The following is a 72,089-nucleotide window of genomic DNA, read 5'->3' as shown; positions in this document are numbered from 1 at the left end:
CCCTACTTCCAACATTCTGTCTCATTGTCCTTTGCTCCCATCTTCCCCTAACATTGCCAGGAGACACTCCACCGGGCACAGATCACTGTCTCTTCTTTTTTGCCTACACTCTCATGATTGGCAGCCCCACCTCTTCCAGGCTTTGAAACAGAACCTATATGTTTATAATAATTCACAACTTCAGCAACAACTTTTTCCTGATCTGAAGACAGTATATCCAAGTCCCCATTTAACCCTTACACGTGCTTTTTCCCAAATTGTTTATGAATAAAATGAAAGTCACGAGCTTCCTTCACAAAATTCCTTCTCTACTTGCTCTGTCTCAGTGAATGCTCCATCGTGTACTCAGTTGTCCAAGCAAGAATCCTGGGAAGGATCTTTTACACACCTGTTTCTCTAACCTTTTACATCCAATCAATGACCAAGTCCAGATTGATTCTACCTTGTAGTATCTCCCAAGCTTCTCTTTTCTCCAGTTTTACTACAATTATTCAAATCAAAATTATTTTCATCATTTGCCTGATCTGCTTCAATAATTTCCCAAATAGTCTTTCATATTCTCTATTGCCCCAGTTGTAACCCAGTCTGTGCACAGCCTGCCACTGTAGTCTCTAGAAATTACAAATATGAATGTGTTACACCCTGTTAAAAGCCCTGAAGTGACTTTGCGTTGCTTCTCTGGACAGTTCTAATATGTCCCAAGTGACCTGTAAGGTTTTCCCCTTCATGATTTCTCAGTTCCTGACACCCTGATTTATCTTTATATACTAGCATCATTTCAGCTCTTTCAACTCTTTCTCGCCTGAGACACCATTATAGATCAGACCAGTTACCCAATTCAAACTAGGTTAGGTAGTTGTTTTTTTTTTTTTTTTTTTTTGCGGTACGCGGGCCTCTCACTGTTGTGGCCTCTCCCGTTGTGGAGCACAGGCTCCGGACGCCCAGGCTCAGCGGCCATGGCTCACGGGCCCAGCCGCTCCGCGGCATGTGGGATCTTCCCGGACCGGGACACAAACCCGCGTCCCCTGCATCGGCAGGCGGACTCCCAACCACTGCGCCACCAGGGAAGCCCGGTTAGGTAGTTTTGATTGATCTTAAGAGTGTTCTTCTCTCTCTATTTATGAACTGATTGTAATTTCAATTAATTATATTAATTGCCTTTTCTGCTAGACTGAAAACTCCATGAAGTTTCAGAGCATGTCTGTCTTAGTCTTTACTGTATCTCCAGTGCTCTGTATAGTACCTAGCACTGACTATGGAATTCAAGATTAACTGCTGAATTTTTAAATAAAGAAGGGCCTAAAATTATGAGAATTAAAATTTTATCCTCAAGTTGTTATTTCAGGCAGTGTGCCATGTGCCCATTTAAATGAAAATTCCATTTAACTTCTCAATGGGCATAGTGAATCCTATTTATTCCAACTATTAAGAGAGTTTGAAAATTCCATTTTTGGTGAAAAGAACTCAAATAAGAATGTAGAACTTCTTACCATGGGGCAGAATAAGGCTCTTGCTGTAAAATACAAGGTCCTTGTCTCAGAAAGTCCTTTCATTAAGCTTCACTGAAATAATAGTATACTCTTCCTCAGAGTATGATACCAATTATTAAAGTAGAAGAAATGAGGGAAATAGAAAAATTATCTTTAGACAATAATAGCAATAATTTTGCAGATAAGAACCCTTGATAGATGCTAAAATTAGTAGGCAAAAGAATATAATGAAAAAGATATTTGTATGAAAAGATACTCCACAACATATGTAATCCGGAAAATGTGTATTAAAACAACAATGAGATATCTCTGCATATCTATTAAAATGCCCCAAATCTGGAACACTAACAACACCAAATGATGGTGATGATGGTGAGCAACAGAAACTCTCATTCACTGCTGGTAGGAATGCAAAATGGTAGCGCCATTTTGGAAGACAGTCCTGAAGTTTCTTACAAAACTAAACATATTATTACCGTATGATCCAGTATTTACCCAAAGAAGTTGAAAACTCATGTTTTGGTATTTACCCTTGGTAAATATCTCCTTGGTATTTACCCAAAGAAGTTGAAAACTCATGTCCACACAAAACCCTACATGCTAATGTTTATAGCAGTTTTATTCACAATTGCCAAAACTTGGAAACAACCAAGATGTCCTTCAGTAAGTGACTAGATAAATAATCTGTGGTATATCAAGACAATGTAATATTATTCAGTACTAAGAAAAAATAAGCTATCAAGCCATGAAAAGACAAGGAGGAACATTAGATGCATATTAATAAGTGAAAGAGCCAGTCTGAAAAGGTTACACACTATATGATTCCAACTGCATTCTGCAGAAGGCAAAACTACGGAGACAGTAAAAAGATCAGTGGTTGTCAGGGGGTAGGTGGAGGAAGGGTGAATCGGTGGAGCATGCTGGAAGTTAAGGGCAGTGAAAATAGTCTGTGTAATACTACAGTGTTAGATACATGTCATTATAGGTTTCTCCAAACCCATTGAATGTACAACACCAAGAGTGAACCCTAATGGATTTTGGGTGATTAAGATGTGTCATTGTAGATTCATTGACTGTAACAAAAGTCCCACTCTGGTGGAGATGTTGACAATGAGAGAGACTATGCATCTGTGTGTGTGTTTGTGGGGGGGTGGTGTAGATGAGAAATCTCTGTTTTGCTGTGAGCTAAAGCAGCTCTAAAAACGCAAAGTTTTTTTTTTTAAAGAAAAGGATATTTGCATTATCTCACAGTCTTTCTTCATAATCGATTCATTAATTACAATGGGGAAAAGAGTAACTTTACAGACCTGAAAGACACCATGGTAACCAATTCATCAAAGTTTATATATCACCAGTAGTCAGACATATCAATATAATGTACCCCATCTGATACATTGAGAAGGACACAGCATCACTTCTGTGACATCCTTGCCCAAAATGAATACTCTCTATCTTTCATGTCTAACATGGGGAAATATTAGACAAACTCAAATTGTAGAGTATTCTACAAAATAAATGACCAGTACTCTTTGAAGGTGACAAGGTAATGAAAAGAAAGAAAGACTGTCATAGATTAGAGAAGGAGATTGACAGTGAATTTCAATACAAGATCCTAAATTGGATCCTACAGCAGAAAAAGAACACTGTGGGAAAACCAAGGACATTTAAATAAAGTCTGTCGGTTAGTTAATAGTATGGTAGCAGCGTTAATTTCCTGGTTTCAATAGCTGTACTATAGTTATGAAAGGTATTAGCATTAGAAGAAGCTGGGTGACAGGTATATGAGAATTTGCTCTACTATTTTTGTAACTATTCTGTAAATCTAAAATTGTTTCAAAAGAGAAAGAAAAAGATACCTGCTTAGTAAGTCTTTTTAATTAGAACAATGAATAAGATATTTTGCCTAACATCTTTAAATACCTATAATCTCTTTCAGGTTCTCTACATCAGAGTTTTTCCCTTTTCTAGCCTAGAATTTCCACTTAAATGCACTCATCTGCTTTTTCTAACTTCCACCCATGCTTCTTTCTCTGATGTACAGCTTCTCATGTTTCAATTGCCCTCTAATTTATACTCTACAGAGAGACCCTTTTGATTTATACACAGCCAATTTCCTGCTACATGGAGACACAAAGCCTGTCATTATCCTTGCTCATGATCCACCCAAGTGCTTATGGGTGAAATCACCAAAGCCTCAGATGGTTATTTCTCTATCTTTAGCCTTGTATGAGAGGTTTTTTAAAAATAATCATGTCAGATTCTTAATCTCAAAATTTGCATCCCAAGAACAAAACAAGCCCAGGCTGGTATCTTGACCGTTGATATAGCACTTTCACCAAGGAATGCAAAGCATTTTATGGCATTGAATTCTGGTAATTAGGCCTGGCGTGTTGGGCAAGTATTGTAAGGCTTATTTTTATGAAGGGATAAAATACTGAGCCCAGAACTCGAGTGTTTCATCCGACACTTAAAACAAACTGGCAGCCGGAGAGGTGGTGTAGTCTGTCCTCTGACCTTCATTTTCCTGCCGTCATTAAGACAGGAAATCCCTTTTTTGAGATTTCTTATCTGCAGGTTGATAGACCAGAGACTCATGATTCTGAGTAGTCAGCAGAGACGTCTTGGCCCACCTTGTCTCCCAGCTGCCGTTGAATGAGGGACAGAGGTAGGTTATGGATTTGCTGGTCACTTGCTCTGTACAGCTCAGTACCTCTACTCAGAAAGTAGGATTTCCATTCATGTTTGAAGCTGTTTGTTCTTGTTCTCAAGGAGACAGGCTATTTTTCTTTTCTTTGGTGAAGTGCACTATATTATAGGCACTATTTCAAAGGGAATAGTTGGATAAGGCCACACTGAGAAATCCCTAGTAACCTGCCATAAATTTAAAACTTTTTAGTACAGTCAATATTTTTCAAATGCTAAGGATAGGAAATATGGTGATTTTAAAAAATTCAGCTAGTGTATTCCCCAAGGAGAACCCTTACCTTCTTCCCACTCTTAGCTGCTGAGTTATTCTAAGGACTCTTTCTTATCTTAAAAAATGTTGACCTTGGGTTTCCCTGGTGGCACAGTGGTTGAGAGTCCGCCTGCTGATACAGGGGACACGGGTTCGTGCCCCGGTCCAGGAGGATCCCACATGCCGCGGAGCGGCTGGGCCCATGAGCCATGACCGCTGAGCCTGTGCTCCGCAACGGGAGAGGCCACAACAGTGAGAGGCCTGCTTACCGCAACAACAACAACAAAAAAGTTGACCTTAGGAGTGTGCCAGTAGGACCTAGCTCCAGATTGAAGAGATGAATATTCAGAGTGGAAACCCTAGGATATGTATCTGAATAGACCTACCTTTGTTCATTTTATGTCAATTGGGTATACCAAACTCTTCTAAGAAAACTACATTAGTGTACCAAGGACTCTGAGACTACAGATGTTGCAACCTAATAACTTTAAGGCAAATTCCTTCTAATTTTCAGATTAAAGGTTAAAATTTCCTTCCATCAAAACAAAGTGCTTAGGAATGAATAAAATCTATGAGATGCTCATTGCAGAGATGTAGTTTCTTAAACCCAGACCAACTAGAGTAAGGTTGCATAAGAATCACCCAGCAATCAGGCTAAAAATACAGGTCCTTTAGCCCCAATATTTGATACCCCAATTCAGTGATACATAGCCAGGCTAGGAAGGCGTTGCCTTGAAGGATACAAAGACCGAATCATACTAGAGGTTCATAAGTTTGGAAAATATCTTTTATTTATTCATCTTTTCATTTATCTATCCACCCATCTGCCCATTCAATATATGTTTATTAAATCTCCCTATATAAGCACCTACTCTATGTTAGGAATAGAACTATGTCCCAGGTGTATAATTACAGTAATATATAATCACGGTCTAAAAGGGCATCCAATTAGAGAAGATGTACAAGAAAATAGGCAATTTTGCTGTAGTCTATTGAACATAATGTTAAGGGCATGCACATGGTGAAATGGAACCCATAAAAAACAGTACTGAATCCAGCCTTGAGGAGTTGGGGAAAATTGCTCAGAGGAAGTACATTCTGACTTGGGTTTTAAAGGACAGTAGCAATTAAATGCATGAAGAAAAATTGGTAAAGAGGGATGAGATGATGAAAAAGTGTATGCCAAGACCCCAGAAGTAAAAAGAACATGATGGAGAGATTTCCAGTAGCTTAATACAGCAGGAATACAAGAAGGCCATGAGGAAATTGGTGAGGGGTAAGACTGGAGAGTTAAGAATATGTCATAAAAAGCTCTATAATGGAGTGACTCCATGTGACAATTTACCTGGGGCAAACCTGGCTCACACCTGTTGCCCCAGATGAATTTTAATAGACTGTCCTTTCACTCTCAAAAATGATATATTTTATGGTTGGGTAATACATTGTATGATTGGCCCACTTATAGCTAATGCCAAGAAGTCTGCCCTTTTGGTCAGAGAAAGACATGTTGTCCTTAAAGGGTTTCAGAAGAACAGTGAAGTGATCTGATTTCTGGTTTGACAATTTCACTCTGGCTGCAGAATAGAGAACAGATTGAAGAGGGACAGATTAAAGAGGAATACTGTTTGGTGAAAAGTTGTAGAAATCCTGGCAAGAGCTGATAGTGAGTTGAACAAGATGATGGCGGTGGGAGTGAGCAGGAAGGAATGGATTCCTCAAATACTAAGACTTAGACTGGACTTACCACTTCACATGTGATCTTGAACAAGTTCACACAGCACTCATCCTATGAGGCCCTCAATAACTGATTTCCCTTTCCCTGGCAAACAATCCCTTCATCTCCACAGCACACTGCCCAGGTCCACCTCCTATGGTCAGCTCTCCATTTTTCCAAATTAGGTGGTTCTAATCCTATTCCCAGTTTGCTGGTGCCTCTACCCCCACTTTGCATTCCTTTAATGCCAGGATACATACAAGTAGATGTCTCCAAGAACAGCCTGATTTACTGGAAAATATGTTTAAGATTTATAGTTGCTTGAAGAATGCATGTATCGATTAGAACAATGACAACAACAAAAACTCCACCAGGCTCTAACCTAAAATCATATGCCTTGAAGGCTACACACTTAAGAAGTGTGACCTATGAACATGGTAGCTGTGTACTCAGGGTTTCCCAAAACAGTTCAGTCACCTGTCCCCGTGTTTTTGGTTTAGAAAACATGGGATGTCTTGGAAGAAAGATGGCGGTTTCTAAAAATCAGCTTCACCCTCCATCATAAAACTGCCTTCCTTTTCCCTTCTCCTTTTTTCCACCCCTTCTTTTCTCCTACCTTCATTTCTTGTCAATGGCTTTTCCTTTTTCTCACTTTCCCCTTCCTCTGCTGTATACACGTTTTCCTCTAAGCTCACCCCTCGGGAAACTTGACCTCTGTCGTTTGGCTTCAATGTCCTTTATAACTCCACCAAGGTAGACTTTTGTCCAAGTCAGTTCCTTTCCTGAAGCATGGCACAATTTCCCCTCGTCACTGTGTTTGTTTATGCTGAGACTTTACCCATCAAAGTTTTGTGTCTGAGATGATTCTGCTGAGCTGAATATCCTCCTTCTCCATGAAGTGCTTTCATTTTCTACTCTAGTCTGGAGTTGGTGCCCTTCTTTCTCACCTCCTCCCACTTCCTTTAACACCGATGATCTGACTCTCTTTCTACAGTATACAATTATGCTCTGTAGTGTTATAAAATTTTTTATGCATGCATACCTGCCTGATCGTACCAACTAGGCTGACAGCTCCTGGTCAGGAAATTTTTGTCTTACATGCTCTTATATCACCCACCAAAGCTGGCATAAACTTTACACACAGTAAGTTATAGATTTTTAATTATATAAGAAATAGAAAGAATAGCTCCTTATTATCTCTTTCTTTTAGGCTTTTCTTTTCATTTGGCTTCCAGATATCATTAGTGTTCTGGTCTCTTAGTAGGAACCTTTTTGTAAGTCATCAGGATTCCTGGCTTGGGACCCTAGGAGAGGTTAGTTTCTCCTATGGAAAATGGGCATATGAAATACTATTACATTTGTCCTTCGAGTTATCACAAAGTCAAACGAAACAATGTATTGTGGTTTATGCTGAATTTATTTTGTGAGTGCACATAGATGGAAAAGTCAGTTAATATGTTTTATAAATGATTTACCTCATCATGGACAATATCCAGCATGATACCTTTCCTGTTTTCCATTGCTACTGAGTCACTGTTCCTCTGGGCAACTGTTATTTGTCCTCAAACCTAGGGGTAAACTTAAAACTGGTTCATACCTAAGTGAAAGTCCAGGGGGAAAATTACAGAACTCATTCTAATAGCCTAGGACTCTAGATATTTGATTTTTCCTAACTTGTAGAGGCAGCTGAACAGTACATGGTCATTGGTGAAAGAATTCACTATGATGTTTTAATCTTTTTAGATTAGGCTGTGAGACAAGAGATCATGGTACATGCTGCGTTTCTTAATGGAACTTAATGGAAGCTAAACAGGTAAAGAAAAGTCTTCTTCCTTCTACCCTATCTAAGTACAGTAACCTTTCCCCTCTACAAATAATTTTTTAGGTGAAAGGGAAATGTTGTTGGAGAAAGATGGAAAAGAGGCATATTTGTTCAGTTTCATCCTTCATTCCTTTACCCTGTTATTTGCTCCACAAATATTTACTGTTTGTACATTATGTGGCAGACACTATTCAAGGCTTTGGAGATACAGAAGTGAACAAGAAGAAAATTATGTCTGCATTTTAGGTGTTTAGACTCTAAAAGTAGAGACAGTAAAACAAATAAATAAATAAGATGCGTATAATCATTATAACAGCTACGTACAATGTTAACAGGATGATATAAGAGAGAACGACGGGGTATGGGCTATGTGAGATGGCATGAGCAGAGGTCATTCTGAGAATAGCATATGGACACATTTGCAAAGAGCCATGGAAAGAGTCTTTTGGGCAGCAGGAATGGCTAATGCAAAGCCCTGAGGTATGAAAGAGCTTGACAAGTTCAAGGTACAGAAAGGGGGATAATATATAGCTAAATAGGAGTAAAAATCAGAGTGTGGCATGGAGTAAAGTTGGAGAAGCAAGTGGCCAAAACCAGGAGTGACAATAGAAATGAGCAGGCAACTGAATGAGAGGGGTGAAGTCCCCTTTCTTCAGTTACTCTTGATGTCTTTAAAGTAACCCATGTCCTTTTCTCCTAAACCTGAAACTGCCTTATAACCTTTGGCTCACCCCATCGGAGCAGTGGTATATGAGTTGTCTTCTCGAATTCAGACCTTCTTCTGTTGATTTTACTCAGGAAAACTCCTGTTTGGGAGGCCGTGGGGAGACACTTTCCATATGCAATTAAGATAATTATTCAATAAAAATGTCCTAATGTCGTGTAGACAAACAAGTTAAATTTTATCCATCTTCCCATGGGGTTTCTTGGAAATCAAAATGTTTCTTTTTTGTTTATAACCTCATATGGAGTTGAAGGCAAATTTAATCTGGAAGGTTCTGATTCATTTACATTTAACATAGCATTCTTTTACAGTGGTTTGAAGTTTAAGAAACCTCTTGAGATATGTATTTTGAAAAACAACTATTTAACTTTTAAAAGCCCTTTTAGCTCTCTTTGTTCTTAAGGACAGGAAATTACGATTTTTAGAAACAAACTGAAAAGCCTGTTGCTAGAGTTCAGTTTGCAACATAAAAAGTGATGGTGCTTGTGTAAGTTTCAAATTAGGCAAATAGATTCACACATTCATGGTTTAATGAGAAAATCAGACTTTGGTAAAACGAGCAATGGTATCTTTTATGTAGAGTAGAAAACTATAACATGTTATCGAGATGCAAGAATTTCACTCTGCATATTTTCTCACTTTACCTCAGTTCAGTGAGTTATTGAATTTCAGAGATTCCAGAAATACCAGACCTTTAGAAAAAAATTATCAAATCATAAACTGACAGTGTTTGGAGAGACGTTGTAAAAGGTCATTTTATTGGTTAAGGCATTCTACATTGCAGGTGACAGATAATCCACCCAGACTGGGCTTAAACAAAAGAAGAAATTAATTAGCTTATACAACTGAAAAAGTCAGAGGTAAAGGGGGTTTCAGGCAGGGGAGAATTTAGAAACAAGCAATGTCATCAGAACTCTGTGTCCTTCCACCTCTAAGCTTTGGCTTCCTCTCTTGGCTTCTTGTGATAGCGAGCTGGCTTTAAGTAGCTTGAAGCCATGTGTTCCTAGGTTCCACTGAAGTCCAATGGGGGATTAAAGAGACACACACATGCCCCTTTCTCAGTTATATTGGGTTGGCCAAAAAATTCATTTGGGTTTTTCAGTAACACCTTATGGAAAAACCCTAACGAACTTTTTGGCAATAGTTTCCAGACTCCCCAGATCTCTGATTGGGTCAGGAGTTCATTTCTGAGCCAGTCACTGTGCTTGAAGGGTGTGATTCTCTGATTGGCTGGGTTCCAGTTATGTGGAACTAGGGATATGAGTGAATTTTGCTTGAACCACAGAGATAGAGATGGGGAGGTGATATTCCAGAGGAAAATTGGATAGTAAAACAAATACTCCAACAAACAAAGCCAAACAAAAATGTCCACACTAGAACCTTCTGCACCCATTCATCTGATGTTTGAATCCCTTGAACTGGGAAAGTAGAATAGCAGCCTGGATCAAAGTCCTAGCTTTGCCATAAATTATCTTGCTGATGGCGCCAAGTCCCTTCACTTCTCTGCACCTCAGTATCCTCGTTTCTAAAAGGAAGGGATTGAACTTTATGTTTTCTCTGAGTTTTCTTCCAGCTCTGAAATGGTAATGATCCCAAGCTTGCCAAATGAGAATGGGAAGATTCTTCTGGCCTAAAATTTCATGGAAAAGAAAACGGAAGCAGGCCCAGGTGCAGGGCAGAAAAAAGCCAGCAGACCCTGGGCCATAGAGTGAATGAAGCGAAGAGAATGCCCGGGGGAGCAAGGTCAACTGTGGGACAGGACATCTCTCTGCAAGCTGAGGAGCACCCTCCAGTCTCTGCTGAGTACGCTGGGGGTCAGCGCACTGGAGAAGCGGTGATAGTTGCCATAGAAAGGGATAAATAGACTGTTGTTTGGTGCAATAACTCAGTTTCCGCCAGAAAGTATCACACTCAGAATAAATATTATATATGGCTCCCATCAGCAGTTCCTAATCCGGAAAGGAAAAAAATGTATATTTTTGGAGGTGTTTTAATAAAGTGCTATGATTCTAGATGTTCACAGTTTCTCATATAAAATCCTTGAAGTCATATGTGTTTTGGAATCCAATTTTTTTTTTGAAAAACAAATACAGAACATGTACCATATATTACCAAAAGAGGGATATAGTGTAGCACTCTGTAAGCATCTATATCAATATTTCTGCAGTAAAACACATCAATGTTCACATTGAGAGATAAATAAAGACTAAAAATAGTCTCTTAATAGGTCAGGTCAGATTTTTGAAAAAAGAAACAAAACCTGTTTTCAGAGTTTTTTGGATTTTGGAGTTATGGCTAACTATATGGACCTATAAGTACTGGAGTTGATTGAGATCATTTTGGAAAAGATAAAGAGATGGAATCTGGAGTATTAGTGAGTAAATTGAATTGTTTTCCCTTATTAAAATCAAGGGACAGAATTTACATCCTTGTCTTTCTCATCTGTGCCTAGTTTCTCGTAGGGGTTCAGTAACTCTTTGTGAAATGGATACTTTCCATTCACTGGCTGTTTTCTTACCATTACCTCAACTTCTCTGCTGAATGGACCACATCAGGTTCATGCCCTTACAGCATTTGACAAGCTGATCACTTTTCCTGGTGCTATCTTTCACTGACTTGTGTCAAGCCACACTGTATCTAAATCTCTGGTTCATCCTCCTTGATTTCTTGCTTGGACTATTTGTCTTCCACCCACCCTTACATACTGGTGTTTCTCCTTTTTCTTCTGCGAAGTTCTCAACGGGGAGCTAATAGATCACCTACCCAAGGCATCGCCCACCGCTTGGATGCTCACATCTCCAAAGCTGTGTCTCTGGTTCCTGTGGTTCTTCTGAGATCAGAACCAGTAGTTGAGAAGGTATTTCCAAATTTAAATGTGGGGATGAGTTTCAGCAGGAACCTTGCCTCCCCTTATATCCTCCATGCATGCAACTTGCTTTAGTGAAGGTACCACCATCCATGCAGGTACTTGAGACAGAATCCTGAGAGCTATTAAGTTATCAAGTGTACCTAGTTCATATATTCCCTATATATTTCTTTTTCTCCATCATTTACTCTGCCACTGTCTTAATTCTGAACTTCATCGTCTCCCCCCTAGATGACTCAGGGGTCTCTTAACTCACTTCCCTGTTTCCAGTTACCACTTCCATCAGTATGAGAGAAATCCTTCTCAAGCAAAAAATCTTATCAATCCACGACTCTTGTTTCAAATCATGTGGCTTTCCTCACACTCAAGATCAAGCCCAAACTTCTTTATATGGAAAATACTCCAAATGAACTAGCCTCTAATATCTAGACTCCCTTCTGTTTCCTACATTTTGCCCCAATCCTAGGAACTGTTTATAGTTCTTCCAACATGCTCAAGCCATCTTGCCTTGTTCCTTTGTCCAGGATATCCTCACTTTCTAAGTCGCTCATCCCCTCAAATGTCTGATTAACTTACATTTGTGATTCAGACTCAGTTCAGACAGCTGTTCCTCCAGGAAACTGTTCTGATCATGCCCAGCTGGGACCAGGGTCCTCCTCTGCACACCTATAACATTCTGTTTATGACCTTATTACAACATACTTTATAATGTCTATAGTTTTTCATGGGATTGTTAGCTTTTTGTGAGCAGCGGCTAAGAAGTTCATATCCTATTATGTAGAAAAATGCCTGACCCATAATATCCCTCAATAAATTTTTGTTGAATGAAGGAATGAATGAACACATACACACACATATACACACACACACTCACACCCCACATATTAAGGCTCCTATAAGGCATTCAATATGTCCTTTTACTTTCCTAAAATGTAAAATATTGGCCCATTAAATCTAGGAAATGGTTTTTTGATTTTTCATGACTCACATGACTAGTATATTGTTCAGGGTAGGTGGGGTTATTCTGCAGTAAAAAGCAGTCTGGAATCTTTGAGGCCACCTGGGCCTTAAGCAGCACAAGCCCACCATGTGCCCAAATCGTGAAACATCTGGAGTATGTGAGGACCAGCAGAATTTTAGATATGAAGACATTTAGTTTGTTTTTCCACACTTAGAACTTCAGATTTATGAGTAAAAGCACACAGTTTAATATCACATGTTGATTTTTAAAAAAAGCAACTTCTATATCAATATAAATTTATTTTATTCAACTTCTTCTACATCAGCATCAGAAGCCCTGATTCTCTCAGTTTTTACATCTTTTTGTTTTGTTTTGTTTTTGTATTTTAATTTTTATTTTATATTGGAGTACAGTTGATTTACAATGTTGTGTTAGTTTCAGGTGTACAGCAAAGTGATTCAGTTATACATATACATATATCTCTTCTTTTTCAAATTCTTTTCCCATTTAGGTTATTACAGAATATTGAGCAGAGTTCCCTGTGCTATACAGTAGGTCCCTGTTGGTTATCTATTTTATACATAGCAGTGTGTACATGTCGATCCCAAACTCCCAATCTATCCCTTCCGGGACCACCACATACCCCATCATCTGAACCCTTCCTTCCTTCCTCTCCCTGCTCCTATCCCCCTAACCATCACCTCTGTGTGTCTGGATTACAGCACTAGCTTGCTGGCTATCCCATGTCTCCTGCTTCAATCCGTCTCTACACATTACAGCTAGAATAATCCTGTTAAAACACTCTTTTGCATGTCAGTGTTTCTCCAGAGTTTACAGAATAAAATATTAAAGCTATAGCTTAGTATCCAAGACCTGTTATCCTTTGCCCCTGACCTCCACTGTGACCTCATTATCTCCCTGTGAAAGCCTTTGGCTCATGCCAAGGGGTCCTCCTTGAGTCTTCTGTGTCTTATCTGTCCTGGCTTAATAATGATAGTCCTTATCTCTTAGGGTTGTCATTAAGATTGAATGAAACACTATGTGAAAAGCCGCTAGCACACTGCCCGACATACGCTTGGACTCTTGATGTTATTGTGGCACATGGTTAAAAATACATATGACAGGGCTTCCCTGGTGGCGCAGTGGTTGAGAGTCTGCCTGCCGATGCAGGGGACATGGGTTCGTGCCCCAGTCTGGGAAGATCCCACATGCCGCGGAGAGGCTGGGCCCGTGAGCCATGGCCGCTGAGCCTGCGCGTCCAGAGCCTGTGCTCCACAACGGGAGAGGCCACAACAGTGAGAGGCCCACGTACCGCAAAAAAAAAAAAAATACATGACACCTTTATGACGCTCTCATTAGCAATCTCTCTTTAATTATCAGTGCCTGTGTAGTGTGCCAGTGTCATCCCTCACTCATTAGGATACCCTGAGCATAAAGAACATTGTAACAAACACACACATGCCCATCAATCATATTGAAAAACTAAATAGTTCCAACTTAGTTCTTTGTGGTAATAATTCTAGGTCTCATCTTTCAAATGATGGCACGCATGATATAGTCCTCAGTCTTGTGGAGCTTCGCTCTGACTGCCAGCAGTTAAGCAGCCACTCAAAGTTACTATTATTTTGAAGATCAAAGAATTTCCCTTTTTTAGGTACCAGGGATGGGGTGTTATAAATCCACTATGTTGTGTAGTATTTTTTTTAATAGAAGTATAGTTGATTTACAATGTTTCAGGTGTACAGAAAAGTGATTCAGTTATACATACATAAATGTATATATATATATATATACACATATATATTCTTTTTGAGATTCTTATCCATTATAGGTTATTACTCCCTGTGCTAGACAGTAGGACCTTGTTGTTTATCTATTTTATATATAGGGTATTTATCTGTTAATACAAAACGCCTAATTTATCCCTACCCCCCTTCCCACTTTAGTAACCATAAGTTTATTTTCTATGTCTGTAGGTCTATTTCTGTTTTGTAAATTAGTTCATTTGTATCATTTTATTAGACTCCACATATAAGTGATATCATATGATATTTGTCTTTGTCTGACTTACTTCACTTAGTATGATCATCTCTAGGTCCACCCATGTTGTTGCAAATAGCATTATTTCATTCTTTTTTATGGCTGAGTAATATTCCATTGTATATGTTTATATATATATATAGATACACACACACACCTATATATATGTGTATATATATGTGTATATATATATTAAAAACCACATATTCTTTTTTTTTGGTGGATGGCTAACATTTATTTCATACCTGCAGCTGCACATTTTTAAAAATTTTTATTGGAATATAGTTGATTTACAATGTTATGTTAGTTTCCGGTGTACGGCAAAGTGAATCAGTTATACATATACATATACATATATCCACCCTTTTTTAGATTGCTTTCCTATATAGACCATTACAGCGTGTTGAGTAGAGTTCCCCGTGGTATACAGTAGGTCCTTATTAGTTGTCTATTTTACATATAGATATGTATATATGTGTCAATCCCAATCTCCCAATTTATCCCCCCCTTACCCCCTGGGAACCATAAGTGTGTTGTCTACATCTGTGACTCTATTTCTTTTTGTAGACAAGTTCATTTGTACCCTTTTTTTAGATTCCACATATAAGCGATATCATAATTTTTTTTTCTTGCCTCTTGGCATGCGGATCTTAGTTTCCTGACCAGGGATCAAACCCGTGCTCCCTGTAGTGGAAGCTCGGAATCTTAACCTCTGGACCGCCAGGGAAGTTATACCACATCTTCTTTATTCATTCATCTGTCGATGCACATTTAGGTTGCTTCCATGTCTTGGCTATTGTAAATATTGCTGATATGAACATATATCTTTGCAAGTTAGAGTTTTTGTCTTTTCCAGATATATGCCCAGGAGTGGGATTGCTGGATATGCTGTGTAGTATTAAGGTGATCAAGGATGTCACACTGGTGCACTTGCTGAGAACAGGGGTGGGACGCTTGTTCATTGTCTATAAATGTACCTTTTTTTTAATTGCCTGAAATCAGGCTATAAAAACAATGCTGTACTGAAGCAAGACTACTGGACTAGGAATCTGAAAATCTGTCTTCTGAGAACTATGTAGAGCTAATGGTGTGATCCATCAGCATCCGTTTATTTCTCGGTAGAATGTGAATAATACCTGTCTTCTTAGAAGACTATTGTAAATAAATTACACTTTTGAAAATGTCTTGTTTAAATTGATAGTTTGATTTCTGTCTGCAATTTGCACATATAAAACATAGTGTAATATGCAAAGCATGTTAGAAAGATTTTCTTTATATTTGTGGTATTTGCTGAAAACATTGTTTCTTCAAGACCAAATTAGGTTCCTTTCTAAGAAGTAAGTAACCATTACACTCAGAGTCAACTGCAAGTAAGTATGGAGAAGGTTTTTCATTATTATTTCTTGTTGCTTTTGCTGTTGGTATTCCTGAAGGGAAAGAAAGCATATGGAAGAAAGGAATTTTATAGAGAAGAGGTAATTTGAGAAATATGACTATTTTGGGGTGCATGAAAACAAATTTGAATTTTTCTCCTTTATATTGAAAACTGACTTGTTTGATAAAAACCAGATTTATCTGGGCTAATGTCTGTGTTACTAGAACAATGCAAAGGCTGCACTACCCCTTGGAGGGACGTCGCAGGTCTTTACCCATCTAGCTTGGTCAAATAACAGTGGCAAAATCAGCAGCAGCAGCCCCTGCTTCAATTCTTACTGCTCAATAAAATCAGAGCACTGCTCATCTTCCAGACTGCAGAAAAAACTGACCCAGAAATTACGAGACTGGCCCCAAATCTCACGACTGAGCCAAAATATGAAACAAGTTCTACCTGGCTCCCAGCTCTGTGTTCCTTCCATGGCACCACCCAACCAAGCTGGTTGTGAAAATAACTGTGACTTCAGTCAAGAGGGCAAAGACAAAAGTAGAAGGTTACTACAAGATGCAGCATTTTTTCTTTTTACTTTGCTTATTACATAACACGCGTGTTGGCCTTAAATGTGTTATTAATAATTCAATCACCACTAAGGCTGTAAGTGAAGGCTGACAGAGCAGTGCCCATCCTCAGTAGAAGGAATGGCCAAGATTTGCAAACGGGGAGCCCAGTGACTATGTTCCCAAATCGTATTTTGATTAACCGTGAAAAATATTGAAAGGTGTTGAAAAAGATGATTTGTAATTGTAATACAGTGAGTGTCTCAAGGACATGAAAGGCACTGATGTTTTTAGCGTCTCCCCTCACACCCCTACCCCCACCAAGTGGAAACAGGCATTATGATGACATTTATTGCTCTCTATGTTTTTAATGATTAAGTTTTGGCTTAATGACTTAAAAGGAGCCGTTAACTCTCTAAGCCCTTACTTAGAACAGCATGTTACATATGGCCTGAAACTGTGGGTTTACATGTTACCTTGAGGCAAGGGACTCAAGAGTAGGTCATATTAAAATGGAAAATCTTTCTGAAATTTCCCACCCTTAAGCAGCTGCCTATCGTCTCTAAAATGTACTCGGACTGCCCTCTCCTGGTTGGATGGGAGAACAGCGAAAAGAAAAGTGATGAACCTTGGTTTCAGCATTGAATGCTCTTTGATTAATCTGAATTTAATAGAAATGGAAACTACCAAGTCGTCAAGAGAGAAAAACAATGGGACAGAAAAAGAATTCTCACTTTTCACTTTGCAGTGTAAATATAAACCCAGACTCAACAAATTGCATGAAAAAGCACCCCAATGTTGGACTGAAGTCTTGCTTTAGGGTCATTTGATCAGTAAGGTTGTCCCACAGCTATCGACTGTGAGTGACCAGAGCTCATCTGAGTTCTGAGTAGATTTCTCTCAGGTCCCCTAAACTGTAGGACAGGTTGCAATGGAGCCTCGGGACACCAATGTTGCATTTGTTTTCATTCATTTTTTCACTTCATAGCCTGGTGCCCTTTGTTGAACCCTGATGGCAGATGAAAAGATTGGTATCGGGGTGGAGTGCAAAAACAGAGGTAGCTGAAGATCCATGGAAAATGTTATGTGTTTGACTGTAAAATGCTCTTGCATTTCTCCAGTGTTTATCTACCAAATTCATGGCCATGATAAGATCTAAAAAGTATAAATTTACTCAACTCATTGCATTAGATTCAGAATTGTAAACTGTCTTAGGTACCAGTACTTTCTGGCTTCTTGGATCATATTGCTTGGGTTGGAGGTGTGGCTGTGCTCCTAACTGCATGCCTTTACACAAGTCCCCAAATTTCAGAGAACTCAGTTTCCACATCTGGAAAATGGTGGTCATAAGGGTATGTCTTGGGTTATTTGGAGGGTTAAGTATGATACATCCAATATTCTTGGATCAGTGACTAGCACATAGTAAATGTTCAATAAATGTTAGCTGCTAATATTATTCTACAGTCGAAAGAGAGGGAACTTCTGTTAAAAGCTTCATTCACAGAGGAGCCATAAAATCATTCCCTAACATGTCTAACACACATTAACATGTCTAATATTCAGAGAGCAAAAAAAAAAAAAGAAAAATGCACATTCAAATTGGTACAGCCACTATGAAGAACAGTATGGAGGTTCCTTAAAAAACTAAAAATAGAGCTACCATATGACCCTGTAATCCCACTCCTGGGCATGTATCCGGAGAAGAACATGGTCCGAAAGGATACATGCACCCCAATGTTCATGGCAGCACTGTTTACAATAGCCAAGACATGGAAACAATCTAAATGTTCATCAACAGAAGAATAGATAAAGAAGATGTGGTATGTGTGTATATATATATATATATATATATATATATATATATACACACACACACACACACACACACACACACACACAATGGAATATTACTCAGCCATTAAAAAGAATGAAATAATGCCATTTGCAGCAACATGGATGGCCTAGAGATTGTCATACTGAGTGAAGTAAGTCAGACAAAGAGAAACATTGTCTGATACCCCTTATATGCAGAATCTAAAAAGAAATGATACAAATGAACTTATTTACAAAACAGAAACAGACTCACAGACTTAGAGAACGAACTTATGATTACCAGGGGGGACGGGTGGTGGGAAGGGCTAGTTAGGGAGTTAGGAATCGACAGGTACACACTGCCATATTTAAAATGGATAACCAACAAGGACATACTGTATAGCACAGGGAACTCCGTTCAATGTTATGTGGCAGCCTGGATGAGGGCAGAGTTTGGGGGAGAATGGACACATGTATACATATGGCTGAGTCCCTTTCCTGTGCACCTGAAACTATCACAACATTGTTCATTGGCCATATGCCAATATAAAATAAAACGTTAAAAAAAAATGGCCAGGTTGGGCTTCCCTGGTGGCGCAGTGGTTGAGAGTCCGCCTGCCGATGCAGGGGACACGGGTTCGTGCTCCCGTCCGGGAAGATCCCACATGCCGCGGAGCGGCTGGGCCCGTGAGCCATGGCCGCTGAGCCTGCGCGTCTGGAGCCTGTGCTCCACAACGGGAGAGGCCACGACGGTGAGAGGCCTGCGTACCACAGAAAAAAAAAAAAAAAAAGTGGCCAGGCAATGATAAGTACCCCTCAAGGGCTTCACTTATACACATGGACAGGAAGTTGGTCCCATATGTGCTTGCCTTTCATCTTAGCATCATTCCAATCGTTTAAACTAAAGAAGACTTGCCACGTGACTATACCACATATCAGATGTGCACATTTGCTCTCGAATCTGTTAGCAAAAATTGAAAAGGGAGAGGGATTTCTGGCCATTCTTCATTTCAGAAACAAAAAAAAGGATAGTTGTGTTCTAGGTGAGGTTGCCATGTTAGAATACCAGGACACCGGACAGCTGGCAGCCAATGAGGGGGTTAGGAGAGTGAGTTAGTAGAAAGAGAAAGGAAGATGGACTTCAAAAATAGGACCTGCTATCTCTGATTGCCAGAGGATGCACTGCTGTATGTTCCCGAAATGAAGCACTAAAATTCTCAGACTAACGTGGTACAGCCAAGACTTTTGGACAAACTTCCAGGGCAACCGGGAAAATTTCAACACTCGCTTGAGGCAGAAGAAAGTTCTATGTGTGAAGAAAGAGAATTTTATGACAAGGTGGCTGGGCAGGTGCAATTTGGTTTAGAGTGGGCTTAAGCCTCTTGGGGCAAAGCCCAAACTCCTTAGCATGACACGGCAGGACCTTCATAATAGGAGCCTGCTAACAGCTCCAGCATCATCCCTGCAACCGTCACTATCTCACATTCCAAGCTGCCTCCACACCGAACCACTTTGCTTCCTGAACACAGCATCTCTTTTTCTGTTGGACCTCTACACAAGTGAGTCTGATACCGAGCAGGACCCTGTGGGGCTCCAGGGCACAAAAGCCTTTCTCCATCCCCCATTTCTTGATTACAGGAAATAGGCTTCATTCAGCCTCCATGACCTTCCATGAGTTCCAAGGGCAGGTTCAAACAGACACTAACTAGGGAAGGGAGAAGACGCAGAGAAAAGGGGAGGAACAGTCAAAAGAAACAATCGTGCAGCCTTGGGTCAGGGTCCTGGTTCCCCCTCAAGGGATATACATAGCGATATCTTTGAGCTGTTTTGCAGGTACTGAAACCTCCACCAGGCGGGAGAAATTAAGGGTATGGTGCTCACCAGCATGTAGACCCCAGACCTGGTGGAACCAGAAGGTTGATGATGCTGACTCCCACTTACCTCACCATCAACCAATCAGAAGACTGTCCACAAGCTGATCACACCCTTTTTGAACCCTTACTATAAAACTCCTCACTACGCCCTCCAGGTTGGGACACACAGTTTTTGAGGGCATTTGCCTGGCAAATCAATTAAAGCCATTCTTTTCTACTTCACCCAAAACTCGGTCTTCAAGATTTAATTCGGTGTCAGGGTACAGAAGCTAGATTTGGCTTCAGGTCCTTCTGCCTGGAGTGCCCTTCTCCTTATTCTCGTGATACTTTCTCGACTAACTCAATTCATTCTTCAGACCCCTTGCATATCACTTCCACCAAGAAGCATTCTAACACCTCTCCCCTTTGCAATCAGGTTAGTTAGCCTTCTCTTGTGCTTCCACAGCATCCTGTGCTTATCTCTAAAATTAGCTTTTTCTATCTTTATTGCACATTTATTTATAGACCCCCCTCCTTATGGAGAGTTGCTGGGTCTTACTCATCATAGTTTCATCTCTTGTACAATGCCTGTCCTAAAATAGGTTCTCAATGTATATCTTGAATGGTTGAAAAGACTCTCTTACTTTCCTTAGGAATAATCCAGAATTTCTACTTGAGAGGTTCATCTGGTGGTTGATTTTACCTTAGTGGTGAGGTCACCCTTTGGGCATTGCTTAAGGAAATGTCAACACTTTAAAAGCCCTGACGTCAACAACTGCTCTAGAATTCTTCTATTTTTAAGAATCTCCACCAACGTATAATTTATCATTATTTGTATACAACAGCTGCCCTGAAGCAAGCTGACATTTTAGCTTTAAATACAACCAGTGATGTACTAAAGCATGTTATACTCTGAAAATACTTGTTCCAACTAATGATAGCTGCACGCAGAGCTATCTACAAAATACGAGGGGCTTTGATTCATTTGCTCAGCGGTACTTGAAACGTCTTAGAGAGCTTCACATTCACTGTCCTATTAGACTCTCACAATAGCCTTTTACAGGAAGGGATTGTATTTTCCAATCTTATAGAGGAGGAAATTATGATTACTGTACAGTTTTCCCAGACTTATTCTGTAAACGAGTGGGTGCCAGAGTTGACAACCCTTATCATCTCTAACTTGGATCTTGCATCTGAACTCCAGACGTGTATATCCAACCACTTCTCAACATGGATACCTAAGGGATCTCAAACTTAGAAACAAACTTGACATGTCTGTATGGGTTAAATTGTGTCCCTCCCCCCTGAAAAAAATTATGCTGAAGTTCTAACCTCCAGTATACCTGTGAATGTGACCTTATTTGGAAACAGAGTCTTTGCAGATGCGATCAAGTGAAGCAAGGCCATTAAAGTGGGTCCTCTTCCAATGTGACTGTGTCTTTTTTTTTTAACATCTTTATTTGAGTCTAATTGCTTTACAATGGTGTGTTAGTTTCTGCTGTGTAACAAACTGAATCAGCTATATGTATACATATATCCCCATAGCCCCTCCCTCTTGCGTCTCCCTCCCACCCTCCTTATCCCACCCCTCTAGGTGGTCACAAAGCACAGGGCTGATCTCCCTGTGCTATGTGGCTGCTTCCCACTAGCTATCTATTTTATATTTGGTAGTGTATGTATGTGACTGTGTCTTTTTAAGAAGAAGAGACAAACATACAGAGAGAATGCCTTGAGATGACAGAGGTAGAGATTGGAGTGATGCAATTGCAAGCCAAGGAACCTCAAGATTGCCAGTCACCACCAGAAGCTAGGAAGAGGCAAGAAAGAACTCTATCAGAGTCTGAGAGAGGGCAGGGTCCTGCCAACATCTTGATTTCAAGCTTCTGGCCTCCAGAATGTGAGTGAATACATTTCTGCTGTCTTAAACCACCAGTCTGTGGTACTCTAACACAGCAGCCTTAGAAAACGAATACAGTGGCCCAAACCTAACATTTCATTCTCTTCCAAACCACTTGCTCCCATAGTCTCTTGTAAAGCAGAAGATGGCAACTTCATCCTTGATCTCAGTTTTGTTTCCTCTCTTGCTCACACTCCAAACCCAAACCATCAACACACTCTGCTGCCTTTACCTTCACAGCGTGCCTAGAGTCCAGCCACTTATCACCACCTCCACTGCTGCCACTCTGGTCTGACCATCAGCATCTCTCTCACCTGGTTTATTGCAACAGTCCCTTAACGAGTGGCTCTGCTTCCACCCTTGTTCCGGTACAGCCCGTTCTCAGCCCAGCAGCCAGCATGATCCTGTTAAAACTTAAGTCAGATCATGCCACCCTTCTGCTCATGACCCTTCAATGGCTTCGCGACCAACACAGAAAAAGGTAGAGTCTTTTCATTTGAATACAAGACCCTATATAAGCTGCATCCGCCAGCACTGCTTCCTGCCTCATCTCACCCCACTCCTCCTGTTCACTTCTCTCTGGACCCACTACCCTCCTTGCTGAGTCTGAATCACACCAGACGTGCCCTGAACTCAGTCCTTTGGGGGGAGTGTTCAAATCTCTAAGGCCTTTTCCCTTAGACACCTGCTTGTATCCCTCCCCTAGCGTCAGGATTCTGCTCATTGCCTCTAAGCTAGGCTTTCCCTACCCAACTTATTTAAAATGATAACTCTGCTTCCTCTGACCCTCCTATACTCTTTACCTTGTTTTGTTTATCTCCGTAGCACTCATGAATATCTTAACATTTCATATATGTGCTTTGCATTTGTTTATTGTCTCTCTCCTCACATTAAAATGTGCTGTAGAAAAAAATAAATAAAATTAAATTTAAAAAAATTTTAAAGAAAGAAAATAAATAAATAAATAAAATGTAAACCCTATGAGGACAGGGACATTGCTTTCTTCCCTGTCTCTGTAGCCTCTAGAACCATAGCTGACATGTAAAGATATTCAATAAATATGTGTTGAATAAGTGGATGAATGAATAGTCTCTTAAATCAGGCTGCTACTTTTTCCATTGACACAAATGACAAAAAAGAAATCCAGTGTCAGTGACATAAATGACCAAACTAGGTTAGCTTTTAAAAAGCTAGTGAATGCATTCAATATACTAACAATTTATTTGCATTCCCCTGAATTAACCACCATAAAATATTTAAACAATTTAAATACCCTTGTCAGACTTACCTGAAATAACCAATAGACTCAAAAGTGGAAGAGGAGAAAGAAAAGAGAGAAGAAAGAGGCAGGAGGAGACCTTTTATAATTTATCAAGATGAGTGTGCTCACTATCAAAACAAAATGAACAAATACCATAAGTAGATTTAAAAGTGAATGGTTTCAGGTGACATAGAATTGTCTGAAGGAGATTGATGCTAATTTGGGGAAGCCCTTACATCTTTCCTCAACTTTGTTTTAGCGAGTCATCTGGATTTCTTTTCTATGTTTGGAAACCAAATCTACTCAAATCTCTGGACTAAAAACATGTTATGGTTAGTTATTGGAATCTTAGCAAATTTAGCAATGATACCCTAGAGTGAAATAGTGCTTGTTTGGATTAGTAGCAAGCACAATTATACATTTATATTCAATTCTGTAAGAATAGTCAGTGGTGCTGATAAAATAAAAACACAAATATCTTATTGGGTAAATATAATCTCCCTAACATAGGAGAATGTCCCAATGGAGAGGAATACTCTGGGTGATATGATAATTCAGGCCTTTGAAAACACAGAGGAAATAACACATGGAATGAAACAATGGGAGAAAAACGCAGCTAAAAGCACACACTCAAGATCTGACAGGTTTACTGAACTTCAAAGGAGGCTCCACTAGGGCAAATCTGTAACACTAAGGTCAGCATCCTGGTGAGGAAAGCCTGGGACACTGAAACATGGGATGGGCATGTTTGAACAGATACTGTCAAAGACTGTGGGCCTCTGGAATTCCCTGAAATACTTGGAGCTGCAGAGGTGACTCATCTCTCCTTATTTAGAGTTAGTACTTTCCCCTGCAGAGACCTCTGGCCGAGGACATGTCCCCACCCTTCTCCTGGACATCTCCTTCAGGGTAGCCCAGCTGAATTCATGTTGGGTCTGATAAAGAATAAAGAGATTTTTACCCCAAAGCAGTTGCAAAAATTAACTAGCATGTGTTAGCAAGAGCCAGTGTACCAATGGCACTGGATTTGAAGGATGCTTGATCAAGAAAAGAAGAACATAAGACTGTATAAGAAAGAATCCCTTAACCCCAGGGGATGGTGCAGACCCCTCAGAGATGAGGATTTCGGTCCCAATACTGGAGAGATGACCAAGATCTGGAGAGGAAGGTGATAGCTGCTGGGGGAATTCAAGGTGGATAATCACAGAGATTATGAGCATCGGTTATGGTCCCAAGACCACCTGCAGTGCTGGGGTTAGTAGTTTGTCTGACTTCCTTGCTCTAATTCTTCCCTTAGGACAAGAGGCCCACAGGAACCCTGGAGAAGTGGCTCCTGTGACATGCATGGAGAGGTGGATTTATTTGGCACAAGGAATGGAAAGTGGCAGTCACCAAGCGTGCAGTTCAGAATTCCAACAAAGAGCCATCCACAGGGAGAGCAGGTCTCTGACAGCCTCCACTTGCAGGTGCCTTCAATCTTCCTCTAGCTTTTAAGGCAGTAATCTGAGGTCCTACTCTTTCTGGGCAATCCACAGCCCATGCCTGGAGTAGGTACAAGGGCTCATCTCTTCTAGCTAGTGTGGGATTCCTCTACAGGCAACCTTGGTGCTGGAGCTCCGTAGTGCGTTTGGTTGAGACTTTCTCAGAGCTGGAACCCAGTCTGGAACTCCTCCTGCCTACTGTTACTTCCTTTTCCCTTTCCTCTTTATCTTTCATAGGCATTACTTCCAACAATTGCTTGTACTTTTGACTCTGTCTTGGCTTCTTCTTCCCAAAGGACCAACTGCCACAGGTCTGTAAATATGCTCCCCATTGATCGATGAGAATGTAGGCTTGGATAAATGGACTCACTTCAAACCATACAGCTCTTAATGGAACATTTTTTTCCTATTTGAATGTTTATTTAGTTTCATGCTGAATAATATCCATGAAACTATGCCTTTGATGTGCCAATTATACTTTCCTAATCAACACTGAAAGCATAACTATAAAAAAAACTGTCTGCGGCAACTCATACTCAACTAGCATTGGGAGAGAATGTAGCATATCCATGTGCCGAGAATTTATTTGTCCCATAAAAGTTTATTTGGCCTAGAGTTAATTTTTGAGATTTAGACAACTTTTCCACTCAGAAGAAATGGAGTAGCTATCATCTCACCAGGAAACCAAAGCAAAGGTATTGATAAAAGTCAATGCCTATGGCTGCCAGACCCTAAAACAGACACCTTCTCTCTCTTATCTAAATAAGTGTCTAAATAAGACATTTATTTAACACGTCTGTCAAACTAGGAAAGGAGATAAATCCACTTTCCTGACCTCCAAATCAATGATCCATTTCTGTGGCCTCTAAAATGAGCATATGCACCTTAAGAAATATTGAAGATAACATCTTACACAGAATGATGAAAGAAAATATTTTAACTATGTTTTATGATTTAAAATTAAAATGCTTTACTAATATTTAATATAGGTTGACACTAGTTCATACATTTCATAGACATAAATAGGGTATTATGTTCAAAAATTGAGACAACTGTTAAATTGCCTAAAAGTAACAAATCTTTATTCAACCACTGTTAAATATTTTATATGCTTATGTATATAAATAAATGAATTTACTCACACTTCAAAAACTTTCCACACAGAAGTTTTAATGTATTCAGCAAGATAGCATATTTAACGATCAATAACATGCATAATTTCATGAAAAAGCAATGCGGCCCAGTATACTGATGCATCAGAATGTCATTGCTTCAGCTAAACTGTACATTGACTCAGGACATCAGGGCTATTTAGAATGGCACATTAAACTATATACAGGGAATTCAACAATAGCCTTCATCTAGAATATCTCTCATACATACATATCCAAGGATAAAGCTTGGGGTTGGGAGACATGAAAAATCAAAATGCCACATTATACAGATACCTCCACCTCTTGTTAGGTTTACAACAGTAACTATCATAATTTCTGGCCAAAACTACTAGCCATGGCCCTCCACTCCCATCATAATTATAGAAAAATGACAGTCTTTGACAATTCTTAGTTCTGATGATGCTCTCAGGATTATCTAAGTCAGTTGAGTGCACAGTGACATCTTTGAAAATGTTTGAATAAAGACCTAGTGAGTTTACATGGAATGTTTCACTTTTATATGTTATTATTTTCTCTGCTATAGAAGACTGATTATATAACATTTTTGTAATATATTGATACATATATTTAATTAGTAGACAACCTATAAGGGTAAGATTCACTTGAAATAGATTCAGAGCTAGGTGAAAAACACCTAGCCATTTCATACCAGAAATTTTCAAGTGCTGATAAGATCCACTTTTATAGAATATATGGATTGGAACACAAGAGTAAGGTATTGTCGTTAATATTCATTCATTCTCTGATTCAATATATAATTACTGAGTACCTGCTATTTGCCATGCTCTATTCTAGGCACTGAGCATAAAGCTGTAAACCAAACAAATAACTCCTTTCTGTAAGTCTTACACTCCAGTGGAGGAGAAACAAAATAAACAAAATATATATGTTATACATGCTATATTGAAAATATATAAGTGCCATGGAGAAAATGCAGAAAATAAGAACAGGGAGTGCTGGTGTGAGATTCAAGTTTAAACTCAGTTCTCAGGGAGGGCCTCCCTGCAATGGTGACAACTGACTTGAGACCCAAACAGGGTGAGGAAGCAAGCCATGAAAAACTCGAGAAAACAGGGCTCTGGAGAGAGGAACTTGTATCGACCTACTGCCTGGGGCACAGCTTAATACATGCTCCCTCTAAAAAGCTGAGCTTTCAAAACACTAAAATACACACATACACACACGCACACACACACACACACACGTATGTTCTAAAGATGATCACCTCTCTCCAAAACCCTGGACCCCTCCCCCATGAATACATTAAGTTGCCACCTAAGACACTGGTTCACTTAGTCACAAACTTGAAACATGATGTTGAGGATAGAACCTTTGTGATTATGACCCAGAATTCCAGATTCTGACATAGGCAGAGGTGTAAATTCATACTCTATGTGCAAAGGTCTAATGGTATATCTCAGACTAGAGAACCCTTCTGATGTCAGTTCCAGGGGGTGATCAGAAAGCCAAGCCCATTCAGGAAAGGACTGGCTTGGTGCAAGGCAATGGAGCAGACTGAAGCCGCATAGTCCATAACCAGAATTAATGGACCAGAAAAATAATTCAGGCAGCTAAGCGCTCTGGAGAACTTTGCAGACCAAAGCGGCCTAACTTCCCTATCATGCAGGTTTCGCCTAAGTTCTTACAGCTAAACTCATGAGCCCTTGGCTGTGACAAAAAAGAAATTCTAAAAGATGACATCTGTCATAAACAGTTTTGTGTATTCAACATTCTTCTAAAAACTTCTTTGGGAGAAAAGGGTTATATTTTTGGATATATAATATACATAAAATCCGGGAGAACTGAGTGATACACAACCATGAAGAGCCTGGACTTTGCAGCCAGACTGCTGAGGTCTAAATCCCAGCTTTCCTACTTGCTAGGAACGTGACCCTGGGTGTTCTTAAGGTCTCTGTTTTGGTTCCCTCATCTTTAAAATGCAACAATAATATCTATTCCATAGAGTTGTCACGATGACGATTAAATGAGTTAATATTTGAAAAAATGCTTAGAACACTGCCTGGCATATATTATACCTAGATAAAATGCTTTTTAAATAAAATAGAGTAAATTCAAACTTCCTTTATAATATTACCTCCAAAGACTCACCTCCTGAACCTTCACCAAAGAAAAAAGATTTACTGGCATTTCCTGAGAGACTGTCTTTTTACAAAGAAGTGTTTAAAGCAGAACTCTTATATATTATGAGTCTAGAAGCTCCAAATCTGTCAAGTTCATATCAAACCTTTAACTGAATTTCAAAGTAAATTGTATAAAAAATAGATGACCCCAAAAGATTATCAAATGAATACTTTATTAGAGTCGTAACACTTATAAAATAAATTTCTTTTCATCATGGAGTTACCAGATTTTAAAACCAACCAACACTTCCTCATTTTTACAGCTAAGATATATAAAGAAATTCTCAAATGCCATAATTTTTGTTCAAGTGCTTTGTCAGTCAACTCACAAATCTAGATCGTGATTAATTTACAATTCTAAGTATTCACAGTTAGATGAGTTTTAGGCTTGGTTCTTAATGTTCTAGAAGCAACCCGTTTACAAAAGTGTCACCAAAGCAGTTTCATGAAATCATTTAATTTAATGCCACCAAGCATGGACCTGTTATAACTTGGAAACAAAAATACAATCTCACAACTAAATCTAGCAGACTAACTTTTAACAATTCCAGCCGGAATGGACAATATATCCTTATGGCACATATATGACTCTGTAATATACAATTCATAATTCAGGGTTAAGAGTGTGGCATGGAGCTAGAAAAACCAGGGAAGTTGGATATTATAGAAAAGCTATGACATCAGTACAAAGTCACAAGACTGATATCCTCTTGCCACATAGTAAATATACCTTTTATCTCTGTAATTACAACACAAACCAAACCCTAATCAGATTCTTCTAAGGGATTACCACATAAACAGGATTTGATCATTGAGCATTGATTATGCTACTCATTCAGGATTGTTCTATGTTCCATGAAATCTAACAGCCCAGCTTATACATGGCACTTGTAGTGGATGATTCAGCCAAAAAGCAAAGGGTTGAAAGTATAAAATATTCAAAAGCCCTCTTTTCCCAGAGGTAGCCCTCTTGAGGCAAGAGATAAGTATCCTGTTTGGGCGGGTGGTGTGAGCTGGGGGCCCAACTCTAACTTCTTCTCCCCTTCAAGCCATTTTGGCATGTTACCACGACCAGGGTCTCTCAGGCGGGTTAAAATACTTTTCTGTGCTATTCATATTCAGTAGATGTCAGGACTGTTCTCTAAACATGTGAGGATCTACAACTTCAAGTTATATTTCGTACTCTCTTCAAATTTAACTCAGAGTCATGTAAAAGAATTAGAAGTAAAAAGTTCACCCTTTGGAGATCTCTATCGGGTAAAGCCTTACATATATCCACACATAAATATTTGTATATTCACGCACTGGGTAAACAGCTGTATTGGAAGCATAAATAAACCCAAAGTAAGACATCAGGAGCTAGATACCAGTTCCAGGAGTGGTTAGTGGTCTCTGGGGCCCTCATTTTAAGGATGCCAGATGAGCAGTTTGCTCAGTTGTTAGGAAACTCTTAGGTGGATTAAACAACTAGGGTTCACTTCATAAATTACTTTTTCCTGTACCCAAGACTCTGCTTGAATTAGCTTGAGAAACTATAGCCCCTTCAAGAGTAAGTATTTGACCACTGACCTAAAGGCAATGTAATTACTGCATGAGACTAAATACTATGTGGCTTCTCTAACTCGCTTTATACCTTTCAGGATCAGTTCAATAAAATACAGAACCCATAACCAAGGTTTTACACCAGAGGTCTGCAAACGATAGCCTGCAGCCCACAGGCCAAATACAGCCTGCTGCCAGTTTTTGTAAATAAAAATTTATTGGAACACAGCTACACTTACTCGTTTACTTACTGTCTATGGCTGCTTTCATGTAGTAACAGCAGAGGTGAGTAGTTGTGACAGAGACTGAATGGCCCACAAAGCCTAAAATATTTACTATCTGGACCTTTAAAGAGTGTCGATCTCCGACACTAAAACACAGAGTTCAGTGGGAAGTTTATTTGAAATGTGTTTTTCTTCAGGAGTTTTAGTTACCTATTAAAATTAAGGTTCAGGTGACTCAGTAACTAAACACAAGAGATACCCCTTTTTTCATGAACGATATCTGTGTATTTTATGGATGTAAAGGGAAATTTTCTTTAAAATAAGAAAAAAAAAAGAGAAAGAGACAGTTGTAAAACTAAAGGCTATTTCTCTGTTTAACATCATACTAAAATTAAAATTCCATCCATGAAATGAACCAAAACTTATACTTAGATTCTCTCCATATACTAAACAAATTACTTTGGGGATGCTGTTATATCTGGACAAAATGGTATCCAAATTGATGAGACATAAAAAGTACACAAATGAAACTAACACACAGGCAGGGAGTTTGTAAGGGGTGTTACGGTCGCCATCGTCGTAAAGCCAGACCCAAACTGCAACCGTAACAAGCTGTCGTCACAAAGGCAAAAATCTAAGAAAAAAGAAACAATTCACATCAGATTCATAACTCTGACTTTAAGAAAACATTCGTCCAAAGGAACAACTGTCTGAAGACTGACCGGCCTACTTAAAGATACTTCAACGCTAATGAAAATCGTTTATATTCCTCTCTTTTCTTGATGATTTTATCCCCTCACACCATTAACCTTTCTTTTAAACATTCTAGCCTCTAATAATTTTCTCATTTGTGGACAGCCTTAGGTTGAGCCTTTTTTCACATACTGGACTCACTTGTTAAGCAGTGGTGAAACCCCTAACATGGTATATATTCAAAACTTCACGATGAGATGTCTATTTGCACAGTGATCTCACAGCCAAGCAAAGTGCAGCTATCAGGACTTGAGGATGTAGCAAATCATTTCTGTGACAATGGAAAGTGACCTTAGAGCTGAAGAGAGAAAACCCACAGAAATGAATCATCAGATTGGTGTGGGAGATAGTCCTCAAGTCTGTATTTAGCTCTGAATCACTGTCCTTTGTATTCAACAAGGATTTCTTTAGCACCAACTATGCATACATCAGTACATTTGGTACATATAAACAAGTAATAGGTATTGTCCTCACCCTTCTGGGGTTTATGATTCATAGAAAACTACTAAAGCAGTTAAATATGTTAAAACATTATATGTAGTACAGGAATCCTTTACAAGGAAACCAGAGCTCTGAGAAGGAATATCAGATCCACCTACAGAACATTTTTACAGCATAATTACCATTCTGCTATTTTCCCCACCCTTCTTCTGCTGGTTGTCTCTCTGACACATCTCTGATCTAGGCATTTTCTGTTGAATGAGAATGACCACTTTATTTTAAAGTACAAATGTGAATATTTAATTAGAACAAGAAACCACAACAACCATGAATTCTGAAAAGCTGACAAATGTCACAAATATTCCCAAATCTAAAACAACAATATTTTTGTTTTATTACCTGCCTGATACATCTTATTTTTGGAAACCCACTTTCTTTGATATCCTTTTCACAAGACAGTGTGCTCTTCATAAGACAACGGCATTAGAGAGATTTTGTAATCTTGGAGAAAATCTAGTATTTCCTCTTCCGTGGTTGATCAAAATTTTTATTTCAATAACTTAGAAAAGTTTATTTCAGTTTTATACCATATTTGTAATGACATGCAAACAGTGTAGGTTTGTCAAATTTGGGAAACCCCCTATCAAATTTCATACACGATTTATAAAATTTCAGGACATTTCAAAATTTCTTGAGCAATGCTACTCTTTTTTTTTTTTTTCAAGACACCAATTGTACTTGAACATTTGTTACTTTTTTTTTTTTTTGGCCTGTTGGGTCTTCGTTTCTGCGCGAGGGCTTTCTCTAGTTGTGGCGAATGCGGGCCACTCTTCATCGTGGTACGCGGGCCTCTCACTATCGCGGCCTCTCTTGTTGCGGAGCACAGGCTCCAGACACGCAGGCTCAGTAGTTGTGGCTCACGGGCCTAGTTGCTCCACGGCATGTGGGATCTTCCCAGACCAGGGCTCGAACCCGTGTCCCCTGCATTAGCAGGCAGATTCTCAACCACTGCGCCACCAGGGAAGCCCAGAAATGATACTCTTAAATGATAAATCTCAAAGTGTAAATCTTAACTACACTCTGAGTTGCTCACATGTAGTTACAATTGTCCTCCATGTCTTCTTTGCAGTGGCAGATTATGAATTTATGTTATCCTCATTGATATCAGAATCCTGGGGGGCTGCATACATGTGGCTCCCCCCAGTTCTGTTTATAGTACTGCTCTTGTTTGTGCCTTATAAGCACAGGAATTCTGATAAATTCTATCTCTAATGATCCCCATCAAAAAAAGAAAAAGAAAGCCTGGTGCATTTTTAATTATATGTTGAGTATACACCCGAAAGGAGAGAGTTTCTGTTTTGACTAGGAATTCGCTTATGCTTTTGTTCATCCGATGATCTGATCAGCGAGGTTGTTCCCCTGTTGTGAGTCAGCTCAGCTTATTTCACTCACCCACACTGGGCTGCCTGGCCCCTGCATGAATGACCACTTTTGATACCTATTACTAGAGAAAAGGAGTTTTCCTCTCTCTAAGGTATATTGAAATAAAAAGAAAAGTGAGGAACTCAATGGAATGTCACAAATGAATGGCTCATGCATTTAGTTTCTGTCATTAAAACTCAGAAACTAAAGATTTACTTCTACTGGAGTGGATGGATGAAATGGGGATTAATGTAGAACTTGAAGCATGTAGAGGTTTACTAGGGCAGCTTCACTTAGAGAGAGAAAGGGAAGGACAAATCTCCCTAACCATGTCTGAAGTTACATCAAGTAGAAAGCACAATTAATTCTATTCACAAAGTAGACTTTGTGGTGCAAGGTCAACTACTACCACTGACAGGTATGATCTTACATGAATGTCAGCCTCCTGGTGCTTCCGTTTCATCATCCACAGCACTGGGGTAACAACTTGGCTCATAAGGTTATTGTACAGATAAACAGCTATTATATATCTAATGCTGATGGTTATTATTAAAGAAAACTATTGTTACCAAAGGGCTTTCTTGGAGACCTTGACAGGGGAGGGGAAGCGCTGGTAAACTGTATTCATCAAACACTTACTGTGGCTGCCACGTTGATTTTATACTGGTGATCGTTCAAGAGTGGCTGCAAAGCCATGGTTCGATTGCAATGTAGATCGTGCAGCGATGTGGCAGCTGCTTCCAGCAAAAAGGCTCCAAAGTAGAAGACGAACACTGTAAAATGGTAAGCGAGATCCTGAAAGAGGGTGGAAAAGGGAGACAGCTACAATGAAGAGATTTTTCTTCCGTTCCTTATTTCAAATGAAGTTTATGTTCAGGAAAATTAGAACACTTAAACAGTCTTTAACTGCATTTGCCATTTATTTTGGCTCCCTTGGCAATGTCAAGCTGTTAGAATCCCAGTGAAAATCAACTGACACGTTGTAATTGGCCCAGTGGCAAACCTTCAGATCCACTGAATTTTAGAATAAAATATATAATTTCAGTTTCGATTAAGGTACCATAGAATTCTTATCCTTAAAATTCAAGTAAAATAGCATTTAATTACATCTTGTTAGAGTTATTATATAAATATATTTTATTATTGTATATTATATAGTTATATAATTATATACACATTTTATAAGCATTTTATTTTTGAGCAATCACTATTTTTATCCATTAGATTGTCATCCCATACACCATGGGCCTATGAAATCACTGAATTCAATACCATATCTCCCGATATTCTAAAAAACAAAACAAACATATACTTCTACAAAAAGCAGAGGAAATTTTCATACAAAACTCAGTTGTGATTAAGTTATTTATCTCTCGCTGCATTGATGTGACACACAACTCTTAAAATTCACATCGTCTTAGGTGAGTTAATATACCATCAACACACCGCTGTGTATTTTTGTTAACAGTTCCTACAGCAGGTACTTACCATTTATTAGTATACACCTTACAATCACCATTTGTTGTTTCCATTTGAAGTTTTCATCTTAAAAGGAACGGGAAACGTTTGGTGACATGGCCGGCGACTCTTGGTATGATATGCCTTCTTCACCAGCCTCATCTGATGCCACCCTCTTTCCTCTTTGAATATCAGCCACTCTGGTCTCATCTTGGTCCCTAGAAATCACTCTATACCTCAGGGTTGATACTCTTTACGCATGGTAGCGTCTCTGACTGGAAAGAGGCTTCCCACAACCAATTACTTGCGCTTGTCCCCCAGCCCTCCACACCATCCCCCCCAATAATACCATGTTCCTACTCCTGCTTAATTTTGCCTCCTTCCTCCTTTACAGGAGTATCATACAGGAGTATCAGAACTGCGTTGTGCTGAAGGCTTTCCCTTTTCCCAGTCCTGTTTCCTCCCCCTTCAGCTTTCATAGGTGTTACCGTCCGATAAACTTCTTACGCGACCAACTCTGTATGGCTTGGGTCATACTATCCAGCTATCCGTACTAGCCTTTGGGTCCTATGCACTCTAGAGTGATGGAGGAAAAGACGTAGTAAGGAACTCATGGCAATGGTGGTGACAATATCACTACATAGGCTCCTGGGGTTCTAAAGTCAGGCATGTAAGTTGTACTGGGGAATTACACGTCTTGGAAAAGCAGCTCCCGGTGTCCTCCTGGGCCATCGGAGAGAAGAAACACTTGATCTTGAGACACCAAGTGACTAAGTATCTGGAACTGCTCATTAAGAATGGAGTTCTATCAAAGCCACCAACTCATAAAGTCAGAGCACTGCTTCTTCAGATGGGTAGGGCACATCAGCGATCAAGCTGAGCTGGGCTAGAGGGCATAAGTCTGCTGCGTGAGCAGGTAGCACAGGCCCCCATGTCACCCACCAGGATGGGACCGCCCTCCTTCCTCAGCCCACACCTATGGCCACATGGGGGAGGGGAGCCCTTAGGTCCAGATGAAGGAGAAAGAAAACACCTGTGCTTTTTCTGATGGCACGCTATGCTGTTGCAAGGTGAAAAGGTACAGCAGCTGCATTACACGTGCATTATAGCCACACTCAGGGTTGGCTTTGAAAGACAGAGGTTAGGGGATATTTTCCGAATGGATGCAACGATGAGTGGTGCAGCATGTCATACACTTTGTTAAGAAAGCAAAGCGGCCCAAGGTAAGAACATACAGAGACTTGTGGTCAGTGGTGAATGGTCTGGCAGGGTAGTCAGGGCCGTGGAGAATAAAAGGCTACAAGTTTAGAGACAAGGAAGTATGGAGCAGGAAGATGGACATATGGGATTAAGCATACAGTGTGAAGTGTGACCTTTCTGTTACGTGGTCACACCCACCAGAAGTATCCACCATGGGATGGCATGTAGAGAAAATGACCTGGCCAGCTGATGCAACCAGCCTTTGCCACTAGCTACCCGGTGAGTGGCATTGTGGGTACAAGAACAGAGTGGTCACGGCTGGGAGGAGGAGGCTATGTCAAGGCCCAATAGCACGGACTCCCACCTGCCAAAGCTGACCCAGCTACCGCCTTTTCTTAATGCTGAAACTGCCAGCAACAGAGACTGACTCTGAGACCCTGATGTGGCACTATTCACACCTGGTACCAAATTGATGAAACTCAGTTCCTACCTCCCTGGGAGACATAATGGTTCATTCTCAAAAAAAACAGACACTCATTCTGAGTATGGATTTGCTTTTCTTCCCTGCAGAACCTCAGCCTCCAAGACTATCCAGGGACTTACAGAATGCCTGATTTATAGGCATCTACTCAACACAGCATCTGACCAAGGGATCAACTTCTCAGCAGAGGAGGAGTGGGAATGGGCCCATGACCATGAGTTGTCTTGTATGCTGCACCATCTAGAACTCGCTGGCCTGAGAGCACGACAGGATGGCTGGCTGAAGGCACACCTGGAAGCACTACCCTGTGAGGATGTGTGGCCATCTTTCGGGATGCGATAGACATGGTGAAAAAGAGTTTTCAATATGGTGTTGTGTCCTCATTGGAAGAGTGAGAACCAAGGGGGGAAGGAGTTTCTCCTCTTACGGTCATCACTCCCATTGACCTGATGAAAGACTGTGACTGCTGTCCCCACAACTCTGGGCTCTGCAAGATCAGAGGTCCTGGTCCCCAGGGCATGTACTCTTGCTAGAGGATACAGCAAGCATCCCATTGCACTATGAGCTATGGCTGCTGCCTGTGTACATTGGATTCTTTGTGCTCAGGGATCAAAAGGCAAGAGGAGGCGTCACCATCTTGACAAGAGAAGGTAGGGTTGCTGACACACAGGAGGGCAGGAAGGAGTCTACGTGGAACTCGGGTGATCTACTTGGGGCCCTGTTAGAACTCTCTTGCCCAACTGCGACTAAAATGGAGAACTGCAGCAATACTGGCCTGAAAGGATAAAGTTACCAGGGGGCTTACAGTCTCTCACGAGGGAGGGTTTGCATTACACCACCAGGTAAACCTCGGAGACCAGCAGACCTGAGTGCTGAACAAGGGGAGTTTAAAATGGTCAGTGGAGGGGGGAGGTGACCAAGACGAGCTGTGGCTCTGAGACCAACTCCAGTCAGAGGGGCTGCAGTTTGTCCCTCTAGCCTCTCTCTTTTAAGTTCTGCTTCAGGAAGACAGGCATACTGGAACCCCGGAGGAGCGAGGCCCCAAACACGTATGGAGAAGTGGAACCACATGGTACAAGAAGAGGTCCTGCTGCATCCACAGCACGCACTGCACATGTGTCCCTTCCAGAAAGAACCTGAGTTCTGCTGTGAGGAGCATAGTTAGCTGACAGCTTTGGCTTCAGTGGATTTGAGATCTGCTGCTGTGTGTGAACTAAGGTCACATTCTTCCTGGGCCGCCCTCAGCCAGTGATGGCCCAGAGCAGATACTGGTGCCTGGCCACTTTCCCCCAACACAAGAGTCTTAAAGGGAAGGCTGTGCTCTGGAGCTTCTCACTAATTTGGCCAAGACTTTATCACTCTCGAAGACTTCTCTGCTTTATCCTACAGCCTCCCTCTTTTGAAGGTCTTATCTCCTCCCCTTTCCTTCAAAAAAAAAAAATCTCTTATACTTCTAAATCCATCTTAGAGTCTGCCTCCCAGTGGCCCAGAGAGGATACGTACACTCTTCTTATTCCCTTCTTGGCCATTAACATAATTGTAATTGTTCTGTCAGTTGTGTAATCGTTTCCTCACTGCCACTGTCTACTCCAACAAACTCTTTGAGAGCCACTACCAGGCCTGTCTTGTACACCATTGTATTTCTAGGTCTTAACCTAGGATCAAGCATATACTAGGTGCTCATTAAATATCTCCCACCACTGGAGAGCTACACCCACATTTATATTTGGCCACCCTGGACATCTTATTCTAATCCCTGCTATGTGTGGGATGTGTGCACGAAGGTCTTCCTCATTCACAATTTCACTCATTGTTTTGGACAATGCAGATTATTTGCTCTAAGCCAGAGGTTCTCAAAGGTTAGTGTGTATCGGAAGCACCTGAAGAGCTTGTTAAAACACAGACTACTGGGCACCAACCCCAGAGTTTCTGACTCTATGTGTCTGGGTGGAATCTGAGAATCTGCATTCTTAACAAGTTCCCAGGCGATGCTGGTGCTGCAGGGCAGGGACCACCCTTTATGGACCACCTGTCCGAAGCCCTTGGCCCTCCCCCGTTAGCAGAGGATCCCATCCCCTTTCTGAGTCTCCGTCACATGCTCTTGCTTTTCTGCCAATCTTCCCAACACTCCACCCCAGAGTGCAGCTCACCTGTCGTCACCTCAAGTAAACTCAGCCTCAAGCATGCCTTGAATATTTTCAGCAGCAGGTAACTCTTTCCCACATTCTTATCTCCAGCCCATGTTCTGCTTCTCAACTCAAGGTCAAACTTTCACTAACTATTAAAAAAAAAAAAAAAGCCACGCTGCATATAGGGGGATCCTGTTTTACACAATGGCGGCATGAAAAAGGGACAATAGCCACTCTGAGCTGTAGTTTTCTTGTTTGTAAAAATGAGGACGACAATCATTTTCTGTAAGGTCAAATAGGTAAATGAATGTGGGGACAGAAAACATAGCTCAGGACATTTAAAAAATATTAAGTGATTTCCACACTAGGCAGATGGTCACGTGTGCCAGCTACACTTTGGGGGAAGAAAGGGAAGAAACATGTTTAATTGTACAAGGCCTTTTTTTTTTTGGCATCTTTTATTTCTCTAACATATATCTTTCCTTAACACTCCATCTTCCAAAAAGGGAAAAATAAATATGACATCTGTATAAAGTTAGGTGAAATGATATTATTGCCAGTCCATATAAAAACAATGAAGAAAAAGCACCTCAAAATTAAAATCTGCTGCTTTCCTCAAATTAGAAGGGGGCAAGTTTTTAGCACTTAATATATGTTATTACATATCATATTTTTATTTCACCATTTGCACCAACACTAGAAAGCTTGGGAAAAAATACTAAGGACATCAGCCATGAATACTAATTTAATCTCATGATCAATAAAAACTAGAAGCTATACATACTGTAGGTAATAGCTCACAATGAATACTTCTAGAAAATAAATTCTTTATCAACACGCATTCTTCCTTCACGCACGGCATACAGGCGACATTAAACTGTTATCACGGGGTGGGTGGGAAGCAATAATTTTTTTGAGCAATTAATGTCAAACAATTCCAGAATGCAGCAATTAAAAATTGTTACCATCTGGTGACAACTCCATGATATGCATGGCTCAAAAATGTACCTGGCTGAGAGTATACAAGATAAATTTTAAAATCTATCAAAAGCAGCCATGCGGTCAAAAATGACTAAGTATGTAGAAAATCACAAAGTATGTCCACCATATGACAAGATTGTGTACTAACAACCACTGTACTGTGTCCTGTGTGTTGCTGTCCCCATTTTTCCCTCAGTAAGAGTGGACTACTCCAGCTAGAAAGCTGTAAGATAAACTTTGCAGGTGACCTATGGAACAGATTGGCAGTTTCAATTGTCCCTTTCATAAAGTGGTTTAATTAAAAAAAAAAAACCACGTTTTATTGTCTGAACATCAGATACAATGCTACAAATTGGAAAGAAATACAAATTTAGAAAACCTAATTAAACCTAATAAGTTTAGGAAACCTAATATTAATGCTTATACTCAATACCGAAGATAAGACTCAATGTAAGCAAAAGGAAAGAAGAGGGTATGGACGTATGTCTAATAAAACCAGGAGTGATACTGGAAAAATATTTAAACATTGGTAAGGTGTGTGCATCAACCAGTTAGACAGAACGCTGAGCACTGCAGGATCCTGGAGACTCACTACTTTTCCAGATATTAACTCTTTAGTTGCTGGGCTATTAGGAGGTCCAGGAAGGTCTCAAAGAAAGGGCCAGGGTGAGAGAGAGCACAGCACTTAGGAAGAGGCAGTCGATTGGGGAAATGGCTATGTATTAACCATTACCAAAGTACCAGTAGGGCTATACTACTGGTACATACTGGCCAAATACCATCTTCAAGCCTGATATTAAAAGAGCCTGGTGGCACTCACCAACATTAGGGATTGACTGATTCAATTATGCGTTATTTTAGCAAAGCCAGGCATTTAGAAGAGGAGATTAAGCATCTATTTGTCACTTAAATAGGGATTTTTGATCTTCGTCACTTGAGTAATTATTAGAAATATTTTCTCATCGTTAATGAGAAATCAAGGCAAAAATGCAGAAATACGTTGTATCAGCAACCTAAGAAATAGGACTTTCAAAGTTTCAAACTGCAAGCCTCAGTGTGTTTAAGGACTTATGATGATTACTGATCACTTACTATAAATCAGACACAAAGCTGAGCACTTTATACTACATGAATTCCATTATTCCTTGACAGCATCTGGTGAGGTTGGTATTATTATTACTTTTTTTACAGAGGAAGAAATGAGGTTCAATATTTTGCCTAAGGCTACATGGTTAGTAAGCAAACCAGACAAATCTCAAAGCCTGTGCATTACTATAACCACCACACTACACTCTTCCTCCTTAGCTTTACACTAACCCGTGCCATCTGCCCCGGGCTGATTGAATAGACAGCCACATGTGCTTAGACTTCACTGCTGATAACATTTGGGTGATGGTTCTCTTTATGGTCTATAAATAAGACAAGAACAAATATTTTCCTTGCTGCTGAATAAAATACTACCACACCGGAAAGGAACATATGTAAAGCCCGACTAAAGGTCTGATTTAAGCTCCTAACCACCAAAGTGTGAAGGAAACCTAATGGTGGTTCTTCATGAACTTCATTAAAGCAGTGTCCACCATGCATTGGAATTCATGCTCCACTGGGGACCATTTTGAGACAGTCCCAGAGAATGAATAACCACAAACATGAAAGAGGCTCCCTATATTATATGAGAAAAAGGGAAAGTAAGTTGACCCAATTTAATGGTGTCATAATTTTTAAAATGGTGTCGATCGGAAATTCATTTCTTAAAACGTATCAATTCTTGCTAGTCTAGGACAGGCATTGAAAATAAATACAAAATATCCCCTTTCCTTTTCTAAGTATTTGGAGAGTAAAATATAGAGCTACTTGTTTTCTGAAAAGAATATATGTATTTAATATCTGAAGCAGGAATCAATGGAAAATCTTAAGATATATGGCACAGCATCCATCTCCCAAAGGCATCTGTTCAATAGTTCAATAACTGCAATGTGATTCATTTGTCGTATGAAATAAAACAGTCTTTGCGGAAAGGTCATCTAACTCATAAAGGAATAACAGAGAGATGGCTCAGCTCTGTCACCACAGGAACTGAACAAGCTGGGACCCTGCTGTCCAGCAAGGCCGGCCACATGGCAGCACAGCAGCCTCGGTGCTCTGACCTTTTCTCTCCCACTAGAGGCAACAGATAGAACAGGGCATCAGCATTTCAGGACAGAATGAGATATTTATAAGTTTCTCACATTTTCCTGAAAGAGACTTAAATATCCCTTACCAGGAAGTTCCAGTTGGCATTAATCTGAGTCACCACGCCAGAGAGGAACACGCCCAGGAAGAGGAGGGAACAGACGAAAGCCGTCACAGACACGAACATGACCCATCCTTGCAGCAGAGGTAGAGGAACATTGGAGGAGGCGACCAGGATCCACACGAGTCCCCCAAACACCTAAAGGGAAAACGAAACACGGGAACAGGTTTGGGCCATACAACTGAACATGCTTGCATCAGGCTTACCACTGCCTTTGCTCCCCCCCCAAGACTCCTGCACGTGTTCCTGCAACCCCGCCAGCGACTTGTCTCTATCTCTACTGGAGAGCTTTCTTCTCTCAGGTGCAGGCCAGCACTTCTACTCTGGGACCTGATCTGACTCCACGCCTATTTCTGCACCTGCCTTCCTGTCGGACTCTCATCCTCAGCCTATGACCAAACTCAGTATTCTTTCACCATCTAAAGGTATTTTCCTTTAAAAGAACTTGAAAAAGAATAGATACGTGTATACGTATAACTGAATCACTTTGCTGTACACCTGAAACTAACACAACATTGTTAATCAACTATGCTCTAATATAAAATAAAAATTAAAAAAATAAATAAATGAAAGTATTTTCTGTTGATCCTGCTGCCTCTCTAACTACTGCCCTCTCTGGGGGTTTCCCTTTTCAGTACACCATTTTTACAAATTCATCTTTGCTGGGCCTCCATCTCCTCTCCTTGCTGTTAACTCTTCAAACCACTGTCCACTGGCTTCTGCTCTCACCATTTCTCAGAGAGGCTATTAACAAAGATCAGCCATAACTTCCTAACTTGTCACTTGGCCATGTTTCAGCCCTTATCATGACCTATTTGTACAGGTGAGGTTATTGCCTACATATAGAATAGCAGCTATTGTACCCGACAGTAAATAATAAAATCTTCCATCATGGAAGATGGGCATGAGAATGGGCATGGGAAGATGGGCATGAGAATAGATACTTGAGATATTCACAGATCTAATATTCAATAAATACCTCCTGTCGAGCATTGTGCCAGGTCCTAGGAATAAAACGGTAAACAATGGTCTCGACCATCACATAATTCACAGTCTCTTACAGAAAAGAGAAAATTAAGCAAGTCACTAAGATGCTGCTTCACACAAGTCACAACTGGGCAAACACTGGGCAAAGTCCACACAATGAGGGCTCTAAATCCAGATGTGAAAAGTCAGGAAACACTCCCTAGAAGCAACAACCCAAAGGACAGGGCCAGGGAGAGTAGCAGAGGGCAGAGAAGGCTGTTCCAGGGCAGGGGGGTGAGTCTTAAGATGGTTTGGGGAAGCTGAGAAACAGCCTGGCAGAGCTGAAGGGCAGAGCTCAGGGTGACAGGAGCAGCGGGCACCATGTGCAGAATGGCCAGAGGTGTGAGCTGGACACGCTGCTGTGGGGGGTCCTGAATGTCAGGTCAAGGAGAGGAACTTCACCCAAGGGCAATGGGAAGCCTCAGATCACCCTGAGCAGGAATGAGCATGATCAGGTTTGTATTTAGGAGTTTCTCTCTGGCTGGAGTGTGACAATGGGTTGGAGGGGAACAGGCGAAGGACTGAGGGACCACAGCGGAGACTGTCACGATAACAGAGTGTAAAGTAGACTCAAGGAGCTGAGGACAGACAGAAGTGAGTGGCTCAGAGAAAAACTGTGAAGTAGATGTGAGGGTGGTTGGTGGCTGATCAGATGTGGGACATGACAGCAAAAGAACAGATAAGGAAAATACCCAGATTTCTGGCTGGGACAGCTGGGAGTGAGTGAGAAGACACAGGAGGAGAAGTGGTTAGGGGTGAAGACAGGCAGTTTTACGAACCTGACAGCAACAGCCTCGTCCATACTACCACTAGAGAGATAAAGGCTACACACCCTCTGCATGGCATTCCAGGACCTTTATGAGCAAACCTGCCTTTTGCATACTTGTCTCTTGCCACTAAACCCCTCACATCTCACATTATAGAAAAAGAAATTAACAGTCCGGAGACAAAGCTCTTTCACATCTGAGCGGCCTGACAGATGCTGGCCCAGAACGTCATTCCCTCCCCATGTGTATCTGAGAAACTCCCATGCACAGCTCTTCCTGAAGTGCACATCAACCTAAAGGTCCTTCCTGAGCTCCGCCCCAGGCTCAGCCCACCCCCCCTGCCCTCTGGGCAAGCTCCCTACTATGGATTTGTTACGTTGATGGGAAACACTGTAATTGATGCCCCTGGCTTTCAGTCCAACTGTACTATTAGATCTTCTTGGTAGCATGCTGCCTTCTAATGGCTTGCATCCCATGTCATTTATTAATCTACATAATAATTCTTTCCTAACTCTCAGTCAGGCACTGTGCTACATTTGGCAACACAAAAACCTAGGTTATGGTACACCTGCCTGGAGACACCGACAGGCAAATGGGAATCAATTCCCCCCGGCCCCCAGCCTCCCACACAATATAGGCAATATCATAGAAGCAGGTACGCCTGGCATATGGAAGGCGCTCAGGTATTTGCTGAGTGAACAAACTCCTAGTTCCCATGTGAGAACAGCTGGAGCACCAAATATTACAAACCAATAATCATGTGACTCTTGCTAGATAATATCCAAACTGTGTAAGTCACTAAAAGTTAAAAATACAAGTACTAATTTGTTTCTTTAAAAAAGGCCCATACAATTCATTAGTACTTTGAAAAACATTTTGGAAAGCCTAATAAATTATCACTTGAGCAATGATAACAGAAGCACCAATCTAATAAATTGATAATAGTGGTGGTATATCTCAAGTCCTTATTCTAAATCAAATATGAACAATCAACCCAGAAAGTTTTAGGAAGGAAATCTAAGTCATGGGTAATAATGCATATTAAAAAAAATGTAACCACAACCTTATTAGTAGCTATGAAAGAAACAGTGTCCCTGGTCAAAGATTCTATACTCTTTCATACTGTTTAATAAATATTTGAAGGTGATAAGATCTTCCATTTTTTCTTTTTTTCTCAGCCTCTTCTTGGTAGACTTTTCTTACTCTCCCATCACAAATAAGCTACCTTAAATACTGTTTAAGAAATATACATCATTATTATATATATATATTTTTTTTTTTTTTTTTGCGGTACGCGGGCCTCTCACTGCTGTGGCCTCTCCCATTGCGGAGCACAGCCTCCGGACGTGCAGGCCCAGCGGCCATGGCTCACGGGCCCAGCCGCTCCGCGGCACGTGGGATCCTCCCGGACCGGGACACGAACCCGCGTCCCCTGCATTGACAGGCGGACTCTCAACCACTGCGCCACCAGGGAAGCCCTATTATATATCTATTAATTCAAGAATCATTTATTGAAACTCTAGGTGCCAGTATAAAGAATAATAAAGAACAATTGGCCACAGTTTATTAGGGACAGGCAGACTCAGATAGATAAGCATAATTATATGACATCGAGATTATGATAATTTCACACCTCTGAAGAAGAGGCTATATGATCCCTTGGAATTAAACATAACATGTAATAAACCTGGACTGGACCCCAAACTGGTCAGCCTCAAATCTGCTGCCAGGCACTGTAGAAGGACACTGAGAAAAAAAAAAAAAGGCAAGGTTCTATCTCCAGGAGCTCTAATAAGGGAGAAATAGACACCATCAAATCTGATTCAGGAGCAGATTGTGGCGAGTGCTATAAAAAGGGCTCAACACTGTGTGCTCCGAGAGGCTGCGAGAGGGAAGAAGAAACAGAACGGGAGGAATCTAGACGGTAGGCAGGGGAGGCAGGTTTTGTTTTGTTTTTTTAACATCTTTATTGGAGTATAATTGCTTTACAATGGTGTGTTAGTTTCTGCTGTATAGCAAAGTGAATCAGCTATACGTATACATATATCCCCATATCTCCTCCCTCTTGCGTCTCCCTCCCACCCTCCCTATCCCACCCCTCTAGGTGGTCACAAAGCACCGAGCTGATCTCCCTGTGCTATGCGGCTGTTTCCCACTAGCTATCTACCTTACGTTTGGTAGTGTATATATATCCATGCCACTCTCTCACTTTGTCCCAGCTTACCCTTCCCCCTCCCCATATCCTCAAGTCCATTCTCTAGTAGGTCTGTGGTCTTTATTCCCGTCTTACCCCTAGGTTCTTCATGAACATTTATTTATTTTTTTGAAGCAGGCTTTCAAGGGAGACGAGGGCTGTGACAGCGGATGCTAATGTGAAACAGTAGAGATGAACTCTTCTTGTCGGACTCAAAACGACAGCCCTTCCCAAACCTCAAAGGCTTGGAAAGGGAACTAAGTGTGTAAATGAAAAGAGAACAGACTTGCCTCCCCATGTGTGGTGTGTGTGTGGCTGGAAAGGGGGCAGGGTATGCAGGAAGGTGTATGGATGCCTCCCCCGCCCCAAATACACACACACACACACTACATCCCTAGATCAGAGATGCCGTGAAATACAGATTAAGTCGTCCTTACCACAGGAGCTTTGGAACATGGAGGATGGCCCAGAGAAGAGAAATAATCCCACGCTGAAGAGCCGCCTTCCTCGTTGCAAGACTGTCACATTGGTGAATGGGTCCCTAGGGCCTTGACACAGTTATTTCTCCTTACTTCACGATAAGCTACCTTTTCTTTTGGCCAAGAGCTACCTTTTCTCCTGAGCTTCCCAATCTAGCTCCAACTTTAAAAACTGAGCTTTTAATAACATTACCAATGCTTAGTATATTCCCTTCACCTAATTCTGCACATTACGAAGCTCAGAGTGTTGACCACTCATGTTAATTATCAGCATCCCTGTTCAGTGGAGGTGGCTCTGGAGGTAGCCTGTTTTTAGAAGTGAAACGCAGAGCACAAAAATGGTTAAAATCTGAGGGAGAATAGTTGATAACGTTTCGTAGCAACTGCAGAGTGCACACACCCTGAAGAAGGCTGGAATTCCTGTTCAGCCACGGTGAACTGAATCCACATTCTGACCCCTTGTCTATCACGGCCTTCCACCACTCTCTGGTGTCCTAAAAAGTCTGATAATTACACACAAAACTCCCAAATGCACCACCTTTTGAAATTTCTGTAAGGAACCAAGTCAGGGCTCATGACTTTGAATCTCAAGCTCTGACAAAAAGACAACCCGACTTCCAGGTAATGTAAAGGGAAACACGTCTTCAAGTAGATATCAGTCTTCCCCTGTGACCCCTCACCTCCTGAGCTCAAATTTAGGTGAACATGGCACACACCTCAAGTGCTCAAATATATCCCGAGTTGCCGTGATTAAGTTGCTACCCATTCCAAAACCCATGGGTCTCCTTTGTGGCTTACTGTAGCGTACGCTCATCCCTTCAGTTTGGCTCCTGCAGGGCGGAAGGGTGTACCTTGGCTGAAGCCTTCCCATAAGAAAGCCATGGAAGTATTATTCATCCACATATCACACCGAACTGAACCCTCAGAGCTGGAGCTAAAACATGTTTTCACTAGAAACTGTGGACTGGCAAAAGTATGTAACCCCATGGGAAACCATGGTCTTGAGCAAGCAGCAATTCTGGCTGCGTGGATTACAGACTTCTCAGATTGAGTCCTATTTGGATGGTCTTCCTATGTCCCCAAAGGATTCCTTTTGCAAACACCCTTTTTCTTTTCAAATGTCACTTATTTCCTAATAGCGTGCTTTTAAAACATGCCCTCCGACATCTTGGCTAATAATTTTCAAACCACTTGGACACCTTCATCTTAGTATACTCTTATTATTCACTAAGTAAACAGGCCAATTCCTACTCTGACCTATTTTCAGTCAGTGTTTGGAATGAAACCAGGGAAAGGTAAGTGAAGCTGAAGGTATAAAGGACTGGTTAGACTGCCCTAAGGAGAAACATTTCAATACTTAGAACTTTCTGTGTATAACATAATGACCCTCTCTTTCCAATTCTCCTACTGCTTACATATTGGGCTTTTCATCACTTTAAATCAGTGAGGACGAACAAATCAGAAAGACTAGAGGAAAAAATGTCTCCCAACCTGGCTTACAGTTAATCTGAGTAAGAGGTCGAAGCTGGTGAGGGTAACAGAAATACGAGCTAGCATTTATCTAGGTCTTGTATTCAAGCACTATTCTAAGGGTTTTATTTGTACCAATTTAATCCTCTGAGATTAACACTGAGAGATTAAACACTGAGGGCTAAGTACTATTATTATTACCATTTTATAGAGAAGTTAATCAAGGTAGAGAGCCATTAATAAATTGCTCTAAGTTATACAGTTAATAAATGTTAGACCTGGGATTTGAACCCGGCAACTGGCTACCAGAGCTTACGCTCTTAACATTATGTTAGTTCGTCCCCATCAAAGTTTCGTGTTTATTCTAGAGCAGGGTTTCTATGCTTTTGCCATGGATTGGCTTGGGGCAGGGTTGATTCTCCAAAATCATATCAAATTGGGTAGATAAGTGCATAGACATTTTTCTGAGGCCACAGTCTACAATATTCATCAGAATCACAAAGGGGTTTGTGGCCCTCCAAAAGTTCAGAATACCTTATCTTCTTGATAACCCCTCCTGTTTCAATGGGTGCTACAAATGAAACAATAGGATTAAAGGGTGTCAAACATGCTCAGAGTATTTATCTTCTAGTGAATAGATTACCTATAACTCCATTTTACACACAACTTGTATTCCAAAGAACGTTTTTAAGTGGGAACATACTTCAGTCAACAGATACAAGAGCTGACAGATGTGTTTACAAGGCAGCCCATAAAAGTGTAAAGTCACTCATGATGTGACTGCAGTCCAGTGGTTACAGCACTGGTGAATACTCCTGCCTGCCTCTCCGAGCTCACCCTCTCCCCTGCAATGCTCCTTTCCCTGCCACCCTGTCTCTGCACTGCAGCCTCTGTCCCTCATCCTCTGCACACAAAGCGTCTATTACACTGGTCCATGCTTCTGCTCAGCATGCTGCCATCAGAATTTTCGCTGGATAACTAAACTCCAGTACTATGTCTTCCAGAGAGACTTCTCTGGCTGGATGCCATCTCTTGATGCTTCCATGGCTACCAAGCTGATATTAATCTTAAAATGGAAAGCCCATATTATAAGGGAGAAGTACACTCTGGCCCTCTTTTATTCTTATTTATAATTTCCCTTGATTTTTAAAATCCTCTTTTCATGTTTATAGGTAACTAGTTATCACCTAGGTTAAAAATGTTCATGCGTGCCCATGCTTCAGTATCAACAAGGACTGTACAAGTCATTGCCTCTTTTCTTTCTTTTTACCTTACTTCTTCTGAAAGCTATTATACAAAAGTTAGGAATGTCATCTATGGCGACTACGAAAGGGCATGGCCCTTTTCATATAAAATAGGACACAGGAAATTCAGGTCAAACTTTAAACTCCTGGAGAGGAGGCATGACATTTTAAAAGTTGGGCAATAATAAATGCTGAAGAGGGTGTGGAGAAAAAGGAACCCACCTCACTGTTGGTGGGAATGTAAATTGGTATAACCACTATGGAGAACAATATGGAGGTTCTTTAAAAAAATAAATAGAGCTACAAAAAATCCAGCAATCCCACTCCTGGGCATATATCCAGAGAAAAGATACATAATACATAATGCATAATTTGAAAAGATATATGCACCCCGATGTTCATACCAGCACTATTTACAATAGCTAAGACATGGAAGCCACCTGTGTCCACTGACAGATGAATGGATAAAGAAGATGTAGTATATACACACATGGGATATTACTCAGCCATAAAAAAGAATGAAATAATGCCATCTGCAGCAACATGGATGGACCCAGAGATTATCATACTAAGTGAGGTAAGCCAGACAAAGACAAATATTATATGATACAGCTTATACGTCTAATCTAAAAATGATACAAATGAACTTATTTACAAAACAGAAATAGACTCACAGAAATAGAATATAAACTTATGTTTACCAAAGGGGAAAGGGCAGAGGGATAAATTAGGAGTTTGGGATTAAAATATACACACACTGTATATAAAACAGAGAACCTGGGCTTCCCGGGTGGCGCAGTGGTTGAGAGTCCGCCTGCCGATGCAGGGGACACGGGTTTGTGCCCCAGTCCGGGAGGATCCCACATGCCGCGGAGCGGCTGGGCCCGTGAGCCGTGGCCGCTGAGCCTGCGCGTCTGGAGCCTGCGCTCCGCAACGGGAGAGGCCACAACAGTGAGAGGCCCGCGTACAGCAAAAAAATAAATAAATAAATAAAATAAAATAGAGCCAGCAAGGACCTACTGTATAGCAGAGGGAACTATACTCAGTATCATGTAATAACGTATAATGGAAGAGAATGTAAAAAAAAGAATACATATATATATACATATATATGTATAATTGAATCTGCTGTAAATGAATGAACTCTGCTGTACATGTGAAACTAACACAACACTGCAAATCAACTATATTTCAATAAAAAGTTAAAAAATAAAATAAAATGCTAGAAGAAAAAAAAAAGTTGAGCAAGATTTAAGAGGGCATACTCCAAAGCTGCTCTTCCCGGCTCCAGTCAGTTTCTCTAGAATATTTTCACACTGTTCAGTTTGTCCTACAGAACAATCACACAGCATTTGTTAAGTACTGGACGTGCATGGTATTGGCTACACCTGCCTGGTTCCTGTCCCATGTCATTACACAGTCTTTCCTATTCAGCTATATCAATGCAGATATGCCACATCCATGGCTCCTACCACCAGGTACGACATTTCTATCAGGCGCCACAAGACAAATCTCCTCTCCTTAACCTTCTGCTTTGGAGCTCAAGGTCAAGGTTTTCAACAACTTGGTTTGAAGTTTTCCATGTTTCAGTTCTTTCTATTTCTTACGGAACTGCCAGCCAGGGAAAATGATTGCTGAAAATAATCTTTGGCAGGGGCACTTTTTTCCTTATGAAGTTTTAAAGACTTTTTTTCACATGGATGGAGATTTTTAACCCAGACGCAAAGTAAAAAAATTTTACCTATAGAATTAAAACCCCTTTGAAGCAGGGAAAACATACCCACAGATGGCCCCTCTTCACCACTGCAGACACACAATGTCCCTTTGCAACCGAAATCTATTTTCTGGGTGAGAAGTGAGAACTCTATGCAGCTGAACACTTACGTGTTAGTCCATCTACAGTCAAAGCTGCAGGTTGAAAATAACCTGAAATCCCTTCCACAGAATTATCTGCATGACTGCACATGCCTGCTGCACAGCCCCTCCTTCCCCATCATCCTTTCATTAACATTTTGTTTTTCTGGCGTAAGTCCTCTGTGTTACATCTTATACTTAAGTTTGGTCTACGATCATTTCAGGCCATGTCAAAACTTTACACATGTGGTTGACCTTCTAAATATCACCTCTGTGCCTCTTCTCTGCTTCTTTTCTTTGTCCTGCTTCTAGTTCTCAACACCCCTCATCCAAAGCACTGCAATAAGCCCTTTGGCTGATCTTCCTGCCTTCAATCTCTCTGCTTCATAAGCAAACTTCATTACTCAAAGATTTCTGCAAGTCTGATCAAGTTATCCCTGTCCTTCAGCAGCTCCCCATCACAGACAAAAACAAATGCTATGCCTTGGCCTATCGTTTCTCAGCAAACCACACCTTGAACCCTACCTGATCTTTTTCCTCCACCTGCCACCTTCCCATAAGTCATGTAGAAAAACACACACAGAAAAACACCAACCATTGCCAGAACTTCATGCCATGGTCTTTCTTGTCTCTGGGGTTTGCACATGCCCTTGTTTCTACCTGGAATTCTCTTTCCCACTTTTGTCTAATGAACCTCTACTCATCATTTCAGGCTAAATTCAAATGTCACCATCCCATTAAAGCTGCCTGTCCTGGCCTTCCCAGTGGCCAGATGTACTCCACCCTGTTTTTCAATAGTACTTTTCATAAACCAATTTTTTATTATTATTTTTTTGCGGTACACGGGCCTCTCACTGCTGTGGCCTCCCCCGTTGCGGAGCACAGGCTCCAGACGCGCAGGCTCAGTGGCCATGGCTCACAGGCCCAGCCGCTCCGCGGCATGTGGGATCTTCCCGGACCGGGGCACGAACCCGCGTCCCCTGTATTGGCAGGTGGACTCTCAACCACTGCGCCACCAGGGAAGCCCATAAACCAATTTTATCACTTCAAATGCAGCACTGTAATTCTTTCTTGGATTTATACTTTACTGTATAGGACTTCCTTTTAAGGGCAGGAGTTATGTTAATTATCCTATTTCCAGGGCATAAGATAAGGCCTGATGCATAGCAGGTTATTAATTATTTATTGAAAAGATGAAAATGATTGTCGCATCCAAAACACTGCAGTTAGAAGCCTGTGAATAAGAGTCCTAGACCATCTCCCATAAAGAGAAATGTTCAGGAATATCATGGGGGATGTAGACAGTTTCCTAAATACTGAAACTGTGAAACACACTGAATTCAATAATGACCTTTATTCTTTTCCATGTTTAATACTGTTACTTCCAACCTTCTTGTGCATAATACTCATTGAGGACAAGGACCAGAAATAGCTTGTTTAGCCCAATAGCACAGATGTTCCAATGTCATTTTCTTATAATACACCTGCCTGGAAAGTGCTTTAGCTATAGTTCACTTTCCATTGTTGTGTCGTTATTCCCTGAATGGTAGTTATTTTGGGGGCATATCCTCTCAACTAGGTTATAAGCTCTTTCAAGTGAGGCGGAGTTTAAATATCTTTGTTCCCAGAATAGTGTCTGGCGCACAACAGGTATTCAATAAACACCTGATGAATGATTTACAAAACATTAATTCAGGAAACACTGAATCAAAACATTAGATTTTGAAAATGATAACTTTTGAAGGCAACGTTTTCCATCTTAAACTAAAAGGTTTCACTTTGCAAAACTAACTTAGTATTAAGCTCTTCATAGCAAGCACATATTGGTAAGTATAGCTGAGTGCAAAAACCCAGAGGTAGAAAACTTAGGTGTCTAGCAGTACAACATACCTGTCTCAAGAAAACCACACCATGCATGTGAAGTTGCAATATCTCCACCTATAAAGCCAGTGCTATAAACTACTTTACCTGGTGTTTGGAGGCTGGCAATATCTGTATCTTTTGAATTATCTCCCCAACAAATGCCGGACACTTGAGAGATTGTGAATGTGGTACAACAAGGCAAATTGAAATTAAATTATTGAGCAAAGTTATTGGTTAGTGCGAGAAGTGAATTCCAAGATCATGGTTTCATTAGCTTAGTCAACTATAGATAGCCCAGCATCTTTGTCAGATGCAGTTTTCAGGTGTTCAGTTTTAGACAGCAATGGGACATAAAGAAATTGCAAGGACAAATGGATTCGATAGAAAGTCAAAATTAAGGAGTTTGGGCATATTCAGAAACACTGGCAGAGGCTAAAACAAAGGGGTCCCCAGAAAGGACATCACCCAGAGCTTAGAACTGCTTCTGGTGAATTCTCACGTTTAATTTACAGAGAGAAATTTCTGAAGAGGAGCCATGGGAGACTGAACAATTTCAAGGGATCAGAAAATTAGAGGGATATTAAGAAATCCGGGACCAAAGTGCTTCAAAAGTGTCTACTTTGCTTATATCTGCGCATCTCCTCCGTGTGGATGTTCTAGGTAGAGAGAGGGGACCAAGGTGGCCTCCACCTCTGCTCTCTTAAAGCACATGATCCAATAGCTCTAAGTGGCACAGCAGGATGAGGGCCAAGAAGGAGCTATAGTGTGGCTCTCATGTGGTCTCTTGTTTCTCTAAGGTCACCAGTTTCACTGGAATATTCTGGGCCTTTTATTTTTTGCAGGTTGGGTTGGGAAGGAAGGAGGTTGATATCAAGTAAAAGGTAATGGAGGCCTATGATTGAAACCTATCGAGATATTTGGCCAAAAAAAGTGAAAATTAAACGGAAATGGCTTTCAGAAGTGATGCTGTTCTATCTAGATAAGGATCCTAGAAGTGTTCTGGGGCTAAGAAGCCAGAGGAAATGAAGAGACGAGAGGAAGGGATTGGATACTTCTGTGAGCCTGGGGTTTCCCCTGGGATGGGGAGTGGCAGAAGTTCTAGCAGAGGGAGAGGATTCACATTTGCAAGAGAGCTGTCTTGTCCACAGAGCCCCGAAAAGGCCTCCCTTGGTGGTTCCCAGACATGACCGTACATTAGAACCTCCGGGGAGCTTTTTAAAAAACCTAATGGACTCGGATGCTCCCCCAGAGAGTCTGATTTAATTAGTCTGGCCTAGCCACAGTATTTTAAAAATCTGCCCAAGCAATTAAGTATAGCAGGAGTTGAGAACTAACCAATGGGCTAGATAAATAAAGAGATATGGGGGTGGGAGGGAGGAAATAGAATAAACCACTTTCCGCTTTTTTTCTCAGAATTAGGTGGAGTTTCCAAAAGTGTCACATGATCACCGGTGGCTCTTGAGATGGCATTTGATTTGATAGCACATGGCTAGGCCTTCTTTGCATATATATACATATATGTATGTCACATTTTTTACATATGTACATATATATGTAAACATATAAGTATCTATTTGAATAAATATTAGAAAAATATGACCAGCATATCAAATTTGAGAATTCATGTTTTTATTGCTTAGGATGAGGCTAAGGTAAGGTACTGAAGCTCAGAAAGCGAATGCATTTAAAGTGCACAATCTGTAAATTCTAGAACAGGTGAATATGGCAGGCAAAAACTTCTAACAGAGGTAGGCAAACAACTGGAGTCTGAGGAACACGGAACTAAGGTAGCCCAGAACCTATAAAATCTTTCTTCCCAGGCTTCACTGGTCTCAGGCTGTCTCCCTCCCCACAGTGGGGCTGCCCACCCAAGGCCACCCTCTCCCCGCTCTTCTCACCTGGATGCCCGCACCTCAGCCCAAGCATTCAGATGCTTCCGAACTGGGATCAGACTCAAACCAGTTTCTCCTAGCCTCTCAGTCACGATCCGATTACTGATGTCATAGCCTGTAACTCACTTGTCTCCTTTTTCAGATTCAAATCTGAGCTCAACTTAACTTGGGGTGCCTTAGCATAATAGGGCGGAAAACCAATGCTCACAAGGCGTTCCAGCCCCACAAGCACAAAAGTGAAACCGAAGCGACCCAAATCCAGGTTATGCAAACTCAAAGGTGTGGGTGAGGAGGACGATATGAAAACCCCAAACCGAGCAAAGCCAGCCTGCAGGAAAGTCACCGACTGGCAAACGTTTCACTCTGTATTTGCCATTCTCAGGGCATGATGCAACCTCAGGTTGCCCAATTTATATTTGCACATTTTCCCCAGCGAGCTTCAAAGCCTCCCAACTCCATTAAAGTGCCTTTTTAAAAGTTCACGTCTGCAGCCCAAGAAGCCTGCACGACAGGCCGGGTGACCCGACGGTCACCTCGGCCCAACAAAGTGCGCTGAGAGGGTTTGGAGTTGCAAAGGTAGACTCGGAAGGGAGAAGGCGCACACGCAGGTGGCGAGGAGCTTGACAGCCACGTTTGTACTTTCACCCTACCATTCTCAGCCCACTTGATTAGACACCGCCCAGGGCACCGTATGGGCTTCACCTGTTCCCTGTCCTGCCTCCTGAGCCCTGCTTCTCTCCCCAATCCAAAGGGCGCTCATAATGGCAAAAGGGAAAAAAAAAAAAAAAAAAAAAGCCCACGTCTTCTAGCCCTCCTCCTCCTCTTCCTGGTACCTCCTGCCCCCTCTTTGCACATCCTGGCGGCCTCCTGGTCACCCGGTCGTTGGCTCCACCTTGCAGCACCCAACAAAATGGCAGGTAGCATCAGGCGAGGCCGAGAGCGCCGGCACCCGCTCCAGCCCAGCGCGGCCCCCGGCCAAACCGCCGGGGGTCTCTGACAGTACCCCAACTCCAAAGAGCCTTCTCCTCTCAAAGTCCCCAATCCTCGGCCCCGCGGGGCCTCCTGCTCGCTCTCCCGGGACCATTTCTGTCGCCAGCGGAGGAGCAGGTGCCAGTGTAACAGGTGCCAGGCGAGAGGGCCAGGGCTGTGGCGCCGTCGCCCGGGTGCGGGCTGCGCTGGGCATCGGGAGGACCCCGGGAGGGGCGCAGGAGAAGGCCACGCCGGGGGGACGGGAGCTGGGGGCCGCGCAGAAGGACGCAGCCTGGGGTCGGGATGCCGCTGCTAGTTCTCGCCACCCGGAGCGCGACCCTCGCCCAGGCTGCCCCACTTACAATCTCCAGGCAGACGAAGGCGCCCGAGTAGGTCCGCAGGATGGCGGGGCCGGCGGGCAGGGTGACCCGTGGCGCCGGGAAGGACACGGCGGGGTTCGGGGGCGGCGGGACGGGCGCTCCGCCGGCCGACATGCTGCCGCTGTCGCTACTGCGTCTCCGCGCGCCGCCGCCACCTCCCTCCGCCCGCCTCCGCCTGCCTCCGCCTCCCGGGCTCCCTCCGCCGCTGCCGCCGCCGCCGCTGCTCGGGTCCGCGGGCTCCGGGAGCGCCGCCCGGGAGGGGGGCGTGGCAGCGCTGTCCTCGGCCAGGCGGGGCCCCGCCCCGTCACGTGGGCCCAGGTGAGCGCGCCTCCGCCCCGGCGCCCGCGCGGGTCACGTGCACAGGTGCGGCGGCCACCTGGCCCGGTTTTTCCTGCTCTGCTCTTCTGGTGCCCTTTGCCGGCCAGCGGCCAGCGCTCCTGGAGCGTCTCGACGCCCGGCTCACCGCTTCGCTCTTTATTTGTTCCTTCTTTCCCTCCCCTGGTTTCCACCTATTCTCTTCCACCTGTCCTCCCCGCAACTCTCACAGCTCCCATACCCTACTTCCCTCAATTTAACTGCAAGACTGGTCTTGGAGCTGGGACTCAGAAGGTGAAATCAAGGTCATCAGTCACACCTAAAAAGTGGAGTGGATCAGCTTAAAATGGGACTCTTGTGGGATTTTAAAAACACCACTAGAACAGTGTCGCCTACTGAAGTCAGATGGGTCAGCTCCAACATCTAGTGGCAGTGTATGCCGGGCAGGTAACCAAATGCTGTGCGCGCCAGTGGTGTGCTCATCTGTGAAATGGGGCTGAGGTTAGCTACTCCGTATGGATACCCGAATTACATGATATAACATAAAAAGAGGAAACTCATAGTAAGTGCTCCTCAAACGGTAGCTGATATGATGACTACTATTTTTCTAATTTTTACACATGCACACATCACACTGTTGTGTACACATGATGTTGCATAGGTTATATTTTCCACATAAAACTTTACTTATTGGTTTCACCTGTCTGAAACTTACGAATTGCTGTTGTCTTTTAATCGCTTAAAAGGCAGATTTTTTTTTTAAGGATTCTGTGTATCGTTTGGATTCCCTGCCCCAGTTTATCACCATTTTATGTTTGGTTTTAACGTCAACATTTAATAAGTGAAATAAAGGAGATGAGATTAATTTTCTCAAAGATCAGCTGAAAATAAGCAAAACTACACACAGCAGCATACACATGTAGAGCAGGTTGGAAAAAGTATTAGGCAACATCACCAGACATTCTCCAAGTTGAATACTAATCTTGTCTCTCAGGTTTAGCCTTTGAAGAACTGTGTTTAGCTGTACGTGTTGGTCATCAGATTTTAGTCATTCTATCTCTTTATTATTTTAATAAGCGAAACTCATAGGTGTGGTGGCAGCATCAGGGTAGATACCACAAAACAGGGTGTGAGTGAAATGTTTTGTGTAAGTCTCTGATCTTCCCCACCTCTAAAAATCATTACTTCTTGACATTTAATGTGTGGTATTTATTTAATAGGAAATTTCATTTGTTGATCAATGAACCCTCTCTGTGTTTCGATCCAGATTGTCAGGGAATGATCTTTCGTGATTGTTTTATTTTATTTTATTTTCTGCCCAACAGCTCTCAATAAACAAAGTACATCCAAAAGGAAGACCTCTTCAAGTTCTTTACCCTGAAGATGCGCAGCTATACTGATGGACCCCCAGAATTTCAATGAATAAGCCTACAATGACTTTGAAGTTCCCAGAGGTGCTCAGTGACTCAGAAAAGCCTCAACTGTGCTTGTCTTAAAAATTACCACCAAGGGGAAAACTTCACTGTGTCCCTTCCAGCACCCTCCTTGCTGCACCATGCATCCCCCAACATCCCCGACTCTACCTGCTTTCTACCTGCTTCCACGATGACCAGTGGATTAAAAAAAATATCGTTGAGGACTCTCCTATTATTGTAACATATTATTTAAAAATGTTACAATAATAAAAATGCATTCCTCTCTAGAATGATTTTCCACTCTCATGACCACTACCAAAACCTGTTTAACTCTTTTTTTTTTTTTCTTAGCTGTGTTGGGTCTTCGTTTCTGTGCGAGGGCTTTCTCTAGTTGCGGCGAGCGGGGGCGACTCTTCATTGCTGTACACGGGCCTCTCACTATTGCGGCCTCTCTTGTTGCGGAGCACAGGCTCCAGACACGCAGGCTCGGTAGTTGTGGCTCACGGACCCAGTTGCTCTGCGACATGTGGGATCTTCCCAGGCCAGGGCTGAAACCCGTGTCCCCTGCATTGGCAGGCAGATTCTCAACCACTGTGCCACCAGGGAAGCCCCCAAAACCTGTTTACTCTTGATGATACCAATTTCCTTCTAATGGACGGCAACGGCTCTGGAATCAAACAAAGAAAAGCACTCATCCCATAGCTCTCTCTTCCTCCACACAGTCGACTGTGAGCTCTTCACAGTTTCACTTTTCTGCTCTTTCCCCATCCTGTTTCCGTGGTTTACTGACTTTCAACATGACCTTTACCTTGCTCACAGACTTCCTTTGGACCCCATTTTTTGGAATGTCATCATTCCTATTCATGACATTTTCAACAATTTTGCCTTATAGCCACTTGCTTCCTTCAATGAGCTGAAATCACATCTGGACCCACCTTATTGCTTGGCACTTCACCAGCACTATTCCCTTGAATGCTGACATCTTCTGTCCATCTAACTCTTCTTCCTTTCTCAGTCCCTTGGCCTCCAGCCTTTCATTCCCTCCTAATTCTCTCATTGGCCCCATTCTGGCTTTTCTGGTTTCTATCCATCCTGTACTTATGAGAATGCATTTTAGAGATACGTGTAATAGTCCCAGATATTGCCTCCCATTTTATACTTTACTATAAATTTATCCACACTGTAATAGTCCCAGATATTGCCTCCCATTTTATACTTTACTATAAATTTATCCACACTGCCCCATATTCTGCATCATGGATTCAATCCATCATCTGCATCTGCTCTTTGATTCTACTCTCACACTGCCCAGGGGGGCTGAAAAAATGTCATAATTAAGACTTTTGTTTCCATTATTAATTCATGTTATCTAATCTTGACTTAGGGATTCTGAGGTATCAATTTCCTCCACCATCCCTCCCCGCTATTTTTCTCACTTATTAACCCATACCTTCTTTCACTGTGCCTGTCTTTGTGCTTGGCACAAGTAGACAATATGTTCAATGTATGAAAACAAATCTAAGCCATTCCAACCTTCCCTACTTTCTCTTACTTTACAAGGAGTTTTAGGATATCTAACAGTAATCCTGTTTCATTGAAAACAGGACCATGAATCCAGTTATCCAACACAAACATCTGGGTGTTTCCCTTGATGGTCACATATTTAACCAGTTATAAGGTCTGGCAGTCCTACCATCTTATTCTCCAGGATATATCCATTGGGATCTCTCCATTCCCATGTTCTCACTCTATCTCAGGATGCTATTCCTTCTCATGATGAATACTTTAGCAGTCTTGTTTCCCTCTCTTGTATTTTCTACACTGTCATCAGAATGATTTCTAAACACAAAGTTGATTGCAATCACACCTCTACTTAAAACTCCTCTAGGATTCCCTACTGTCTCAGGATCCATTTCAAACACCCTGGAATGCATTCAAGGTATTTCTGGGGTATAGCTTCTGATGCACTGTCTTACCTCCACCAGACCTGTTAATCCACCTCCAGTTCCAATAACTCTCCTGCCTCCAGACCTTTACACATTGTCTTCCCTCTAATGGAACATGCTTTCTTCTTACCATGCTACCCCATATCTATTTTCTGGATAATTCCTTTGGGTCTTAAAGGCAAATTCATTATGGCAGCATTTCTCTGGCTACTGAAGATTATGTAGGGTCCCCTCCCACCCAACGTGTTTCCCTAACTTGATGTGCTCACTCCACGTAGAACACTTGCTTCACTAAATTGATATTATATTTTCACTTGTCTCATACCCCTTAGCTACACTCTAGGATAAGAATCCACCATAGATAAACAGATAAACAGACCAAGAAATGATACAGATGATTATATTAGTAGAAAGAACATCACGACAATTATTATAAATGTATTCCATATTTTAAAAAATGGAGTGAGGGCTTCCCTGGTGGCACAGTGGTTGAGAGTCCACCTGCCGATGCAGGGGACAGAGGTTCGTGCCCCTGTCCGGGAAGATCCCACATGCCGTGGAGCGGCTGAGCCCGTGAACCATGGCCACTGAGCCTGCGCGTCCGGAGCCTGTGCTCCACAATGGGAGAGGCCACAGCAGGGAGAGGCCCGCGTACCGCAAAAAAAAAAAAAAAAAAAAAAAATAGAGTGAGATTGAGCATGTCATGTAAAAAGGACCCAAACTGAACTTCTAGATATGGTAACTACAGTGTCTGTGATGAAAAATACCTTGCAGAGGATTAGCAGCAGTTTGGACACAGAAGGGAATATCAGTTAATATGAAGACGTAGAAATAGAACATAAAATGAAACACACTGAGTAAAATAAAAAGACTAAAAAATGAACAGCATAGTGAGCAGTGTGATATTCTCAAAAGTTTTAATATATTTGTAATTAGTTTCAGATCTAATAAATTCAATCTAATAAATTCAGTGAACCCCAGGAATTAGAAACATGAAAAAATCTACAAAAAAAAATAATAATCAAATTTCTTAAAAACAATAATAAAGAGAAAATCTTCAGGCCTTCCCTAGTGGCACAGTGGTTAAGAATCCACCTACCAATGCAGGGGACACAGGTTCAAGCCCTGGTCTGGGAAGATCCCACATGCCGCGGAGCAACTAAGCCCATGCGCCACAACAAATGAGCCTGCACTCTAGAGCCCGAGAGCCACAGCTACTGAGCCCACGTGCCACAACTACTGAAGTTTGTGTGCCTACAGCCCGTGCTCCGCAACAAGAGAAGCCACCACAATGAGAAGCCCGCTCAACGAAGAGTAGGACCGTTCACCGCCACTAGAGAAAGCCCAAGTGCAACAACAAAGACCCAACGCAGCCAAAAATAAATAAAATAAAAATAAATAAATTTTTTTAAAAAAGAAAATCTTCCAACTAATCAGACTAAAAGACACATGACGTACAGAGAAACAAAGAATGGAAACTTTCAGACTTCTCATTGGAAGCAATGCAAGCAAGAAGAGAGTACAACACCACCCGTAAGCTACTAAAAGAAAAAAAAGAGATAGGGAAAAAAAACAACAAACTGTCAACCTAAAATTCTATTTGCAGTAAAAATGCTTTTCAATAATATTGTATAATAAGCACACCATAGTAAGAGTAATCAGAAGAAAACCTGAGGGTCTATTTTAATATCAGATTAAATAGGTTTCAATGCCAAAAAAGTTATCAGAACTAAAGAGGGTTATTTCATAATGATAGAAGGGTCAATTTATCATGAGGACTTAAAACTCCTAAATATTTGTGCACTGTATAACAAAGTTTAAAAAATAAGTGATGCAAATTCTAGGTAAATGGCAAATTGCTTATAACTCTGTATATTCCAACCTCTGTGCCTTTGTTCACACCTCCGATTGTCCAGTTCCTTGAATAATCCCTCCTACAACATTTGAATCTATGCTTCAAGCTTCTTCCTGAAAGTCAGATCTTTCACAATGCCTTCAGTTCTCCTTTTGACCTATCTTTCCAACATCTTTCATGTTCTATCTTATGTAATCATCATTCATTAGTTCATATACATATACATATGCACACATGCACATTCATAGATAGATGTCTGTGTATGCACACACATTAATTCATTATAAATATATCTTTCCTATCGAGGATCATGTTTGTGATTTTCCTTTGTATGCCCTACTGTCTCCTACCCTCTCTATCATTTAGGCACAGTGCTTTGCACATGTTAAGTCACTCTTTCATTCAGCAAATTTATTGTCTATTTACTATGTGACCAACCCAAGCTAGGCACTAGGGATGCAGTGACACATACAATAGATGGAATACAAGTCTTCTTCAAACTTAGAGTTCAGTGGAGGAGGCAGACATCACTGAAATAAGTATTTATTTATTTATTTATTTTTATTTTTATTTTTATTTTTTTTGACTGTGTTGGGTCTTCGTTTCTGTGTGAGGGCTTTCTCTAGTTGTGGCAAGCGGGGGCCACTCTTCATCGCGGTGCGTGGGCCTCTCACTATCGCGGCCTCTCTTGTTGCCGAGCACAGGCTCCAGACACGCAGGCTCAGTAGTTGTGGCTCACGGACCTAGTTGCTCTGTGGCATGTGGGATCTTCCCAGACCAGGGCTTGAACCCGTGTCCCCTGCATTAGCAGGCAGATTCTCAACCACTGCGCCACCAGGGAAGCCCCAATAAGTATTTATTTTAAATCATAAGGCTATAAAGAACAAAAATGTTTTTTCAGGGTCCTAAGCTGCAAGCAACAGAAAATGAACCTGGCTGACTTAAACAGAAATAGAATTTATCGAAAAGATGTGATAGTTTATAGATCTGGCAGGAAGCTTGGGAAACCACTCTCAGAAAGTGGATGGGAATAAAGGTGGATGCATAGCCAAAGCCATGCCCCAAATTAAGCTGCAGACCTAGTCCAGTGAGGGCACTACTTGCGACTCCATTAATCACTGGAATCCATGACTTGGCACGCCTTACATTGGCAGAACTGGATCAAGGATTCTACCATCAGCACCAATGCTATTGATGCCTCTGTGAACCCTCAAAACTGGATGTCAGCATAGCCACTCTCGCCACTTTGGAATAAATCCTCTTTTGTTTATGCTTCTTTGAGTTACTAGCTTCTCATTTGAACCTGGAAGCAGATGTATATAATTTGCTAAACCTAGTCCATTCATCTGCACTCTAGCTGAAAGGAAATCTAAGAACGTGAGGGTTCCATAATGGGAGGCGGGCTCTCTCTCTCACTATAACTCATACTTCAGGAAATTGACCAAATAGGGAATTGGTTCATCTACAGCACAGCCCAAAAGACCTTGAAAAATGTTTTCTTTATATATTGAGTGTATGCAAGTAAATTATAGAGTCTTCTAATGTGGGAAGTTGGGGAAACCTTTGATGAGTAAGTGACTTAATCATAAACCTGAAAGCTGAATAAAAGCTGGCTTGACCTAAGGGTGGAGGAGAAAAGTGTTGTTAGAAACAAAGGGAAGAGCATATGTGAAGACCTTCCTTCAAGAAGGAGAGAAGGAGCCGGGGTTCAGAAACTGAGTGAAATCCACAGACTTTGAGATGAAGTCAGGGAGTTAGGGAAAGGTCTGGTTTCTTTCCAGGGCCTTCTAGGCCATGCTTAAGTCTATGAACTTTATCCTAATAACTCTATAAGGACAGTGCAAGGTTAGAGCACAGGACTAAACTTATGAAGCACAAGCTTTAAAGACGTAACTCAGGGTTCTAGGTGAAGAATAAATTGACACTCAAATGTTGAAACCATCCAACAATAAATGGGCAAGCAGTGGGGTGAGGAAGTAAAATTAGAAAACTTTGGAGTGAAAAGACTTGCTTATCTTGGACAAATCAATTAACTTTCCTGAGGCTCATTCCTCATCCATAAAATGTGGGTTATTTTCCTGTATTTATCTACCTTTGAGGTTATTGTGAGGTAAAATGAAATAGAAGATATGATTTCTAATTGTAGAATGCTTACAAATATGATGATCTAATAAATATGTAGTGAGCGCTCAATTATTTTGCTAAGCATGGTGGAGGGTATACAAATTTATTAAACTTATGGGAAAATATTCTAATTTTATATTTTACAGAATGTCATTTATTATCATTAGTCCCTGGTCTTTATGTTTTTAACTACACTTCTATGGGGCGACAGTATTATTCTGCAGATTGACTGATATATGTACAGCATTTATTGTAGTACTTGACACATAGTAAGCCGCTATTAAGTACTAAACATCATTAGTAATAATGTATGCATCATAGAAATTATTCCCGAAATATATATATATATAATGTTGGTTCTTCATTTTGGTAACTGTTTAAATTTCTCCAATAGAAAATGACTTTACAGTCCATAAAGTAGAGAAATGGGTTAATGTTTACAAAGAGAGAACAGGGTTGCCAATATTTTAGAGAAAAAAACCCCAATAAAACCATTTTGAACGGCCAGTTTTGCATTGAGCAACTCAGCACACAGAAGTGGGAAAGAAATATTTCCCCAGCGAATTTGTGCCATCAATGTTCTTCAAATCTTAGACCTTACTAAAAAATTATCTAAGGATAGATATAGCCTATTAAGCTAATTTTCCTCTAATTATTGTACATATGAAGGCATAGCCCTTTGAAAGATTATAGCAGAAATCTGTAGCTTGCGGTTTTTAAGGAGACAAACAGATGCCTTTTTTGAAGTGAGGAAAAACAATTGACAGAAAAGTTAGGTAACATGACAAATATTTGGCACGTGTTATACTACCTACTACCTGGTACCCGTGACAGACATCAGTGATAAATCAGAAGTTGGCACTTGGGGAAAAAAATCTTTTATTCTTGTTCTAGGTGTTCATAAAAGGGTATTAATTTGCTAATAATCGTTCTGGTAGGAGGATGGGATATTCTAAAATGACTAGGAAATAGGCAGCAGAAGACCTTTCTTCTTTAAAAAAAATCCTTGAGTTTCCGTACAATAGAGACTAATTAATGTGTTGATGAACTCATCTTTTACATTCCCAGAATCTCTTATATTCCAGGCTATATGGCAATGAGAAATAAGGATAAATGAGTCTAAGAACAGTACTCTGCAGACTAGCCTCCCAAGAAAGGAGCTGGCCCCCTGCAAACTCCATAGTAGCTGGTGACACCTCAGTTCTTAGGGTGAGCAATCCTAGTCAAATGCAAGGTTTGGGCTTCAACCTTTGGTTGAAGGGTTGACTGATGCTTTCCCAGGCATAAACCTGATATTGAAACTCCTACTGCTAGTTTGGTGTGTCATATACCTGGAACTGTAAGGTCTGGACCCCAGCACCCGGAGCAGAGACTGTTTCCCACCCCCCATAAATACTAAACAGGCAGGATACAGTTGAAGCTAAGTTTCTGCACCACTGCAGCGGGGAAACATACCAGGGAAGAATCAGTGCTTAAAAGTTAAAAATGTATAAAAGCCAGTGCTATTCATGCAGCTTACAAGTTCACGGCTCAAGGTTTAGAGTCGTCTGAGTCATATCTGGGCTTGTTGTAATGAATAATCAACTGGGAACCTAACTATATGCCACTAATTCTATATCCAATAGTTTTTCCCAGTGAATGCTTTCTAGCTGACCTGTATGTGGGGTGTGTGTGAGTACAGAGGTGTGTATTCATGAGTGTGTGTGTGTAACATCTGCTCTAGTATTGAAGAATGTTAATGACACCTTCATGAAAATTGTTTTAATCTGGCTTCTTTCTTTTTTAATGTGAGGTCAAACACTGAAGGTTTAAGAGCTTTGAATAGAGAAGGAAGAGAGAATTTCAGAAAAATAGGGTTTTGTTCGAAATGATGTAGGGTAAATGTGGAGATCACTGTTCCCTGCCTTTTAATGCTTCCTCCCTGTCTGTGCCTCGGATCCACCTTATAAAACCTGCTAATCTACTTAGTTCAATCATTTTTCTGTGGTTTCACCACCCACCCAATTCTTTAGACCTTCTTGCTTTTTTTGCTTTTCTAAGTTCTCATTTCAACAGCTCCTAGCCAGGATTCTGATTTCTCTCTACCTAGCTTCTGCAGAATGACAACAGATTTAGATCACATCTGGTTTCTTCTGCAGACTCACCTGTTATCACTTTCTTCCTCTCCACACAGCAACCAGAGCTCAAGTGCCACCCTCCAAATGCAGGCTTTTTTCATCATGACTTAGTTCCCAGAATGGCCTCTAGCCAGTGTGCTGGTAAGTGTTTAACAAACATCCAGGGCAGAGGGGAGCTCTGATTTGTAGCACATGCTGATTTCCATGGTGCAAATATTTCTGCCGGAGTCAACTTCAAATTACCAACGTGAAATCACTGAAAGTGGAGTTATAAAGAGGTGTGCAGCAGCACATTGTATATTCACTGTACAGGTATGATAGGTGGAGGTAATCTCAAGAGCACAGATAATAAAAAATAGCCAAATAATTAGGAATTGTTGAGTATTTGTTACCTGTATTTCTAGCATAATTTATCTACCTGTAAGTTTACATAAGTTAAATTTTAATTATGGCTATATGTAATAAGCAGCCTGCAAGTTTCTTCAAAAATTGGCAGTCAGCTCTGATGAGCAGGTATAGCAGGTATATGGCCCCAGCACACCACTGATTCCAGAACAATACTGCTTCTATCCCACCATTCAGGAAGAGGCAAGAGAAGTGGGTGGTTCAAGGGCAGAAAATGCCCAGGAAATGAATCATGATGGATTATCCTCCAGATTAAAATTTTCTTGAAGCTATGTCTGATAACACTACCCATACTCCAACACTCAGACATGCACACTATTATATACTCATAGGAATCAGAGGTGGAAGGGGTCACATTTCTGTAGCCCTGGATCAAAACTCCCAGTTCTACTCTCCTCCAGCTGCTTTAAGTAAGTACACTCTGTCCACTGAGCCATCAGTGGTGCTGGGACTGAAGTAGGCATGAAAATGTGCTTATACCTTATTCCTAAGTCCCACCGCAAATTGGAGCTGTAAGGGCTTGGTTGATCTTTTGATTCCATGAATGGATTTTAGCACCAATATCCTGGATGAAAAGTCTTAGAATTTCACACTTTTCTACAAATGTGTATGAAAATGTATTTTCTCCAAAGTCACATTAAAGTGTACTAAAATGATATTTGTACAACTTTCTTTTATTTCCAAGTACTCTTTTCTCTGTTCAACTGAGCATTGCCTTAAAGTATATTAAAAGAGCCTAGGAGTGCTATATAGAATGCTAACTTTAAATGACAGTTATAAACACACTTATTTACCCTCCTTGTGTAAACTTTCCCTGCAACCTTTATGTGTATTGTCTTTATCAATCTTTGTGGTTTTCCAAAGTGGTGTACAGTCAGTATAATTATTAGAAAGCAGACTTCTTCTTCTCCTTCTTTTTTTTTTTTGTGGTACACGGGCCTCTCACTGTTGTGGCCTCTCCCGTTGCGGAGCACAGCCTCCGGATGCGCAGGCCCCGCGGCCATGGCTCACGGGCCCAGCTGCTCCGCGGCATGTGGGATCCTCCCGGACCGGGGCACGAACCCGTGTCCCCTGCATCGGTAGGCAGACTCTCAACCACTGCGCCACCAGGGAAGCCCCAGACTTATTTTTAATTAAACATATTTCATTACAATAATTAGTCTGTGTACTCATTAAGTAGAATTATCTATCATTTTCTTCTAAACACTGGATTTGTTTCACAGCCTGAAACTGTCTCAGGGATACTCCCACGCCAAGTACGTATTAACCTCAATTCCAACGCATCCTAATTTGAACATTAATGAGCTCAGTCTTTTTCTTTCTTTTTTGGAGTCACCAGTAGTCACCAGTATTACCCGAAAAACCAGTTTCACTCATTCCTTTTTGTTAAACAAAAAGTGACAGTGTAGCTCTACAATTTTATAGAAACTGGTTTTTCAACTGTTGTTACTAATGGATGTCAAAATACCAAATGTATACAGTTGACAGTATGTACATGTGTATGTATGTTTTCAATTATACACAGGTGGCATTTTGATATCCACCAGTGAAAAGAGTTGAAAAATCAGTTTCTATGAAGTTTTGGAGCTAAATTCTCTATATAAGCTGAATATCTGTATCTATATCTAATTAGTTACATAGTGTGTATGCATGTGAAATATAATATTTGAAATGCATGCTATCTGTCATATAGGCTATATATTCTATATTTTGTATGTATATATGATGTATACTAAATGTGCATGATATATATTGTATCTGTCTATATATACCTTTAAGGAAATTATATAATACTTCTCTCTATATAAAAATTCTGCTGTGACAATAAATTATGGTAATTAAGGCAGCTATTCAATCAAAATGCCTGGGTTTAAATCCCACTTCCACCGCTCAGCAGGTGTGTGACTTTGGGCAAGTACCTTTACCTCTTTGTGTCATGTCACAGTTTCTCTTCCTGTCGAAAAGGAATAATAATAGCACCTTCCTCCTAATGTCAGAATGAGTGTTAGCATTTAATCAGGGAGTAGGTTCCAGTGAGTGCTATGGAATAAAGACTGCACTGCAGGAACTGTTACACACCGTGGGAAGAATTAGGGGAATAAAGGTCGGAAAAGATCAGAAAAAAGTTGTTAACCAGCTTCCCCAGCTTGGGTGAATGAGGAGGAGTTTTCCAGAAGCTGGGCACCTCCAGCTGATAAAAGTCTATGGGAGGGGCTTCCCTGGTGGCGCAGTGGTTGAGAGTCCGCCTACCGATACAGGGGACACGGGTTCGTGCCCCGGTCCGGGAAGATCCCACATGCCGTGGAGCAGCTGGGCCCGTGAGCCATGGCTGCTGGGCCTGCGCGTCCGGAGCCTGTGCTCTGCAGCGGGAGAGGCCACAACAGTGAGAGGCCCACGTACCGCAAAAAAAGTCTATGGGAGGTCGTTGACTCTTTGTGGCTGCTGCCTCTATGAGTTCTAGGAGTGACGCTTGAGGTAGGCCTATGACAGTTTACCAGGTAAACTGCAGGATGCCCAGTTAAATTTGAATTTCAGATAAGCAACAAATAACTTTTTGGTATAAGTATGTCCCAAATATTGTATGGGACATATCAATACTTAAACCTTTTTTAAAAATTGCTGCTTATATGAAATCCAAATGTAGCTCGACCTCCCTGTATTTTTATTTGCTAAATCTGGCAACCCTAGCCTGTGGTCTCTTTTGGTCAACAGGGCCAGCAGTTGGGATGGAGAGCTGGCATGGAAGAGGAAAAATCAAGAATAGACTGGAATCCACCAGCACCTCTGCCTCTAACCCTCATCACCTTTAATCAATGATGACAGAGCACAGTGGCTGCTGCTTCACTTGGACCTCACCAAATCTCACCCAAATCTTTCTTGTGGCCAATCTTGACCTGGAACTCTATAAGCAAAGGACTCCAGGAAATGAAGTTCCAGCTTAGCTAAAATTGACCAGCACAAAATCCCACATTGTGCAGTAAATGAGATAATACACGTGAAGTCTTAAAGCAGAACCTACACATAATACACACAAGGAATACAAGGAATCATTCCCTAGTGTTGTTTTTGTCTTAGCAATTCTGCCAAGTGGAACCTTGGGTTGAGAGGGTCGTGGGATTTGATGAAGAGCTGTAAGAGGGAGGAGGTGTAGCATAGGATTAAACTCACAAAAAGTTTCTGTACTGGGACAAAAGTCAACTTTATCTTGTGAGAATAAAAGGGCACTCTCTCGGGGAAGTAAACAGTCTCACCCAGATGGGGGCCAGGGCCTGAGGGACAGGCCAGGAAAGTGTGTGGTACCTCTGATCCTGTCGTAGTGTTTGCGTTGTAATGACTTCTGGACACTTTAACCTTGGTTTGTGCCTTTTAATCCTTTCAATGCAAACAGAAGTGTTTGAAAATAGGCTGTGAAGAGGTTGTGCAGCACTGTTTTACATCACCCTAGGTATGGGGATCCCGGACAGCTGTGGCAGAGACAGATTCTACCTGAGCACCTTACTACCTAGGTCTTTGCAGGACCATTCAGCATCCGTTGTCCCTCCTCCTGGTACCAGCAGCCTAATTTTGCTTTTAAGGAACTGCCTTTCCCTCATTGATACAAAGGTTAATGTTCCTTGGCTAAGGAGTGACCATGTGATCCACGATTGCCCAATCAGATATGTGCTCCCCGGCATAGAGACCAAAACCAGCAACAAAAATCAGGATTTGATTTCCATCGTCAGTGAAGCTATGACTAGACCATCATAATTTTCTGCCACCTAGATCCTTTTTTAAAAATTTTATTGAAGTATAGTTGATTTACAATGTTGTGTTAACTTCTGTATAGCAAAGTGACTCAGTTATACATATATACATATATACTCTTTTTCAAATTCTTTTCCATTATTGTTTTTCACAGAACATTGAATATAGTTCCCAGTGCTCTACAGTAGGACCTTGTTGTTTATCCATCCTATATATACTAGTTTGCCTCTGCTAATCCCAAACTCCCAGTCCTTCCCTCCCCTCTCCCCCCCCACCCCTTGGCAACTACAAGTCTGTTCTCTATAACTGTGAGTATGTTTTTGTTTCACAGACATGTTGATTTGTCTTCTATTTCAAATTCCGCATATAAGGGATATCATATGGCATTTGTCTTTCTCTTTCTGATTTACTTCGCTTAGTATGATAATTTCTAGGTCCATCCACGTTGCTGCAAATGGCATTATTTCATTCCTTTTTATGGCTGAGTAATATTCCATTGTATATATATATATATATATATATATATATATATATATATATATACACCACATCGTCTTTATCCATTCCTCTGTCAATGGACATTTAGGTTGTTTCCATATCTTGGCTATTGTAAATAGTGCTGCTTGCCACCTAGATCCCTTTAGCATCCCTTTCCCCCTCTGGTAATAGGCAATTACATTTCCTTTAATGAGCTATACTTCCTCAATCTCAGCCCATGTAGCTTGGGCAGGGAAAATACCATTCTTGCCTACAAGGGTAAGAACATGGCAGAGGCTTAGCCTATCTTCATATTTCATTCATAATTCAAATCAGTCCTGTGAGGTTCAGTCTTGTGGCCCCTATTGGAATGTTTGGGAAAGAGAAATTCTGTTTCCACTGGATTATTACCTCTAAAGATTTTGTGAACCTGGATGTCCCTGGGACCATCTTGTGGCACTAGATAGTGTAAAAGCAATAACAAACAGAGGTAAACAGTCTGTAATGAGGAGAGAGAACGCATCATAATTTAATTTGAACACTGGGATCCAGTTTTCAGTTAAAAGGGTCAATTCATTTCCTCTTCTTTGAGTAGGTTTGGGTTGGGCACACATATAATACAAGGGAAAGCCAGGGATGGTGACTAACTGATATGACACGTAAAGATACAATAAACCACTTTTAGATTTAGACAGTTTATTACTTACACAGAGAACAATCAGAAGAGTAAGCCAAAGGTGTCAGCTCCCCAGATCTTTGTCCCACACACCAAAAAGGATGACATCAAAACAAAAGGAGCAGATGAAAGAAACCCACGCTGTGAAATACACTGCTGCTGAAGAGCCAGGTCTAGGTGACAGCTAATGAGTTTTCTATTCTGCATCTCAGTTCTGAGGAGGGTGGAGCAAAAGTCCTACACTTCATTAGAAACCCAGGAGGCAAGGAGGGAGATGGGAAGGCAAATGGTCGATGCCCTAGTAGCTGTTTCTTAGAGACCTTTCATCTCCTCGTGTACCTGGGGAACCACATGTTCTTCTGCCAAGACTCAGATAAGCTGTGGTTCAAGCCTTTGCCTCTATGGATGCATGCTAGGTCTCTAGGGCACCATGATGGAGCTGTTCCCTCATAAGTCCTGAGCGATACATCACTGCTGTGGACATTTGTTCTCATTTTTGTCAACAGTACAGAAATCGCCTTCCTAAGTTTCAGGACTTCATCCCTCATTGAGAAAGAGCCCACCTCCCATTGTATAAGCTAAAAATGCTAGATACTTTCTTTTTTTCTTTCTTTTCTTTTTTTTAAATTGGGGAATAGTTGCTCTACAATGTTGTGTTAGTTGCTGCTATAAAATGAAGTGAATCAGCTATATGTATACATATATCCCCTCCCTCTTGGATCTCCCTCCCCCACACCCCCCATTCCACCCATCGAGGTCACCACAGAGCACCGAGCTGAGCTCCCTGTGCTATACAGCCAGTTCCCGCTGGCCACTATGGAGAACAGTATGGAGGTTCCTTAAAAAACTAAAAATAGAACTACCATATGACCCAGAAATCCCACTCATATACTTTGAGAAAACCATAATTCAAAAAGACACATGCACCACAATATTCATTGCAGCACTACTTACAATAGCCAGGACAGGGAAGCAACCTAAATGTCCATTGACAGATGAATGGATAAAGAAGATGTGGTACTTAGATACTTTCTAATCTCCCTTGTAGATGGGATGGAGCAAGTTACATAGGTACCACCTATTACATGCACTCATTTCCAACTTTGACATAGAACTAGTGTTAAAATGAAGCTGAGACCATACAGACTCTATCCTGATGAGAGTAACTGTCTCTGTAGCATAAATACTGAATTTGCAGTGGCTGCAGTGGTAGCTTTCATTATCTGTGAAGCAAAGGGCAGTGAAGCAGCCCAGAGGAGGCAGCAGAGATGTCTTCATCAGGGATTTAGAATGATTTTCAGTGTCATTTTTGGGTGCATCACTTACTACCTTTATTCTTGGGTTCTCCTGGAGATTCAGTGAGCTACTCAGTATCCTTTAAGAAAATCATTTTAAGTTTAAAAGAGTCAAAGTATGTTTTTCTCAATTGCACACAGGATACTTACTTGATACATCCTCTAACACAAAATTTCTACAACCAACCTATTACCTACCACTTTCCACTTGCCATTGATATTAGTCAGGCATCCATCCATCAATCACTAAGCCATCTGTATATGGGAGTTGGTTATCTAATACTTCAAGATCTAAAGAAATGCAATTCTAATGATGGCATCTCAGGTTTCATGATAGAAAATGTGTTTCAGTAAAAATGATACACATAAATGGTTCTGAGGAAACTAGGGGCAGGACAGGAATAAAGACGCAGATGTAGAGAATGGACTTGAGGAACGGGAAGGGGTAAGGGTAAGCTGGGATGAAGTGAGAGTGTGGTATGGACATTTATACACTACTAAATGTAAAATAGATAGCTGGTGTGAAGCAGCCA

The 72,089-nt window shown here is 41.2% G+C and overlaps 1 protein-coding gene across 1 annotated transcript; it reads right to left on the bottom strand.

Moving 5' to 3' along the window:
* Window positions 1-30,453: 30,453 nt before the first annotated feature.
* MAL2 (mal, T cell differentiation protein 2) lies at window positions 30,454-55,331 on the bottom strand (the record flags this gene model as incomplete). The annotated part of the gene is made up of 4 exons (XM_079722764.1): window positions 55,170-55,331; window positions 41,017-41,187; window positions 33,147-33,302; window positions 30,454-30,525 (listed from the first exon to the last, which is right to left on the bottom strand). The coding sequence occupies exons 1-4, from the start codon at window positions 55,299-55,301 to the stop codon at window positions 30,454-30,456; spliced, it is 531 nt and encodes a 176-aa protein (XP_079578890.1). The 5' UTR covers window positions 55,302-55,331.
* Window positions 55,332-72,089: the final 16,758 nt, after the last annotated feature.

The sequence above is a fragment of the Hyperoodon ampullatus genome (assembly GCF_949752795.1).
Source record: "Hyperoodon ampullatus genome assembly, chromosome: 17".
NCBI lineage: Eukaryota > Metazoa > Chordata > Mammalia > Artiodactyla > Ziphiidae > Hyperoodon > Hyperoodon ampullatus.
The sequence above is the reverse complement of the archived record's forward strand: the minus strand, read 5'-3'. Positions and strand labels throughout refer to the sequence as shown.